Source organism: Scardinius erythrophthalmus, assembly GCF_964197995.2.
Source record: "Scardinius erythrophthalmus genome assembly, chromosome: 7".
In the NCBI taxonomy this organism is placed as follows: Eukaryota; Metazoa; Chordata; class Actinopteri; order Cypriniformes; family Leuciscidae; genus Scardinius; species Scardinius erythrophthalmus.
In genome coordinates this window covers 49,896,638-49,968,726 of record NC_138227.1, presented here as the reverse complement: position 1 = coordinate 49,968,726, position 72,089 = coordinate 49,896,638, and the positions used below count along the sequence as shown (strand labels likewise).

Sequence of the window (72,089 nt, the reverse complement as noted above, 5' to 3'; positions counted from 1 at the left end):
AGGAACAGACACCACCGGCTCAGGAACAGACACCACCGGCTCAGGAACAGGAACAGACACCACCGGCTCAGGCTCAGGAAGAGGCACCACCGGCTCAGGCTCAGGAACAGACACCACCGGCTCAGGCTCAGGAACAGACACCACCGGCTCAGGCTCAGGAACAGACACCACCGGCTCGGCGGCGGCCATCTTATCCGAAGACACAGGCTCGGCAGGCGTGACGTGAACAGTCTCTGGATCGGCCGGCAGGGCGAGCAGCTCGGGCGGGGCGGACAGAGCAGGACGCCTGAGCGACGCGTCAGGGATGGCAGTCACCTCCGGAATGGTCTCTGGGTCAGGAGCCACCGGACAAGTCGTTGTGGAGGGGTTTCTCCTCCTCCTCCGTCTCGGGACCACCGGACTCGGGGCCACCGGACTCGGGACCACCGGACTCGGGACCACCGGAACTGGGACCACCGGAACTGGGACCACCGGGACAGTCACGGAGGGAGTCTACCTTCTTCTCCGTTTCGGGACCACCGGAACTGGGACCACTGGACTCGGGACCATCGGACTCGGGATCACCGGAACTGGGACCACCTTCCTGGCAATTCTCTCCTGATGGCGAATAAGACCCTTCACCATCACCTCAAAATTGACCCCATCAAAAGCCCTTCGGATCAGCCAGTCCATCGGTTCATCAAGCGCATAATTAAATAAATCCTTTCGAGCCTCCTCGCTAAGGTTCAGCCCCTCAGCAGCGCTGCTGAACCTTTGGCTGAACTCTCTCACCTCCGTCCCCTGCTGACGGAGGGAGGCTAGCTCCTTGAATTGGATAATCCGCTCCCATTGTGGACAGGAGACTGGTTGCGCCCCTCTTCTCTGCTGAGTCCTCATATGGGTCGGTTCGTTCTGTCACGGTTAAATATAATACAAAAAAGTGCGAGGACTCAAGTGCAGGAAAATGATGGTTTATTTACAATAAAGAAAATCAAACACAAAACAAAACCCACGAGGGGGAAAACATAACTAGTAAATACGAAACAAAACCAGAACATGAAACTCACTGAAGGATCACGGGGAACAGGAAACATTAGACAACGAACCGACACAGACTGCAAACAAGAGGGAACTAATAAAGGGAAACTAATCAGGAGGGAACAGGTGGATGAACTCAAACAATAATCAGATAACACGGGGGAGGGATCAGACAATAACACGAGCACATGGCCCAAAATAACAAAACACCCATGTGCAGAACAAGACAGGACAGGCATGTGACACTCGGAGGCTAAATCTCTGGTTTCCGTCGACTGAAGCGACATGAGCTCGTGGCGCGAGCACGGCAGGTTACGCAATACTCGTTCCCTCTTCTAGAGAGAACCGAGGTTACGTTCAGTAACCAGTAACGTTCTCTTACGAGTGGTTCTCTCATATTGCGTAAGTAAGCTTACGCTACGGGAACTCTTTGTCCACGCCGTGCGCGCCTAGCATCCACACATAACCACCGGGGAAGCCCAAGGAGCACTGAAAGGTGGGAAAAAGGGTGGCCAGCAGAGCGGGCCCACACATGTTCATAAGCACACATAAGGGGAGTAAGGCGGCACTGCCGGTCTACACATCTACAGACACAACCCTTGCTGGTGCAGCTCAACCAGGAGAGCTAAATCGAGTAACTGGCCTGCGCGCAGAAGTCTGAGCAGGGCAAAAACACGACTTAGACTGATAGAAGTTTCGCCTGCAGGGCGGGAACTTCCAGGTTATAGAACCTGACAAATGTAGACGGGGAGGCCCAGCCCGCCGCACAAATGTCGTGAATGGAAATTCCACTACACCATGCCCACGATGAGGCCATGCCTCTGGTGGAGTGAGCCCGGATGCCCAAAGGGCACTGCAGGTTTTTGGACGCATAAGCTGCTGCAATAGCATCCACTATCCATCTGGACAGACTGTGTTTCGAGGCGGCGAGACCCTTGGTGCGCCCTCCAAATGAAACAAAAAGCTGCTCTGAACGCCGGAAGGCGGCAGAGCGCGTGACATAACACCTTAAAGCCCTAACGGGGCAAAGGAGGTTACTACCAGCCTCACTGCCAGAAGTCGGCAGGGCTGAGAGGGAAATGACCTGTGCTCTGAAAGGAGTGCCCAATACCTTGGGGACGTAACCGTGCTTCGGTTTGAGAATGACTAAGGAGTCATTAGGTCCAAACTCAAGACACGCTGCGCTAACTGATAGCGCATGTAAGTCACCCACGCGTTTCACTGAAGCCAGAGCGTGCCGAATCGGCGAACGCTGCAATAGCCGCAACATAGACCTTGAGCGTGGAGGGGGACCTGCCCGCGTCCAGCAGCTCCTGAAGGAAGCACAAAACCCGCGGGACCCCACATGACTGAGGGTTTAGATTTTTTCCCGTGCACCATTTGTTAAACACAGTCCATTTAGACGCGTAGAGCCGCCTCGTGGAGGGGGCTCTGGACTGCGCTATCGTGTTAACGACCCCTTCTGGCAAATCATCGAGTAACCATTGATTTCCCACGCATGCAGAGACCAGCGCTCCGGATGGGGATGCAGAATTGAACCTCGGGCTTGGGAGAGATGGTCTCTACTCACCGGGATTGGCCATGGGGCTGTGTCTGCCAGCCGCATCAGCTCCGGGAACCAAGACTGATTCTCCCAGTGCGGGGCTATGAGGAGCACTGCGCGGCGGGTCTCCCTGATCCTCGCTATCACCTGTGGTAGCATCGAGACCGGGGGAAAAGCGTACAACGGGGCGCTGGGCCAGACTCGGGCCAGCGCGTCCTCTTTTTTCGAGAAGAACCTCTGGCACTGAGCGTTGTCGCTCGTGGCGAAGAGGTCGACTTCTGCTCTGCCAAAACGGCGCCACAGCAGCTGGACTGATTGGCGGTGTAGAACCCATTCCCTGGGGGGAACGTTGTCCCTGGACAGTCTGTCCGGGCCGTCGTTCAGGCGGCCAGGCACATGCGTGGCTCTCAGCGAGCGCAGTGGACCCTGCGCCCATACCAGGAGGCGTTCTGCCAGAGCGCAGATGATTCTGGACCTGATTCCGCCCTGATGGATCACGTAAGCCACCACTGACATGTTGTCCATACGGATTAGCACGTGGTGTCCTTGCAGGTATGGGAGAAAATGTTTCAATGCATTCTCGACCGCCAGCCTCTCCAGACAGTTTATGTGAAGGCTTTTCTCCTGATCTGACCAAAGGCCATAGGCCGGTCTGACCTCGTAAAGCGCCCCCCAACCCAGGTTGGAGGTGTCCGTCGAGATCGCTTTCGGTGTGAAATGACTTCCATCGTAACTTCCTCGTTGGTACCACTCGGCTGCCAGCCAGGGCTGCAGGGCTGAGACACAGTCCTGAGTCACGCTGACTCGCGAGCAGCCGGCAATCCAGGCTCCGCGGGGCACTCTCGATCTCAGCCAGCGCTGGAGCGGGCGCATTCGCAGTAAGCCCAGCTGCAGAACTGCTGCAGCTGATGCCATGTGGCCCAACAACTTCTGAAATGTTTTCAGGGGGAAACACCTGCCTTTCTGAAAGGACGCAGAGAGGTGTCGAACACGGCACGCGCGATATAATCTGAATCTGAAAGTATGCGTCTTTCAGATCGAGAGAAATAAACCAGTCCCTCGGGCGAATTTGCGCGAGGATTTGTCTGCTCGTGAGCATTTTGAACGGCCGTCTCATGAGAGCTTTGTTCAAATATCTCAGATCTAAAATAGGTCTGAGCGCTCCGTCCTTCTTGGGAACGAGGAAATAACGGATGTAAAAGCCTGCCTCAGTCAAGGAAGGGTGAACTCGTTCTATCGCCCTTTTGCGTAACATTTTCGATATCTCTGTATGCAGCAGATGGGCTGCTTCTGCATTCACTTTCGTTTCGGTCCGAGCCCGAAAGCGCGGAGGACGGCGAGCGAATTGCAGTGAATAGCCCCGTATTACAGTATCCAGCACCCATTTCGACACACCCGGAATAGCCTCCCATGCTCTTGCACTCATGGCTAGGGGTTGAATAGCCTCTCGGTCCCGTCCGCTGAACTGCGCGGGACAGGGGACTTGTGGCGGCGTAAGCGCGGTGCGCGCGCTGTCGATGCTGGGGAACGGGGGCTCGCTGATAGCGACAACCGGCTGAACAGCGCTCAAAAACACGGTCCCTCGGGACTGAGGGCGTTTTGTCATGAGTAGCCCATGGCGTGAAGGCGGCGTGGGCGTGAAAGTGTTTACTAGCGAGTGTGAGCGCTCGTAAGCAGGCACGGGACTTTTTTTCACAATATGGCCGGTGGCAGGGGGTCTTATGAGATCTAATCCCCGAATATGTGAGACAGAGCGGGCAATGTTTAGGCGTGGGCACTGGGAAGTGGGCACATTTCCTACATCTGACACTCGAGCGGCGTGTGTGCGCTTTATGTGAGTGTGCTCTGTGGGATACACAGGGGAGATCGTGCTTGTGTGTAGAAATGAACACTGGGGCGTGGGCATGTTTACTACACTCATAACACTGTCGGCGTGAGACGTATAACCAGACTTTATGCTCCTTTTGAGATTTCTCTGGGTCGCCGTAAAAACGGCGTTTGAGTGCAGGTGAGCGAGTTGAATTACTGGCTCGTTGGCTGCGGTGTACACTACTGCAGTAGCCTTTTCCAAGGGGACTGGCAGAGGAAAACAAGTGCGCTTTGACGGTGGTCCGGCCGCAGCGGGACTCAGCCGTCTTTTCCTCCCTGCGCGTGCTAGGAGGACTTCGCAGGCTCGGGTTTCAACGAGACCTTAGGCCGGGGGGAAGCGTCCTGTGCTGGCTGGATGAGTGCGACCTGGGGCGGCCACGCTGACGCTGCTGCGAAGGCGGAGGACGAGAAGAGCGCTGAGTAGAGCTGCGTGCAGGAGGCTGTGTGTGAGCCAGTGTCCCTGTACCCCCTGGGTCGTCAGACTGGAAGCAAGTCTTGCGGGCTGAGTTCATGAAAGATGTCCGTGAAGAAATGGCAGAGCTGTCTAAAACCCTTCTGGAGGAATTTCGCCGTAGACGACCAGAGCATCCAGTCTTGCCTCGAGAACGGTCATATTCAGATGGAGAAAGAGACTTAAGACGACGGCCAGATCGGTCCATCGGTTCCAAGTTCCAGTGGGACGCACAGGGGCGCCCCATCTGTAATAACTGTGGAGAGCCTGGACATTACAGTCGTCAGTGCGGCCCTCGCCGTAACTCGCAAGGGTTTTTTTAGGACGACCGGCCACTGTGGGTCAAGTGGTCATGACCCCCTGGATTGACCCCTCTTTAAATTCTATCCCCAGAGGTAGTTTGGTGGGACACTGCCCCCTTGTGGAGATCAAGGTGAATGGTGTGAAAGGTCGGTGCCTGGTAGATACTGGATCGCAGGTCACTTTGCTCGCTGAGAGCTTGTCCAAAGAACTGTTCAGTGCCCCTTGTGTGCCGGAAGCGGAAGCCACCTGGCTCACTTTGCGGGGAGCAAATGGCTTGGACATCCCATACATCGGATATAGAGTGACCGACTTTGAGATCCACGGGACGGTGGTGCCTCAGAAGGGGATTGTAGTCGTTCGTGACTCTTGCTTGGGGGCACATCGAGCCCTGCTGGGGGATGAACGTGATCATGGAGTGTTGGGAAGAACTGTTCCGTGTGGGACCACCCCGTACCACTCCTTTGGCTGAGAAGCGGGAGTGGGAGCGCATCGTCACGGATTGCCGGCGAGTACAAGCGGCGAGTTCTCAGAGGGACCGGGAAGATACTGGCCGGGTGGCCTGTCGATATGCCCTCTCTCTCCCGGCCCGAAGCGAGGCCGTTGTCTGGGTCCGTCTCCCTGCTCGGACGTATGGTCCAGAAGATTGGGTGTTGGTAGAGCCCCCACTGGCAGTGTCAGAGCGTAAAGGCGGAAAGAGGATTGGCCATGGCCTGCCGGGGCCGAGATTCAGTACGGGTGAGGAATGTGAGTTCGTATCCCGTTTTCTGTACCGTCATCAACGGTTGGAATTACTTTGGTGGGTCCCCATCAAGTGAGGGAGGAACAAGAGGTCCGCTTCTGTCAAGTGAGCACAACAGTGGTCGAAGTGGCCCTGACATCGGGTGAGCCATGGCCCGAATCCTCCGAACACGGAATGCCAGCACATCTTCGGGGGGAGTCGTTGCAAGGGGAAGGGTTGGAGAAAGAGCAGACGCACCAACTCCAGAAGTTCTTGGCCAAGTGGCAGCATGTCTTTTCAACACATGAAGAGGATTATGGATGTACGGATGAGGTGAAGCATGTGATACCTACCGGAGATGCAGCACCTAGTCGAGAGCGGTACCGTCCAGTCCCACCTACCTTATATTCTGAGATCCGTACTTTGTTGAGAGGGATGCTGGAACAAGGGGTAATCCAGGAGAGCAGCAGTCCATGGGCAGCCCCGATTGTGCTGGTACGTAAGAAAACTGGTGCTTGGAGGTTCTGTGTAGACTACCGAAAGCTGAACCAAGTTACCAAGAAGGATGCATTTCCCTTACCTAGGATTGAGGATTCTTTTACCAGCTTAACCCTCTGGGGTCTGAGGGGTTTTCTGGGCCCTGGAGGTGTTCTGACATGCTCTGACATTTGTGCTTTTTTCAATTATTTATAAACATGTTAATGGCAAAGGTGTAAATTCACTCTATGAATGCTGCTTCTCCATGTTTCAGCAATTGAATATAAAGAACACTTGTCAATGACTACCATTAAATGTCTTGTTACCAACATTCTTCAAAATATATATATTTTTTGTGTGTTCAACAGAAGAAAGCCATAGGCTACAGGTTTGGAACCAAGTGAAAGTGAGTAAATGATTACAGGATTTTTTATTTATTTTTTAAGTGAACTACCCCTATTCACTCGGACGCGCACGAGAGACTCGTTGTGGGTCGTTGTGGGAGAGACTCAAATGGGTCGTTCCGGTGAAATTAGAAAAAAAATATGCACACAAAGTGTCCCTGCCTGATATACAACCACTGAAAAACATAATCAGTTTTGAGAAAAAAAAAAACAAACTATGTGAGCGCGGTTTCGAACCCAGAACCTTTGACACGCTAGGCAGAAGTTCTACCCCTGGACCATGAATGTGTGGGGGTGTCAAAAGCTAGCCAAAACTAGGGAAAATATAGTCTGAAAATTCAGAAATTAAATATATATAAAGTTCTATATTATCAGAAAAGGAATTATATAACAGTAAACTACTTACTCTGAACTTGTATCCTCTGCTGGATCAATTCGCTCTTGAAAATGCTGCCGTTCGTCGTCTGAGTTACAATCAGAATCATCTGAAGGGCGTCTTTACCGTAGAAACGAGCCATCCTCTCTAAACGCGATGAACTATCAGTGAATCTGATCTGATGAAACTTTGTGTTTTCAAGGCATTGATCGGGGGGCGTGTGCGAAGCATAGCTCACCTAAACTATTTACCATGTGAATAGCGCCAGGGGTGGGGCGGCCTCAGCTTATTAGAGATAATGAGGGAGAAGGAAAAAAACGGCACCTCTCCTTGCTTTTAAACGGATTACATGAGTTGAAAACATTGGGTTAGGGTTAGGAATGTCAGCAAAAAAAACATTTGTTTTTTATATTAATTACTTCACTTAAAAGAAGAGAATTCAAGCTTCATAAAGACATATCTCACGTGTCTGTGTGTTACGATCTGCATTTGTTTCTCCTTTGTTTTGTCCCTCCCTTGTTTGTCTTGGTGTTTTTCTGGGCATGTGCGCGCGCTCTTTATTTCTTTGAGCGTGCGCGCGCGCTCTTTCTGTCTCCAGGTGGACGCACCTGTTCGGGATTTGCCTGATGGAAGTGACTTGTATAAAACGCCAATGAGGAGGAGAAAGGAGAGCGTCTTCAGATCTTGTGGGCTAACCAGCAAACAATTTGTCTTTTAGTAGCTGTATGTTTTGTTAACTGTTGTCCGTACTGTTTGATCCATTTACCGGATGAAATGTTCGTGGTTGTAACGTCCGTTGTGAGTGAGTAAATAAATCATTGCAATGATTCAGCCGTTCCTTCGTTCTTCTTTATGTTACGAATTCTCTCTTCTCTCAGAGCCAATATATTTGTGAGAGGTCGTAACATAAATTGGGGGCTCGTCCGGGAGTTTGAAGAGAGATCGCGTTGTATGATGAGGGTAAGTTGCTCCGGTTATTTAGAGTGATCCAGCTGGCCGTGCTTAGCGCCGGACTTTCCATCGGATTACTGTTTATTATGTTGAGTTTTTTATTTTAGTTTGTTATTTTTGGAGGTATTCCGGGGGAGAGATTTTATCTCTTAACTGGTAACCCTCTGAAGATTAGAGAGGTTGTAGTTAGTTGTGTGGCTAGGTAGAGAGGTCCGGAGTATGCTTGCTTGATTCATATTGTTTGATAATGGCAACGTTTGATTTGAACTAATTTATTAAACAACCGAGGGTTGAAATGTTGGATAACTGTCGGAAAGAGGATTTGTATATTATTGCTCAACAGTATGAGATATCTGTTTCTAGAGTGTTACTTAAAAAAAGAGTTGAAAACTTCTTTGCTGGTTGGTCTTATCGTAAAAGGGGTGTTACCTGGTGACGCTGAAGTAACGCAGCAGGGTGAACCATCAGTCCTTGTTGCAGGAGAAGCTCTTGCTCCTGTCACTCCATTGAATATCGGTATGGTAGGTCCACCGTTGTCTATGCCAAAATTTGAACCGTTGTCAATTTCTACTGATATGTCATCAATGTCTCAGGCTCGTGTGAAAGTGCGTGTTGCTCGATTGCAGTTGGAGGCTCAAGATAGAGCTCAGGCGCGAAAAGACGAATTAGAACATCAATTGGAGAGGTATCGTATCGAGGCAGATACTAAAATTCGGTTGCGAGAGTTAGAATTGAGACAGCAAAAGGAACCGGTGTTAGGAAATCGATCGCCTGTAGACTCCAGTACTGCCAACTCTGTAGCAGTTGGAAATGACTCTGGTAATTCTGTGCCTGTCCCGGTGTTAGATTCTTCGTCGGCAGTTGCGTTTAGTGTGACGAAAAATATTGCATTAGTGCCGCTTTTTAGAGAAAAAGAGGTGGAAGCATACTTTCAGGCTTTTGAGCGGATAGCTATGGCTTTGAAATGGCCTAAAGTCGTTGATGCTGCAGTGTAAGCTCACGGGGAAAGCACAGGAGGTGTGCGCGTCATTATCTTTAGAAGAGAGCGTTCAGTATGATGCTGTAAAAAATGCCATCTTGCGTGCGTACGAATTAGTGCCCGAGCACTATAGGCAACGTTTCCGTATAACTAAAAAATCTGCTTCTCAAACGTACGTTGAATTCACTCGGGAAAAGAGCACATTATTTGACCGGTGGATTAAAGCCTCTAAGGTTACTGATTATGAATCTCTGCGCGAGCTTGTGCTTATTGAAGAGTTCAAAAATTCAGTTCCAGAACGTACAGCTCTTTATTTGAATGAACAAAAGGTAACTACAGTCCAACAGGCAGCTATTCTGGCTGATGAGTATGCTTTAATGCATAAAACAATTTTTGTTAGATCTCCATCAGAATCAGGATCTAGTTTTCAAAAAGAAAATGAAGTTTGTCATACTGACTCTAAAATGAAGCCTTTAGGGGTGAGATTTAGGAAGGAGTGTAGCTACTGCCGTAAAATAGGGCATTTTATTTCTGAATGTTACAGCCTTAAGAAGAAACAAACGCGACCTGAGGCGGTAAGTCAGTCTCGGGGAGTGGTGTTACTTAAAACTGTTTCTCTATCTTCTCCTGTTCTGGGAGACAGTGCTGAAGACTGTTTTAAACCTTTTGTGTTTGAGGGTTCTGTGTCGTTGACTGGAAGAGTTGAAGATCAGCGCGGGGTGAAAATTTTACGTGACACAGGGGGGATCGCAGTCTTTTGTGTTAACAGATGTGTTACCTTTCTGTACGGAGACTGCATGTGAAACAAGCACTATTGTACAAGGAATTGAAATGGGTTATGTGCCAGTTCCCCTTCATAGAGTATGGCTAACATCTGATCTGGTGTCAGGGTTTTTTGATGTAGCGGTTCGTTCTTCTTTCCCTGTAAAGGGAGTTGATTTTATTATGGGGAATGATATTGCCGGCGGTAAGGTTATGCCTGTGTTGTAAGTTACTAACATACCCCAGGTTGAAATGCATCCTGATCAGCTTGCTCAAAAATTTCCTGACGTGTTTGCAGCCAGTGCAGTATCAACAAGAGCACGGGTAAAGGCAGCTTGTCAGCCTGAAGTTGATTTGTGCGATACTGTGCTGACTGATGTTTTTGTAGACGGTGAGTTGCGTAACGAACAAATAGGTGAAACCGAGTGAAACCTTAACACTGTAGCTGTGCCAGAAATGGCTGCATTTTTGCCTGTTTCTCGTGAAGCACTGATGGAAACTCAAAAAGGTGATTCTACTCTTGAGAAATGTCGTGAGAGTGCTAATGCAGGGACGAAATCCGAGAAGCATCAATATTATTGGGATAAAGACGTGTTGATGCGTAAATGGAATGCACGCTCAGTTACGGAGGAAGGTAATGAGTGGGGCTCTGTAAATCAAATCGTTGTTCCTCTTAGATTTCGTCAACATGTTTTGGCTGTGGCACACGATCATCCCTGGGCAGGTCATCTTGGTATGACTAAAACATATGATCGTATTCTTCAGCATTTTTTCTGGCCCGGTTTAAAAACTGAGGTTTCTCGATATTGTAAAACCTGTCACACGTGTCAGATGGCTGGTAAGCCTAATCAAGTCGTTGCGCCAGCTCCGCTTCACCCAATTCCAGCAGTGGGTGAACCCTTCGAAAGAGTTATTGTAGACTGTGTCGGGCCACTTCCGCGTACTAAAACGGGGTACCAGTATCTTTTGACTATTATGTGTGTAGCCACAAGGTTCCTTGAGGCGATTCCGTTGCGCAAGATAACGGCAGCTACGGTGACGAAAGCGCTTGCCAAGTTTTTTACAACATTTGGACTGCCAAAGGTAGTTCAAACTGATCAGGGCTCTAATTTTTTGTCGAGAGTTTTTCGAAAAACGTTGAAAGCTTTGAATATTTCTCATATTGTATCCAGTGCGTTTCATCCAGAGAGTCAGGGGGCCCTGGAACGGTGGCATCAGACTTTAAAGTCTTCCTTGCGTAAATATTGTCTTGAAACTGAGAATGACTGGGATGATGGCGTCCCGATGGTGCTGTTTGCTGTTCGTGAGGTGAGACAGGAGTCTCTTGGATTCAGCCCAGCTGAATTGGTTTTTGGCCATTGTGTGCATGGACCTTTAAAGGTTTTAAAAGAACAGTTTCTTTCGGTGACGCAAGCGAAAAAAATCAATGTTCTTGATTTCGTTACGCGATTTCGTGAGCGGTTATATGACGCTTGTGTCGCTGCAAAACATGCACTGGGTCGATCGCAGGAAAAAATGAAGCGGCGATATGATCAGAGCGCAACTGTGCATAATTTTTTGCCGCGGGTCGAAGATTGTATTGACAATATAGGAACTGCACAATATATTACAAAGTTAGATCTTTTAAAAGGATATTGGCAAGTCTTGTTGACTCCGCGTGCGTCTGATATTGCTGCATTTGTGACACCAGATTGTTTTGCTCAATATACGCGAATGGCGTTCGGTTTGCGTAACGCGCCTGTGACGTTTCAGCGTCTTATGGAGTTAGTTTTAAGAGATGTTGACAAGTGTAATGTGTACTTAGATGATGTGGTGATTTATTCTGCCACTTGGGATGAGCATATGACAACATTACAGACCGTTTTTAGTCGTCTTTCTAGTGCTTCTCTCACACTTAATTTGAGAAAGTGTGAGTTCGCGAAGGCAACTGTTACTTACCTAGGGAAGCAAGTTGGTCGAGGAAAGGTTCGACCCATTGACGCTAAGATCTCTGCTATTCTGTCATATCCTGTTCCTATGACCCGGCGAGAATTGCGGCGATTCTTAGGAATGGCCAGTTATTATAGGTGCTTCTGTAAAAATTTCTCTATGATTGTGGCACCTTTGACTGCTCTATGCAGCCCTAAGAAACAGGTTCTGTGGTCTGACGCATGCCAACATGCTTTTATGTGTGCTAAGTCTCTTCTTTGTAGTGCTCCAGTTCTGTCAACTCCTGATCTGTCCCGGCCGTTTACACTGGAGGTGGATGCGAGTGCGACGGGAACCGGAGCTGTCCTTCTGCAAGAGGGTGCTGATGGGTTTTCTCATCCTGTGTCTTACTTCTCTACTAAGTTCACTCGATCTCAGTTGAACTATTCGACCATAGAGAAAGAGACCTTAGCGATGTTAACGGCGCTACAACACTTTGACGTCTACCTTGGGGCTGTTTCTTTACCTGTGGTAGTTTACACTGACCACAATCCGTTAGTGTTCCTGTCACGTATGTATAACCACAACCAGCGCTTAATGCGTTGGGCCTTACTGGCCCAAAAATACAATTTAGAGATTAAGCATAAAAAGGGTAGTGACAACATCGTTGCAGATGCTCTTTCGCAAGGATAGAGTCTCATGTGTTGTTTTTGTTTGTCTTTGTCTGTTTGACCCCTCTATAAAAAAAGAGAAAAACGTATGTTTTTTTTTTCTTTTTAGGTGGGGGAGTGTTACGATCTGCGTTTGTTTCTCCTTTGTTTTGTCCCTCCCTTGTTTGTCTTGGTGTTTTTCTGGGCATGTGCGTGCGCTCTTTATTTCTTTGAGTGTGTGTGCGCGCTCTTTCTGTCTCCAGGTGGACGCACCTGTTCGGGATTTGCCTGATGGAAGTGACTTGTATAAAACGCCAACGAGGAGGAGAAAGGAGAGCGTCTTCAGATCTTGTGGGCTAACCAGCAAACAATTTGTCTTTTAGTAGCTGTATGTTTGTTAACTGTTGTCCGTACTGTTTGATCCATTTACCGGATGAAATGTTCGTGGTTGTAACGTCCGTTGTGAGTGAGTAAATAAATCATTGCAATGATTCAGCCGTTCCTTCGTTCTTCTTTATGTTACGAATTCTCTCTTCTCTCAGAGCCAATATATTTGTGAGAGGTCGTAACACTGTGTCAGAAGTATTTTCTGAGTTACAGTTCATTTTCGGACGCGTTTCAGAATGGAATTCACTGACAGAGAGGAGGGCAGAACTGTTGTAAAAAAATGTTTATTTTTCTTTATTTGGCGAAAAGTACAACACTTTGTTTTTATTATGAGTATACACAAAAATAATACACACTTAACAGGATCGATTGATGTATAACACAAGCATATAAAATAAAAATTAATATTAGTATTTTGATTTTTTTTATACTGATGAGGAAAAAAACGAGCCTATCGCGCCGGCGCAATTGCCGACCTCAGGGGGTTAACCCATGCTGCCTGGTATTCCACACTTGATCTTGCGAGCGGATATTGGCAGGTACAGGTAGAGGAAGGGGACCGAGAGAAGACCGCATTCACCACGCCCTTCGGATTGTTTGAATGGGCAATTGGTGGACTCCACTCTGGTCTACCTGGACGATGTGATTGTGTATTCATCTGATTTTGATTCCCATTTGTTACATCTCGAACAGGTATTCCGAGCTATGGAGAAGTACGGATTGAAGCTCCAGCCTGGGAAATGTCAGCCCTTTCGTAAGGAAGTGAGGTTTTTGGGCCACCGGGTAGGGGCTGCAGGAGTGGCAGTAGACCCCGATAAAGTTTCCGCCGTGCAGAGCTGGGATCCTCCTAAGACGGTGAGGCAAGTGAGGTCCTTTCTGGGATTTGTGGGATATAATCGACGCTTTATCCAGGGTTTCTCTAAGATTGCTAAACCCTTGAATCAACTGCTTGCGGGGTCAAGTCGTCCTCATGGCCGTGGGTCCCCACTAGTAGACTGGAGCCCAGAATGTGAAGTGGCTTTTCAGAGGTTGAAAAAGGAGTTGTTGCAGGCCCCTATCTTAGCCTACGCAGACTTTGCTCAGCCATTCATCCTGTATACGGATGCCAGTAACCTCGGGTTGGGGGCGGTGTTGGCTCAGCGGCAGCAAGGAGCGGAAAGAGTGATTGCATATGCCAGCCGAAGTCTCCATCCAGCCGAGCGGAATGACGCCAACTACAGTTCCTTTAAAGCCCATGTTGCAGGTTTTTTTTTAATTTATTTTATTAATATAACCTTGTATGAAAATACCATATGAAAAGTAAATGCAGGATTAAAAATTGTTTTGCAAGACATAAGGGCACAAATTTAATAGAAAACGTGACCGTTTCCTTGACCGTGTTGAAAAAGCGCTTTTTTTCACCATCGCGTCAGACGTCACATGAGGTAGTCGTTTGGCTCTGCGTTCGCGCTCAGTGCAGAGATAGGTTGGTATTCAGTTGGAGCGGTCATGATTCAGTGTGTTTTCTGTGCTTATTGTATTTCAATTTATCATCGTCGTAGTAAATGATTGTGAATTATGGCCTGTCAGGACATCGAGTCCACGGGTTTCCGAATAAGAAAAAGGACGGTGCAATCTTCCGTGCCAGTGTGCGTTTTGTGCCGGGTAAGAGACAGGACTTCACTTCTGCTTCTGCTTTGAAAAACGCGGTAGTGTGTAGCTTCACTATAGACTGAATGATTATAATCCCGGCGATATGTGCACACTGTCCCGGCTCCTTCATCGGGTCGCCCGGTGACGGTCCGCCGTCAGCATGTGGTTCGGCCGCCAGCGGGAAACATGACGCTCACGGATCCGTCAGAGATCACTGTACATCTGTTTTACAAAATGTGCCTTGTCTTGATTCAATTCATTAACATATCCTACATAAACTTGTAATGTAATGCATTTATGTGTTTGTTATTAATCTGCAGCCGACACTATTGTTTTTATTATTATAAATATAATAGGCCCTATATTATGTTCTATAATTCATTTTCAATCTGTACAAACCGACTTTAATGTTTGTGTTGGCTGTTTCTACATATAAAGTTTTTATACAGTAAGACAGTTGTGATTGTGATCATTTTTTTTATTCATCGTCACCAAATGGGTCAATTCAAAGCCTTTATAAAGTCCCTCTTCCTCTGGAAACTGTCTCCTAATGGCTGACACACACAACACATGCAGGTATGGGTCTAAGTACTAGCTTTGCTATTGCCTGATACATGATGATAATAATCTGTACAGTATTGTGATCTGAGCATAGTGTTATACATATCGTCGGCTAACGTGAATACATCTATAAGCTAACACTGTTCTCTCGCCCTGTTCTCCTCACACCACAACTCACCGTTGTTCTGTCTAACCCTGGCCTGTCCTGCTCACTTGGCTTCATATCAGGCTCATAATTATATGATATCATCATATATATCAATTATATATGAATTATATATATATCATACGAGTAAACATTTAGGCTACAATTCCCCCAGCTTTCCGAGCTGTCATTGCGATCCATTGCTTTCCTATTCGCTAGTTGATTTACTTTGACCGCTCTACCTCATGTTACGTCACTTCAGGTTCGGCGGTTTAAGCGATTTTCAAATGCGGAAGTAAAAATTTCTCACAAAAACGACTCCAGAAGCCTAAATAGCGTTTTATAAGTATATGTTTATATTTAAATCTAGTTCCTACATTATTTTTCTATACATTGGCTTACTGGGTACTCTAACCTGCAACATGGGCTTTAAGATTGAGCTGCTGGCCGTGAAATGGGCAATGTGTGAGAAATTCAAAGACTATTTGTGGGGAGCTAAGGTCCTGGTGGTCACTGATAACAGCCCGCTGGTGCATCTTCAGACAGCAAAGGGTCGCGGGGGCAGCAGTCTAAGCAGAGATGCCCAGACTTCCCTCTCCCCGGACACTTCCTCCAGCTCTTCCGGGGGGACACCGAGGCGTTCCCAGGCCAGCCGGGAGACATAGTCTCTCCAGTGTGACCTAGGTCTTCCCCGGGGTCTCCTCCCAGTGGGACGCGCCCGGAACACCTTCCCGGGAAGGCGTCCAGGAGGCATCCGAAACAGATGCCCGAGCCACCTCAGCTGACCCCTCTCGATGTGGAGGAGCAGCGGCTCTACTCTGAGCTCCTCCCGATCGCCCAGCCACCCTGCGGAGAAAGCTCATTTCGGCCGCCTGTATCCGGGATCTTGTCCTTTCGGTCATGACCCAAAGCTCATGACCATAGGTGAGAGTAGGAACGTAGATTGACCGGTACAGCGACCGCATTACTGCAGAAGCTGCACCGATCCGTCTGTCAATCTCCCGTTCCATCCTTCCCTCACTCGTGAACAAAACCCCAAGATACTTAAACTCCTCCACTTGAGGCAGGAACTCTCCACCAACCTGAAGTGAGCAAGCCACCCTTTTCCGACTGAGGACCATGGCCTCGGATTTGGAGGTGCTGATTCTCATCCCAGCCGCTTCACACTTGGCTGCAAACCGTCCCAGTGCATGCTGAAGGTCCTGGTCTGATGAGGAAAACACGACAACATCATCCGCAAAGAGCAGAGTTGAAATCGTGTTGTCACCAAACCTGACACCCTCCGGCCCCTGGCTGCGCCTAGAAATTCTGTCCATAAAAATTATGAACAGAACCGGCGACAAAGGGCAGCCCTGCCGGAGTCCAACATGCACCGGGAAGAAGTCTGACTTACTGCCGGCAATGCGAACCAAGCTCCTGCTCCAGTCGTACAGGGACCGGACAGCACTTAGCAAAGGTCAACAGCTCCCCACCTCTACTGTAAACAGCGTTGGTAGGGCACTGCTTCCCTCTCCTGAGGCGCCGGACGGTTTGCCAGAATCTCTTCGAGGCCAGCCGATAGTCTTTCTCCATGGCCTCACCGAACTCCTCCCAGGCCCGAGTATTTGCCTCCACAACCACCCGGGCTGCAGTTCGCTTGGCCTGCCGGTACCCATCAGCTGCCTCAGGAGTCCCGCAAGCCAACCAGGCCCGATAGGACTCCTTCTTCAGCTTGACGGCATCCCTTACTTCCGGTGTCCACCACCGGGTTCGGGGATTGCCGCCTCGACAGGCACCAGAGACCTTACGGCCACAGCTCCGAGCGGCCGCTTCGACAATGGAGGTGGAGAACATGGTCCACTCGGACTCAATATCTCCAGCCTCCCTCGGAGGCTCTGCCGGAGGTGGGAGTTGAAGATCTCTCTGACAGGGGATTCGGCCAAACGTTCCCAGCAGACCCTCACAGTACGCTTGGGTCTGCCGAGTCTGTCCAGCTTCCTCCCCCGCCATCGGATCCAACTCACCACCAGGTGGTGATCAGTTGACAGCTCCGCCCCTCTCTTCACCCGAGTGTCCAAGACATACGGCCACAGGTCAGATGAAACGACTACAAAGTCGATCATCGACCTCCGGCCTAGGGTGTCCTGGTGCAGCGTGTACTGATGGACACCCTTATGCTTGAACATGGTGTTCGTTATGGACAAACTGTAACTAGCACAGAAGTCCAATAACTGACTGAATTCTAAATCACATTAAGCTAATAAAATTGATTTCTTTTGTGAATTTATGTTGTGTTTTAGTGTATTATGTGTCAAAACATTAATGCCACGATTTTAATATGCATAAGATAATATGCAAAAATTTGGGAATACGCCCAAATTTGTACGTCGTTGTTTGTATAAGTTGTTTATAAGTAAATAAATTACGTTTTTGTGCTGTCCACTGTCAGTATTATACGTTTCTGTGTGTATAAAACATAAATAAATGTACGTATGGTAGAACTACACTTTACGTAAAAATACACTCGTATTCTCATGAGATCACGTTGCAAGTTAAGATCAAAGTCCATTTGTGCCCACAGTACATTGTTTGCAAAGGCTTGAACTTCATTGTTCATATTCATGTCATTTCACAGTTATGCCACATTGTTCATCAGTGTTTCAAAGCACCAAGTCACCACTTTAGTTGAGGGGCCACACACATGATGAAGTCATAGATAAATAATGCTTAGTTAATGATGACTACTGTATTTGAATGCCAACAGAATTCGTATGTTATGTGCTGTGATTGGCCAATTTTGGGGTCTGTCCATTTACCTGCAGGCTAAGAAGAAGACATGAACATGCTGGATAACTCAGATCATAATTCAGAAAAAAAGTTCTCACATTAATTGATATACTGTTCTAGCCTGTATGCATGCATTAGATAATGTGGATTTTTGTACATTCCTTTAATAATTCGAAGAGTAGTCTTGCGTGCATGAATTAGGCTAATGCTTTTTTATGCATGAATTCATGATGATTCATGTACCATAACCATAGCTTTATCCACAATGGGTGGTAAAGACCAATTTTTTTGTGAACAAAGAAAACATCATGATCATGCGTAATAAATCATAATTCATGATGATGTACTCATCTTAGTTAATGTTTTAATTAAGGTGTTGTTCATCCATGAAGTCATGAATGAAAAATGTTGAACTCGTGTTAGTTCCTGATGATTCATGAGATATTAATGCATGAATGAATGCATATTTCATGCATGAATTTATACATGAATTCATGATAATTCATGTACCCTTACCGTAAAGTGTTAGCCTTATAATTGTGTTTTTTCCTTGAAGACTGTTAGTGTGATTGCCTGTCGCTATTTTTCTTTCACCTTGTAATTTCTTGGGCCTAATTTGTTTGTTTATTTTCTTTTATTTTTATTTTATCTGTACCAATTTGGGCTAGGGCAACGTGCAATACTTCACACTTTTGTACAATTATACTGTAGTCTAATCAGATGGTGATGACCTTTATACTTGTTTGACCCACTTTAGTGTGTTGGCTGCAGTGTGGATCTATTAATGTAGCTTTTTAATCAATACAAACTGGGTTTATGCATGTTGTGGTCTTTTTAATAGACATTTATTAGTATTAAGTGTGGAGTTCAGTGGGTCTTAACAGTATAAGCCATGAAGTTTGTATATTGTTGATTTTCTTATAGTATCTGTGACTATTACAGCAAATTGTAACTTAAGAGTGGGTTGTTGTGGGTCTAAGTGGGCCTTGCCCAGTTTGATAGTGTTTATTTCTACTTTTTATTTTTTCTTTGTGAATAAATTACGAAAATGAGTTTCCAGCCTCTGGTCTGTTAATTCTGGACATATATTGAACCTACTGAAATTAGGGTGAGAAGATAGAAAAATATTTTTTATCTATACGACATCCCCTTGCAACATCTGGAAGCATCTATTTCAGTAGCTTAGTCGATATAGGGTCTAACATACGTGTTGTTGATTTAAATGATTTAACGAGTTTAGACAATTGTTCCTCTCCTATTGCAACGAATAAATAAATAAAAATGTACGTTTGAGCTCATGCGCATATGTCATTAAAATAAATGTTTCATTTAGAATTGTTGCATGAAGTCTCCCTTTTTAGTTGCAGGGTTGTAACAATATATATTTAATTTCTTCTCGTGCCATCTAAGGTTCATTGTGTCAACTTTGACCATTAGCTGGCGCTTATCCCTTTTTTTGTTACACAGCAGAAAAAATTAGGAAGCAGTAGGAAGCAGTGCTGGTAGAATGCATGAAGTTAAGTCGCCACTTAGGATTGGTCACTTGTCTGTTTCTTTGAAGCTGTTGATTTGTCAAACATGCAATGGCAAGTTTCTCATTTACTCCTGATAATAAGTCATCTGAGGTTATTCATTACAGCCACAGTAAACTCTGAAGACCAATTATAGCCATTATGGTTTGCTGTTGAGTAAATGTGCACCTGAGGGTGCTGTTAACACCTGTGCTGAATGCAGAGATGATCTATTCATTAGAGGTGTGAAAGCAACACATCTAAACACAGTGAAGGCACTGATGCAATAGCTGCTGCTCATTATTCAGGGGTCAGTTACATCATATTTTGTTTTGATGTATGTAAGTAAATGAAGTAGAACTTTTATTCGACAAGTAGATTTACAAAGAAATCCTCTCGGTGCAGGTGCCACCAGTACAGAGAAACACATTACCTATATTACCCCCACCCACAAAAAAAAAATCAAAGAGAGCTAATGATCTTCTCAGTCAGACATTGTTACTAATAGCTCTTGTGGCAGCCTGATACAGTTCTCTCAGAAAGTGTTGTTTAAACTACTGCAACTATCACAGTATTAACAACAATTACATTTACCTTCCGGTAGCTCAAACAGTAGAGCATTGGTGCTTGCAACGCCAAGGTCATGGGTTCGATTCCCAGGGAAAGCAAGAGCTGATAAGAATTTAAATGTGTACCTTGAAATGTAATGTAAGTCGCTTTGGATAAAAGCGTCTGCCAAATGCATAAATGTAAATGTAAAACTTTAATATGTGTAATGATGCTTTATATCATTTTAAAAACAGAAACACAAGCTAAAACACTTCGTTCTGAAACAGTATCAGTTATCATTTTTAAAATGACAGTATAGAAGATTTGGCCCATAGCGGCTTTTATGATACTGTTATGGTACTTGCGACGTGAATGTAGACCACCCGTTGCAGTGTTGTCTGTCCGAACTAATATGTGCTTGTCCTGAAGCAACTGTCAACACCAGCGCAGAGCCAGCAGAACTGCTGGCAACACGAGGCAGTTGATATTAAAGCCCTGCACAGGCCTCAAATCTAGGCCCTAGCCCGGCCCGGCACTATGTTGCAGCCATTAAAATAGGTCAGTTTTGTTTTCAATGGCAAAGTAGTTATGTTTATTTTCATTTCTTTATTAAGTTAATTTAGACAAATGTTCGGAGCAATTTTTTAAAAAAGTTTTATTTCATTAAGAAAAAAAAAAAACGTAATGAGGACCAAGCAGCCGACAGCGAGTTAAACATTTTTGATCAATTTAGCCTCTCAAATCAACACTTTACTTGGCTATAATAAAATCCATAGATATAAAACACTTCAAGCATATCACACAGACAGTTAGTTTAAATTAAGTTTTATGTAAAAAAGTTCGGGAGGAGCATGTTCAGGTAATCATCCAATCAGCACAAGAAGAAGCCAGTATAAATAAAGTAGAGGAATTAATCGAGGAACGATTAATCGGCCGATTTTTTGCATTTTTAACATAATCGGCATCGGCCAGTGTATCAAGCCGATTATTAGGCGGGCGCATCTGTGGGCAGCCTAGTGTTGTTGTTGTGGAACACGCGTTCGACGCACGCTGCGCCTAGAGTCATTCTCCAGCAGAGTGAGCAGACCTCATCCAGTGCTTAAGGAAGGAGCTAAATTCCTTGGAGAAAACTCCTTTATATTTAATTAAAAACTTTTGATATGTTACTGCCAACTTAGAGAAAAAACATGAATAGGCGACATGACGTTCGGCTAATTTGAAATTGATAGCGTATTTGAGGTTGCATTAGCACAGCAGAAGGGTTGCTATCATGTCACAATAAGTAAGCAAGAATTTACAGACAGTGAATCTGAGACTTTTATTTGTTCTGTTTGTGTGTCTTATATTTGAGAGGGTTGTCACTCAATGCAGAGAAATAAGTAATAAAAAAAAGAGACCAACTATATGCTAGTGAAGGACTGGCTTTGCTTTGCTAGCGTCGTTGTCGCTAGGGTTGGGTAGCTACAGACAGACCCGGTGCTAATACGGCACTGGTGCCTTAACGACCGTTATTTACCGGACCGAATATCAACGCGCATTTATGTGCTTCATTTCAGTGCTACATTATGTCTGTGCTTCTCTTGGATGCTCTGAAAACGGACGTTAGAATAACAGAAACATCGCTTCGCTGCACTTGACACTAGTCAGCAGTTAACGTTAACTTTAGCATTCCGTTAGCTATAGCTGGATTAAACACGGTTAAAATGCTGGCCAAACAGTAGTGTAATGTGTGACTGTATTTCACTGTATACTAGGGGTGGAACGGTACATGTATTCGTATTGATCCGAAAAGGTACAGGCGTCACGGTTCGGTGTATAAATTTCCACGGAGAATTCACGCTATAAAAATAAATAAAACTCGCGTGCAAAGTAATGCGGAACTACTGTTAGATACGCGGGTTCTTTAGGGACACCTAATCTGTAGCTCCGCTTTAGCTCCGGCTGCGATGTAAAGATTGCAATGCTGGAATATGTTGTGTGTGTGGGAGAGAGAGAGAGAGAGAAAGGCGTGGGCGCGATCGCGATCGAAAAGTCGCGTGTGTTTAAAGTCGCAAAGTGTTAACTTATATTTGTGTGCAAATGCGCGTGTGTGTGTGTGTGTGAGGCGCAGGCGCGATCGAACAGTGGAAACATACAAACATACTCCGTCATTTTGTTTATCAGGACATCATTCAAACTGCAAAGTGTTTAAGTTACTGTTAATTAAAATGTTAAGGAAAACAAATATATTAATCTGAAATGTAGCAAATTAATTTCAATTCATTCAGATACAATTACCAAACATATCTCAAGGTCTTTTTGTCTTTTGTACAAGTGCAGATTGGTAAAGTGTTCAATAAATGTTTTTGTTGAGAAATTTTGTCTATCTTAAGTAATTATTTGTGTTACATTTTATCTTTCAAATAGAGGTTAAAAACAAGCACATAATCAGCCAAATATCGGCCAAAATAAATCGGTAACATTTATCGGCCATCGGCCGACCCGGATTTCAAAAGATCGGCATCGGCATCGGCCTGAAAAAAACCATATCGGTCGACCTCTAAAATAAAGCCTTCCCTTACCTCCTGTCTCATGACAAATTTCTCAGCATTTGACTCCGCCCTTGTGCCGTCATGTCTGAGTTAGAGCTCTTCCCCTCTGACGATGATTCTCTCGTCACGGACGAGACTCCATCGCAATCCGCGGATCCAAGGATCGTTCCATCTCAGCCTCCTCAAACCGGGGACGCCAGCTTCCTCGATCCCCTCCACGCACGCCACGACGCCGAGGACTCCCCTCACCACCGCCGGCGAGGAATCCACCATCTTCCTCCGCGTCTTCACACTCTCCGGCCCACCCAAACATCCCTCCTATAGGGAAGTGGACTGTTAAAGGGCTGAGACAAGCCCTAATTAACTCCGATGTCAACTTTTCTCGCAGATTGAATAAAGCAGATTTTTTTAATATGTCTCTTTACAATCTACTCACACACACACACACACTGCACACGGAGTGTGTGAGACAGCACTATAGCGCGAGCAGTGTTGCCAGATGTACGATAATTATCGTATTTGTACGATAATTTTGACCTCTGTACGATGTACGATCAATAATGGAAAAAATCCTATAATGTACGATAATTTCAGAACTGTGTGACACTTCAAATGATGGTCGTTGTAATAGGGCTTCTCATAGCCTGGTTAAAACCAGACCCTTCTCAGTTGAAACTGAGTGTAGGGTCTGGAGAAGCTATGTAGACAAATCATTTCCAAAGGGGCGTCACCAACCGACGTAGCTCAGCTTGATTGACAGGTGATCTGACCAATCATACTTCGCCATCCGCCATTTTGTCCGACAAAGCAGTCAGGAGAGTAGATTAACAGGATTTCAACTTGAAAAACGGAGTGTACTGACGCCTTTCCATGGTTAAAACAACATTCCTTCTTATGTTTGTTCATGTTTATTTGAGGCTATAAATTAACTAGAAGGAAGAGATGATCGGTTCACAAGAACAGCTTTAACTGATGCTCTACAGCGATCTGTCACGGCACATTAAAGAGCAACAAAACGGTATTTATTGTTTAAATTTCTTTTAAAAAATGACCACATTTGAAAGCTGAGACTTTGTTTAATATGTTTAATATCAAACGTAACCGAAAAGTAGCCTGCTCTGTCCTGTCTGCCAGCGTGTTGTCAGTCTCCTCTCTGCTCCGCAATGTATTTTTCACTGCGTGAGAACTCCTTCAGCGTCGCTGCGCTGTCGTCATCATGTAAATCCCTCCCCAAACGTTTCTGATTGGTGCCGCGATTTCAGCAGCACAGTAATGAGTTTGAATGGGCTCTTCTCCAGACTATCCTGAAGAGAGAATTAAAATTCGCCGGAAGTAGTCTGGGTTTTCCCAGGCTAGGCTTCTCATTGATCTAGCTGTGGATTCTACGTCTACCGGGGGAAGAACGTGTAGAGAGAGGGTGTGAGAGACCTTGCGTGTGTGCGCTAGTGTGCCTCACGAAGCGCATGTAAGGACCCAACCAATCAATTGTAAGTGCGGGCGGGCTTTTATCTATACACCCGAACCGAATCAGAATCAACCAAACCTGATGAACCGAACCGAACCGAACCCCCGGAAGAGTGTGTGTGACAGCACTATAGAGCGAGCTTCTCCTGCACACACACACACACACACACACACACACACACACACTCTGCACACAGAGTGTGTGTGACAGCACTATAGAGCGAGCTTCTCCTGCACACACACACACACACACACACTCTGCACACAGAGTGTGTGTGACAGCACTATAGAGCGAGCTTCTCCTGCACACACACACACACACACACACACACTCTGCACACAGAGTGTGTGTGACAGCCAGGGGCGTCACTAGGCCCTTTTTAGGGGGGCTTCAGCCCCCCTAAACTTCTGCCCAGCCCCCCTAAAAAATATTTGATTAATACATTTTTGATCGCTTCAGTCCCCTTTAAAAAAACTCATTTGAAACGGCGGCAAGCTGCGTCAAGTTTCGGCTCCACCCCTTGTCTGAGTCTGCTTGGATTTAGCGCATTTTTCAATCTGCAGGGGCGCCGCCGAGCAGAGCGAACATCAGAGAGTACAAGGTGTGTCGTGAGTGCATTTATTGATAGATTGCTATGATATTACATCTGCATCGGTGCAGTTCTTTGTCATAAATGCATTGCAGTTTACATAATGTAATGTTACTGGAGCATTGGGAGCAACACGGGACGGTTTCTCACCCAATACCAATACGTTTCGCTGCGTTCACCTTTCAGCCCTTATCACAGTGTGATAGTTGTTTTTTATTCCTACAAAAATGAAGCGATTAACACCCATGAAAACATACTTTAGAAAACGATCATGATTTATTTTAATTTACTTTTTAAACTTTAAAACATATTATTTTGTATTTCGGCATTACATTATGCAGCCATGCACAGAAATGATTAAAGACACACATCATTGTCTGAAAGCACTAGATGGCCCAGAGAGAGAAACATCATGTGGAGTTATTTTGTTTTGTATTAATAGTTTTGTATTAAGTAATAATGAATCAGGAGGAGTGTATCATGATACATATATTAGAGTAAGAGTAGAGTAAAGGGATTTGTGATTTTCTTTTAACCTGTTAACCGGTGGGCCCAAATTCATTACATATTTAAAACAGTAATATCCTATACTAAACCTAAACTAATCTTGACAAACTATATATCATTTGAAAGCTTACAATCTCTAGTTTTCATATTTGGTGACTGATCAAAATAAAATTACTCAAAATAACTCAAAATAAATTACAGAGGAGCCGTAATTTATCAATTTGCAACAAGACTATTTTCATATTCCTAGGTGTGTTCAGACCTTTATTTTGAAATAGCAATGAACATTTTGATGTGTTTCTTAGAGGTTGAATTCATATCAAAATCTGCCAAACTTCCCATATTACTTCTGAATAGAATGTCTACTTAATAAATTGTATGAAAATTGTGGAAATAATGGTTCAGATGATCACTCAAACCACATATGGAAATGGAGGCGCCCTTATATGGGCAGTAATGGAGTCTGGTTGTCACCTAGTGAAAATGTTTGGTACTGCGCCCAAACAAAATCTTACTGAAAGCTCATTTTTTGAGATATCAACCTAAATTTTGAAACACAACTTGTTCAGATTTTTTACTTTGATTTTTTTGCAGTTTTAGAGTCACCCAGGTTTTAAAAATATATATTTTATATAAAATATGAATAATTAAATTTTTTACATTTTACATTTCCATAAACTCAAACTTCTATAACTTTTTTTCTGTTTCACTTCCTTAATTTATTTCACTTCTACAAAAATCTGCCAAATGTTTTCTTTAAAACAAGACCAATTGTACATCTATACTCCAAAGCATTCTTTAATTACAACCATTTAAGTTCGAAATGTGCATTTTCATGTCTACTCAAAAAAAGGGGGGTGACAGTTAACAGGTTAAGTACTTGATTTATAGAAGTGGCAAATTGATAATTCATGTTGTTATTTTTAATAAATAGAAATAAATATAGAACACATTAATCATATTGCCAATAGACAATTACATTAATACATGTTGGTTAGTTAAATGATTTGAAATTAAATAGATTTTCACGGGGTAACTTGATGAATAACCAACCGTATTGTTGATTATAAAGGCTAAAAAGCTTAAAAAATAAAATAATTTATATTTCATTGTAGATGGACTTAGTTACCTAGCTTTCCTGGTAGCTTTGTCTGAGAAAATGATTCATGAATCAACCTATCAGTTGACCCTATGTTTACTTTCTTCACTGACAGACAAAAATAAAAAGCCTATATCAGTCAAAGCTCAGCTTTAGGAAGGGAAAAGACAGAGCAAGATAAAAACAAAGAGAAAAAGAGTGTGCTGCTGATGAGGTGAGAAAAAAACCCAGCTGCCCGCACATGGTTTTAAAGCTATTGTCATACAATTTTTTTGGCCTTCAAAACATCTTAAAATGCACATATGTAGATCAGAGAAATCAAAATTTTCTCGGGGAAGCATGCCCCCGAACCCCCCTAAATACCTCACATTCGGGACCTCAGTGATTATAAAACCCTGCCATATGCATGTTGCTGGATGAATGAATGAAACTAGTTAATAATGAGCATTAGACCATAAACTAACTTTTTTTCTTTCTTTTTTTTTACATCATACCCTCATTGGGGGCTGAGCCCCCCTAAAATGAAAATCCTAGAATCGCCCCTGGTGACAGCGCTATAGAGCGAGATGCTCCTGCACACACACACACACACACTGCACACGGAGTGTGTGTGACAGCGCTATAGAGCGAGATGCTCCTGCACACACACACACACACACAAACACACACACTGCACACGGAGTGTGTGTGACAGCACTATAGAGCGAGCTTCTCCTGCACACACACACACACACACACACACACTGCACACGGAGTGTGTGTGACAGCACTATAGAGCGAGCTTCTCCTGCACACACACACACACACACACACTGCACACGGAGTGTGTGTGACAGCACTATAGCGCGAGCTGCTCCTGCACACACACACACACACACACACACACACTGCACACGGAGTGTGTGTGACAGCACTATAGCGCGAGCTGCTCCTGCACACACACACACACACACACACTGCACACGGAGTGTGTGTGACAGCACTATAGCGCGAGATGCTCCTGCACACACACACACACACACACACACACACACACACACACACACACACTGCACACGGAGTGTGTGTGACAGCACTATAGCGCGAGCTGCTCCTGCACACACACACACACACACACACACACACACACACACACACACACACACTGCACAACAATAATAACGTGACTAAACGAGACGAAATAACGTCATAACATTTCATCTTGTTTTGGTCAATGAAAATGAAGAGACATTTTAGCACAGTTTTTAATTCTGTAAACCACATTTAGTCTCGTTTTTATTCGTCAATAATATTGCATTATACATTTAATTATAGTTATCGTCACATGACCAGCATTTACGTTGCGTTTTGTTTCTTGTTTTCGTCACATGATAAAGGTTCGTTGACAAAAGTCGTGACGATTTATAATAATTTAGTCATAATTTTTGTTGACGAAAGAAACACTAGTAATCAGATATCGGATTTGACTCAAAACACAATGTGATTCATAATTCCTTCCAATAAACCACCTTATCTTTCTATAGTAAAATCGTATGTTCAACAATATAAATTGTAACTTCCAATAAACCATCTTTGTATACTAGAATAGTATATTCAACAATATGAATTGGAAATGCTGGAGAGATGAATTGATTAAGTTGAACAAAGTTCATGAATCAAACGACTCAGCTGATCAGAGTTCGTGAATCAGATGATTCAGTTTAAAGAGTTGTTCAAACTTCTCTCGATCAGTTCAAGTACAAAAAAACAAAGTCTCTCCATTTCAGAAGTTAAAAAAAATAATCAATCAATTCCACAAATCAAAGTCCTTTGAGTCCAAAAAACAAAAGAAAACTGTAATTATCCCACCAGTTTATGGTTTCAAATTACAGTTCACAGGGGAAACAGGTCCTTGTAGGCCGTGAGACAGAGGGTTGATCGGTACCATTTTGAGGGATCAAACCGCATGGTGATTTTTGTGTAGGTACAGTATATGACCCTGTATTTGAAAAATGTGTGATAGCATTAGATTCAAGGTAGTTTTTGGTTACGGGGGACGACAGAAAAAAACAGAGAACAAGAAAACACAGCCTTGGCAAACACAAGGCAAACGTACAATAATTAATTTCTGACTCAACATTTCAAGTCAAGTCAAGTCAAGTCATATTCATTTATATAGCGCTTTTAACAATGTAGATTGTTTCAAAGCAGCTTTACAGAGATAAGCGTATAATTTAAGGCAACAGAGATTGTTTTGGCTTTATAGCGGTTCTTTAATAAAGTTATTTTCCAGCTAAAGTTAGTTTTGATTGATTTGCTTCCGTCGCAATGATCATTTGTTATTAAATTAGGGGCCGCTAAGACGACACCATTCCCTCTACACAGACTTTAAATGCGAACCTGTGAGAAACGCTGATGGCGTTCACATGCGCATTTAGAATGGGTTCTATAGTTATGTGCATTTGAATATACGCAGGTTTGGAATTCCCTACAAGCCAAGCCTAAACACAGTACTTGTCTTTCCCTATAAATTTTGATAAAGAATTTTATTTTGTTGCTTTCAATAACAAATGATATACAAGCGCAGCTCAAATGACACATTAATCCAACTTTTCGCAGTTATTAAACACATCGTAATCATCACTCATATTAACACACTCATAAATCACTCATTGTCTCATGATAATGATCATTATTACACGTGATAGCTTTAGCCCACGGCTAACTAGCTCAGCTCGCGCTGTGACTGCGGCCTACACTCAGCTCATATCACATCACTTCTGAAATGGACATATCTTTCATATGATAAAAAATGTCACTCACCAAAACGAGACTGCATCACATATTCAATTAAAGAAGATTATTCAATAAAGATTATCACTCTGGGATCCACTAAATCTTTACTCCGATTTCCACTTCACCTTTCTCTCTCTGACGACATCACTCCAGGCTGAAGCATCCAAAGTTTCCAAGTGCACACAATCACAGTTCCCGATAGATTATGGTTATCATTTAGTGCAAGGAGTTTTTGGAGAAATGCTCCGTGTCTCATCTGATCTGTTCTCATCTGATTCTCTGTGTTCATGCTGTCAGCGGCGCCTGCGCGACCAGTGGGCGGGGCTTATGAATGCGCCGCTACTGTTGGCTCTCAGGGGTGTCAGTCACTGCAGCACAATCAGTGATTGGACGAATCGCGTGCTGTTGCCCAGTGGTGTAATCGAGTGCATCAAGTAAAGAAAAAAAAAGAACTAATTGAATTTTTTTTATTTGTCCAGAACAGAGCAACACGACTCAATTTAAACTGTTATAGAAGAGCTAATATACTAAGAATGCACTGGTGAAGGATTGTCTCTCTGCTTTATTTTATAAGAAATATTTCTGTGTCTAATGTCCTGTACTCTCAACTTTTGTATAGTAGTAGTCATATTTTTTATACCAGGCATGAATAAAAGGAATGTTTTTTATTTCCTGTTTCGAAAACCACTGCAAAACAACGGACTGTAATGTGTAGAGGAATGAAAATGTGGAGTGATTTACCATTGATATCACACATTTTTACAAGAAATATATTTAAATATATATTATATATATAATACATATATTTAAATGAACATTTAATCGCACAATATATAGTAAACTGTTGATTTTGATATTTGGAATGAATGTTTGGTTAGTGTGTTTCATTGACTTGACTTTTTATTGTTGATTAAATGTAGTCTTGTATGATTTACTTGTTGGGACCCCAGGAAGAGTAGCCACTGCCTAGGTAGAGGCCAATGGGGATCCAAATAAACTAATAAACTTGGATCATTGATGGAAAATACCATTTACAGACAATACAGGCAATTTACTGAGGAAAGCTTTTTTTGACAGTTATAGCACCACGTCTTGCCTGATCTCCACCACTTTAGGTGTCCTCAAAGTGTGCCCATGCATGTCAGTCAAATTTGCTGTAAATATCTCATTTACTTGTTTAGGAAGTTTAGACACTTCTGTTTATGCGAGCATAAAAATGATCCATGGGTGACAAAGATTGGATTTTTTATTTTATTTTTGTCAGTTTCTATCATAATTTTGACATTTGGGCGTTATTGTTTAGCTATTGACCTGTGTTTCAACTTTCCTGTGGTATTTTTGTCTTGATTGGAAGATAATCGCAAGTTTTTTAAGTGCTAAATGACAATGATACACAAACTAATAATAATAAATAAGGCGAAACCTGGCATGTTTGGTATCGTTGGACTCGGGAAGGATTCAGGATTTCAACGGACTAATGGTTGGGTGCGTTTATAGCGTTTATGCGTTTATTTTCCTTGTTATAGCGCCACCAAGTGGCCAATCGTTGCAATTTTTTTCAAGTCAAGTCAAGTCACCTTTATTTATATAGCGCTTTTTACAATACAGATTGTATCAAAGCAGCTTAATATTGATAACATGAAAATAATACAACAAAGTTTGTTTCCAGAAGAAAATTGCATCATCGTCCACCCATAATAAGGCAGATCAATAATATTGTTGAATATTAAATGTCCCCAACTAAGCAAGCCAAAAGCCAAGGCGACAGTGGCAGGAACCAAAACTCCATCAGTGACAGAATGGAGGAATGAACCTTGGGAGAACCCAGGCTCAGTCGCTCAGTTCTCCTCTGGCCAACGAGCAAACAGTGTGTGATTATGATCCAGGAGCATTACAGGTCAGAGTTCAGATTGGTCGTGTCGGTGAGGCCTTCACAGGGCTGATGAGGCTGGCACTTCAGCACTGCGTTGTCGTCGCGTCCAGGCACTGGTCCTTCGTCAGATCTGGATACGGCCTGGATCCGGCGGACTGCGGTAAACCTCGGTATAAACAGAGAGACTAATGTTAGCATAGATGCCATTCTTCTTATGATTGATGAATTTTAGAAGTCTATAATGTGTTATGTGAATGCTAGGTCAAAGAGATGTGTCTTTAGTCTAGCTTTGAACTGACAGAGTGTGTCTGTAGGGAGCCAGTGCAGTGTTGACAGAACCGGGCTAATATGGTTATACTTCCTGGTTCTGGTAAGAATATGTAACCACAATGTTACAAACTGTGTATATATAATGTAAGCAATGTAGTACGTGGGGGCGTCATCAAGATGGCGTCGGTGTAGGTCACATTTTCTTGGCTCTTCCCTGAATTTTGTGCAAAACTTGATTTTTCTTCCCCTCTAAAGACTCTTTTGTCCTCAATGTGCTGATTTTAATTTTGTTCACACTCCCCATACATCAAAGATACTTTGTTTTGCGAATTCCTAATTTTTTTTGCCCTCAACGACCATTAACGAGGTTGCAACACGTGGATTTGAGCTCTCCTGTGTGGCGTCATGATGGAGGTAGACGATACCCCGAAATCTGAAAGTGTTAAACGTATGCATAATTATCCCAAAACTGCCCATGATCTGGATTCACTGGATGTATGTCTTCCCGAGTCTCCAGCGGCAAGCCCTTTACCGAAAAAGCGACACCCGGCCGCAGACCCTTCAAATGCCGTTTTGCTGGAAGCAATCGAGAGACTGGGTAAGAAGCAGGATGACTTTATGGAGAAACTTCTGGAGATCGAGAAATCGGTTGCATCCAATTCCACCCTCATCTCCGATCTCACAACACGGGTTGACGCCGTTGATAAAAAAATCAGAGAATACAGCTGTTAAATCTGATAAAATGAACTCCCAGCTGTCTTCGCTGGCTGCAGAAAACACACGCTTATGGGATAAAGTGGATGAGCTGGATGCCTACAAGTAGGGTTGCCAACTGTCCCGAATTAGGCGGGACGTCCCGTATTTTGGGCCTAATTTATTTGTCCCGTGCGTGACCTCCCGTGTCCCGTTTTTTGATTAGCTGATCTAACCACTGACTGATACAACAGCAACAGCGAGAATGATCACCGACACCTGTCATCATCCAATCACAGCTTTTCTTAATCATTGTTTTGAGACAAATCATTGTTTGATTTGTGAACATAATCCTCTGCTGTCTGGTCGCTTCCGCTTCAAGCCGGACTCGTCTCGCGCTAACGCAAATTCCATTTCACTGTCCACGTTTTGATTTCAGCAAATCAATTTTGCCGAATGCAAACAACGTGATTATTGTTCATGAGTCTAACATCCAGCCACGCAAGAACACCTGTAATCTACCTGAGGGAATAATATGCTCAAAAAACATTTCTGATTATTATCAATGTTAAAAAAAACGTTTAGAAAGCTTATAGAAAGCTTTTGTAACATTATAAATATCTTAACTGTCACTTTTCATTAATGTAATTCATCCTTGCTGAATAAAAGTAGGCAATTACTTTCTTTAATTTTTTTTTTTTTTCAAAAAATAATCTTACTAACCCCAAACTTCTAACTGTAAGCCTGTATAATGTTAAAAAATCTTTCTATTTTAGATAAATGCTGTTATTTTGAACTATGGTTTGTTTGTAATGTGACATTTTTTTATGTATGACATTAAAATTATTTTTAGAATTAAATACATAAATAGGTTAAGCAATACAAACGTGTTTATGTCTGATAACCTTTTAAACACACACTTAACTGCAGACACTGAAATGACGTACACTGTGTGATACAGTACAAATATTTTGAGTGTCCCTCATTTAAAGAACCACGATTGTCCCGCATTTTACTTTTCTGAAGTTGGCAACCCTACCTTCAAGAGGCGTTGGAATCTGAGGATTTGGGGTGTGCTGGAAGAAGATGGGGAGAATGTCAAGATGGTAATAATGGACATTTTTTTTCAGGTGTCACCAGGCTGAGCAGATGTTCTGCAATCCTCGATTGATGTTGCGCACAGGCTTGGCCCTAAACTGGGCAATGCACGCCCTCGTACGATAATTGTACAATTTCTCTCTCGTTCTCACCGCGATCGTATCTGGGCTGATGCAAGGAGATCAAAAGTGCTCAAACAGAAGAAGATTAGGATCTCAGAGGACCTGACGCAGAGGACGAAGGAAGCCCGGAACAAGCTGTGGCCTTTGCTGGAGAAAGCCCGAAAGGAGGGTCGCTGTGCCGGCTTCAGGGGGCCACATGCTGTCGTGGATGGAAGGAGGATTTCTGCAGACGACGTCTGAGTTTTTTAGGACGCTGGAGGTCGAAAGCAAATGCCAGGGATGTTCAATGCCGTTTTGTCTAAAGTACTTTTGTTTGTCGAAACCAATATGGACATTCGCAAAAAAACGGACAAATATGTAAGAGCATTAACATGTTAAGGTAAGCAAGGGGGACATAACAGCCTAAACCGTAATTGAGGGGTATGGATACGTTTCAAGTTTTGCACTTTAACTGTATTCTGTATTACATTTCATAACTTTGTTACGATTATAGTTGTATAGTACTTTTTATTTTCTTTTTCTTGTTTTGTTACTGTTCATATGCCAGTTAAACTGTCTTGTTTTTCTCTTAATGTACGGGGGATTCGTGATTTATCTAAACGCAAGGCTTTGTTTTTATTTTGTACGTCACAGAAAAGGGATGTTTCTTTTTTTCAAGAAACACATTCCTGTTATGAAGATGAAACCTTTTGGCGCAATCAGTGGGGAAGTAAGGTTTTATTTTGTCATGCTACTAATCACGCCGCTGGAGTTTTGATTTTGGCTCGATTCTGCAGTCCTTCTCTTCTGCCGAGGGTAGATGGATTATTGCTGTCATTCTGCTAGGGGATTTTTTCTTTATCTTGCTTATGTTTATGGTTTTAATAATCATACACAAAATAGCTTATTTTTTTCAGGATCTGTCTTGTAAAATTCTTGATTTAAAAGGTAAATATCCATCTGCTGCAGTAATAGTTGGAGGAGATTTTAATGAAGCTCCTGACCTATGTGTGGATAGATTTCCCCCAAAACAAGAGTCATGCAGATGTAACACTATTATTAATGATTTTTGTAGTAACCTTTCTCTTTTGGATGCTTAGAGGTTTACGCATGATACAGATTGTTCATATACTTGGTTTAGTAAAGATCTCTCGAGAAAATCGCGTATAGATTACTGGCTTACGTCAGACTTTATATCTTCTTTTATTAAGTCCAGTAGTGTCTGTCCTGCTCCCCTCACAGATCATGCTTTTATAGATCTTATTTTATCTGATTCTGGTACTGGTTGTCACAGAAACCCTGGATATTGGAAACTAAATTGTTCTCTACTTCAGATTCCCTCTTATTGTTTAGGTATTAAGAGCACCATTGAAGAATTTAAAGCAAAACCTGGTGTTTCAATATCTTCTAATTGGGAAATGTTTAAATACGAGTGTAGAAAATTCTCTATTCGATATAGTAAACAGTTAGCGAAGGCAAAATCTTTAAAGTATACCTCTATATTAAGTGAAATGAATCAAATTTTAGGCAAGCAACAGACAAGTGAAGATGATAAAGTAAAACTGCGCAACCTTAAAGAAGAATTAAATAACTTGTATGCAGAAAAGGCTAAGGGTGCCTTTATTAGGTCCAGAGTAAAGTGGCTAGAATTCGGAGAAACAAATTCAGTTCAAACAAATATTTTTTTAATTTAATTTAAGAAAAGAGGGAAATCTAAGAAAATATGTTCTCTAAATATTGAGGGCAATTTGGTCACAGATGAAGCTAGAGTTTCTAATTTTGTTTCCAATTTTTATTCACAGCTTTATTCTTCTTCATTTAAACCTTAGTTTGCTGATAGTTGTTTTGAGAGGGTTCAAGCATTCACACCTATTATTAGTGATGGAAACCGGTCGTCTTGTGAGATGGACTTGACTATGGAAGAGTTGAATATGATTGTCCAGAAAGCCCATCTCAATAAAAGCCCTGGTCCAGATGGACTGCCTTTTGAATTGTATAGGACCTTTTGGCAAGACATAAAAAAGCTTGTTTTGGAAGTTTTTAAAGACTGTGTAAAGAAAGGTGAATTAACCATGAGTCCATGAAGCAGGTCTTGATCACTTTAATCCCAAAGCCTAACAAAGATTCTTCATATTTAGATAATTGGTGCCCAATTACTTTACTTAATTCTGATTATAAATTGTTAGCTTCCCTTTATGCAAATAGATTGAAACCATGCTTAGAAGAAATTGTCTCAGTTTCCCAATCTGGCTTTATGAAAGGTAGGCATATAGCAAATAACATTCGGCTTGTTTTAGATATTTTTACAATGAATTGATCAACAATGGTGCAATCATTTTATTTTTAGACTTGTATAAGGCCTTTGACACGGTCGAGCATGAGTTTATGTTTGAATCTTTGCACAAATTTGGTTTTGGCTCTTCCTTTATCAGAATAGTTTACAAAAATATTAACAGCAATGCATCTTTGGTGAATGGTGTTTCTCCCCGGTTTACGATTAGCAGGGGCATCAGACAAGGGTGTCCTTTTTCACCATTTTTGTTTCTATTAGTCACAGAGTTTCTTAATGTTTTATTACTCGCTGTGTAGATGTTCAGGGTATTGTTGTAGCTGAACACACTTTTCTAATTAGTCAACTGGCGGATGACACCTGTCTGTTTTTAAAAGATGAGAAACAGGTTCCTGTTATTTTGGAAGCTTTAAAAACTTTTTCTAATGCTTCTGGTCTCACTGTTAATCGAAATAGAAGTGAAATTATACCTATTCACAGTCTTGAAATAGGTCAAGACTTTAGATATTTAGGCATTTTAAGAAGTAAATCACCCAAAGATAGAATTTTAGATAATTTTTCACAACGGACAAAAAAATTAAAGAATGTCTTCAATTGCTGGCTGCAAAGAAATGTAACTATCTATGGTCGTGTCTTGATAGCTAAAGCTGAAGGAGTTTCTAGGATTGTTTACCCAGCTTTGTCCTTATATGTCAACCCAAAAACATGCTCATCTATTGACTCTATACTATTTAAATTCTTGTGGAAAAATAAAACTGAGTAACTGTTAAAAGGAAGACTCTGATAAGGAATACTTTGGAGGGAGGTGTGAATGCTTTTGAATTCAGTACTCTGAATCAGGTTTTCAAGATCGGCTGGATTAAACGCTGCCTGAATGCTGATTCTAATTTGCTATGGTTTCACCTACCTAAAGTTATCTTTGAAAAATGTGGAGGGTTCAATTTTTTATTGTCTTGCGATTTTAAATGCAACAAACTTCCGTTCAAGCTTGCTAATTTTCATAAGCAAGCCTTGGAGGCCTGTAAGCTTGCCTTTTGCCACAACTTTTCCCTCATAGGAGTATTATATGGAACAATCAGAATGTGCTGCATGGAAAAAAAATCTATCTTTATTAGGGATTGGGTTGACAAAGGTGTTATTTTTGTTTTGGATTTGTTGAAGAAGGATGGCAGCTTTTTATTCCTACAATGAATTTATCAACCTTTTTGGAGTGGATTCCTCACCTAAAGTTTATAACTGGGTTATTAAGTCTATTTCACCTAAACTTTTGCATATGGTTAGGTCATACTGTAGCTACAGAGTACCCGTTTGTGAAATGCCCCGGTTGTCTTTTGGGGGGTTGGAGCTTTCCAATGTCAAATGTAACAATTTTTGGATTAGAAGATTTCTCATTGGGAAGATCAGCTGTCATCCCAAAGCTTTTTTCAAATGGAAATTAAATCATCCTTCTCTTTCTACCAGTAATATATGGACTGGCATTAATACGTTTCTGTTACCTAACAAGTGGAAAGAGCCTCACTTTAAATTTCTACATAATTACTATCCCTGTCACTCTCTTCTTTCTAAGTTTAAGTTAGACATCTCTTCACACTGCGCATTCTGTAATTCTAATCTTGAAACAATACCACATTTGTTTTTTGAATGTGATTATGCAAAAGAGTTCTGGAAAAAAGTAGTCTGGCTTATTTTTTCTGCTTATTACAAACTCTTTACTTTTGAGGTTGTGAATGTGATGTTTTTGATTTGGGACTCCGGATCAAAGGAGATGGATGGCAGATTAAAACTGCTTACTTTATGTGGCGAGTTTTATCTTCATAAGTGTAAAGTAACTGTTTCGAAGCCCAATTTTAGACTTTTTTGTGTTGATTTAAAATTATTTTATGACTCTCTTTGTTTATCAGCTAATAAGAAAGCTGCTAAAACTTCTTTGTTGCTCAAAGAAATTATAGTTTCATTATAAATTACTTCCTAATTTTCTGAAGATTATTATTTATTTATGTATTCCCAATGTTATTTATTTCTAATGACTTGTGAATTATGTGCTTTTTCTGAGCCATGTACTATTAAGCAGTACTTTGCTCATTTGGGAGCTCATTTGAAGAGTAAGGAAACCGTTAATTGTCCTTTTGCGCAGTGTCAATTTAAGTCTAGTGTGTATTCCACCTTTACTGGGCACAAATGTAGATATCACTGTAATTCTGGTCTAAACAATATAAAACCTGAACTAATTTGTCCAGCAGAAACCAGTGAGGAACAAATAGGAGATGAGGTTTCGGTAGATTATGCTAACCCCCCAAATGATGACGATGACAGTGAAGATTATGGAGAATCAGTTAGTCATAGACTTGCATCCTTATTGCTACTAGGGCTGTCACTTTTGTGAAAAAAATCCTGTTTGATTTTTGAGACATATGTGTTCATTGAATCGATTGTAAAATCGATTTTCCATGTCTAAAGACGTTTCCATTTTAAACGCCAAATATGGGCAAATCCATGGACAACTAACAGGCATTAGGACGAACGTAAAGAGGGCGCTTGAGACGCACACAAGTCAGCAATATTCCTGTTGATTTATTGGCGTGAAGTTTCGTGCACAATGACAAACAGGAGTGCAACATTCTCGAAAAGCAATAAGCAGAGTGGACTACCATAACATCAATGAAAAAATGTTCCCGCGGCGGCAAAATTGGGATGTGTATTTGCTGCCTTTTACCGCTGAGTGGCGCTGTAATCACAGACTTTGAAAAGTGTCAGTTTATTCTCTTTATGACGTAATCTGCCGCGGCAGTAATCTGAGCTGAGGTCACAGATAAATTCAAGATAAATATTGTGGTTAAACGAATTCAAATTCATTAAATTTAAACAAAGTAGACACACGTTAACATTGTGTGCCCAGTTTTTCTATAATTTAGAAAGGCTATTTCAATAGGTTACTTGTCATTTACTTCGTGTTATTTTAATGTGTTTGTAGATTTATTAACTGAAACATAACAGTGAAATAAATTAAAATAATTTACCGTAAAATTAAAACATTTTCAGGACTTGCAGTTACTAACCGATGTTAGTCGGTTTAAGCATTCTTTGTTATATTCAGAATTAAATAGGCTTACATGTTGTTATGATTATCAATTGAATTCTTTAATAAATAATCAACCACAATGCCTATTACTGCCGCAGCAAAAATAAACCAGTCGAATTTCAAAGTCGTTCGCGAAATGACTAGGCTATACCGGGTGGCGCACGTGACAGGGCGAAACAGCAGCAACTGTGGCATTTTAAAAGGTAAGTTTCCTATCTGTTTATTTAAAAAAAAAAAAAAAAACGGCGCAAGATCTTGTAAAAAAAAATATTTTTCATTATTTGAACAAAAATGAGACTGATTGAATATGTAAAAATATAAACAAACAAAGCAGAGAATAAAACAAACTTTTAGGGAAAAAATTTAGGTCTATTATGCTACAACAGAATTGGTTAACATTAACGAAAGCAAAATATGTAAAAATACATTTCAAACAAAATAAAACAAAACAAATTCGTGGCCAAGTGGTAGGCTATAACTTACGTTTCAATAATTCAGATGACACGGGTTCTAATCCCGAACAAACATGGGCTACTTTTTTATTATTAATGCAGAGAGATTTGATAGTTCTAAAATATTGCTACACCATATTTTTTTTTCTCCTATAGCCTATATTAAATATTTTATATTTATAAAATAAAATTACCATTCATTTCCATTTTACATTAGGGACAATTTTTATCCAACAGATTAAACTAAACAAACTCATTTCGAGACAGTAAATTGCCAATGTTAAAAAAATAAACAAATAAAAAAAGAATATAACAAACTTTTAAAACAGAGAAAATAGTAGACCTAGGCTATACAGACTATAGCTCTGTGGTCAATGCATTAACAATAGCCTCTCGGAGCTTCAAACGATCTGAGATCGAATCTCAGTGTAGCTGACAGTGTTTATGTTTTTCCGTTCTTGATGCTTAAATATGCATCTGTTTATTAAAGTCAATCATCTTGTTTAATTATCAATTGTACATTACAACATAAATTTGCTACATTCCAGTTGAGCCGCTGCAAAGACGACACATCTGATGAAGGAAGACTGTCAGCCGATTGCACCAGAAAATGAAGATGATGAAGCTCGTCTTGAATCTGCTAAATTATTTTTTTTGTGTGTGTGTGAATCATTCACGAGATTGAGATGACTGACAGTGATACCCGGCCATAGCAACGGAAGACATTTTTCAAAACAGATCGAACAAATCAGAAAAATACTTTACAGCAAAAATTACAACTTGTGCTTGCTGCGAACGCAAGTTATTTAAGGTGTCTCAACTGTACACAGTCTACCCTACAGTGTGAATTCGTTACAATGTTTCATTTAATTAAATTAATGTGCAGCAATTTGTACAAATAGAGTCTATAGGCCTACTATACTGTTGTAGCCATTAAATAATCTCATTTAGTATCATATTTGTTAAAATATTATAATGTTATTTTTTTCCATCTATGTTGAATATGAAAAGTGAACAGCATGAGTAAGATAGGATGCATTATATCGAGAGATGATATGGAGTGGGTCAGACATGATTTTGACCACTTCATTAAGTTTTGTTTAGTAGAAAACCTTTCTTTAAAGTGAATTTCGTTTTCTATAAATTGTATCTTAATGTGGCAATACGAGGATGGGATGGCCGTGTTGAGGCCACGCCCTCCAATACAGGGCTACAATGAATCACGACTACGCCACCCCAGCATTAATCCAGCTGGGGAAATACCCATAAAAAGGGCACACAAGTTAGTTTCTCCCTCCCACAATTACAAGACACCAAGACGTGAATACGTACAGAAAAATAGAATTCTTTATTTGATGGTCATATATAATTTAAAAGACTACTAGAGTCCGTAAAACAATGGTACTGGATGGCAAGACCACTAGTTTGTATATGAGCATTGAAGTTCAGTCAATAACCGGACATGTAGATTCTCGTGACGGAGCTGGGGTGCACCATTAGCTGGACAGGCTGAGCAGTAGGCTCGAATCAGCCCGCAAAGAGTACACCGTGCCCAAAACTTCCAAAGCACACACACACTGGTGAAATCCACTACAAGAAAACCTATACCACACATTTAAGGAGGATTGCTGTACACCAGGCACCGGATGGCTAGCCTGCCCGCCTTTGGGTCACCCCTGCTCCTGGAAGAGAAAGAAGAAAGTAACTTAACAAAAGAACATAAAGATGGAAAACAGCATTAATTACTAATGTTACCAGCAATAGGCAATTAACGCCAGATAAACACACAAAAACAGTTGCTTACCAACAGTGAAGACAACGGGCACAAAAACAAAGAATCAATTATATCGGAATCTAAGCATGAGCCAAATATTAAAATGAGAAAAAGAAAACCAAAAACAAGCAGCTGTACTCAAGACAGTTGCACGCAAAACAGTTGTCTGAAACAGTATCAGTAAAACAGATAGAAACAAATCAAAATAAACAAAACAATTAATGAAAAGAAAACTAAAAGCAAAACAAATAGAAACAAAACAGCAGCGTTGAGGCTAGACAGCATCGCGATCAAATGCCATCTTTAACGGCCTAAAATACACAAGAAACAGAATTAAAACCACACTTTGCTTCAAAGTGGACAGAAATGGGTTTACATACCGATCAGCAGAACTTCCGTTCAAATATCCGGCAGACCATTCCCTCATCCTATTTACTACACAGAGGAATTCACGCGTCATACATTTGTAAAATACATACAGTCCCACGCCTGCATATACACAATACAATGGACCTACCGCGCCGAAGAGCAGCAGTCATTCACAGCACGCCGTGTTATACGTGCGATCGGATCTCTTTTCTACACTGGAACTACAGCAGCAATGCAGAGGGAGAAAAACCCTCAAGCAGTACGCTCCATACCTCCACACAGACATCAGCTGCGTGGAAAAGTCAGCTCACAGAGCAAGCGGGCACCAGCAACCATGACACCCAGAAAAACGAAAGGATGACGCCATGTCCTACCACTCTGGGAATGCCCTTTATATAGTCCAAATAAGGCCCGCTACATAATCATGGGGCGGAGTCATGCTTAAAGGGGCACTTCACCACAATCTACCACCACATTATGAATCGTCGCCCCGACGATTAGGCCCCAGACCCAAGAGACTCACCTCTGCTATGGGACCTAGCGAACACTAAAGGGGACCCTTATTACATGTCTTGCCATGACGGCTATACGACGAGGAACAAGTGATACACAAGTTCTCAGCTATGACAGCTACACAAGAAACACAAATGAGATACTTGTTACAAGTACTCTGCCATGACGGCTATACGACGAGGAACAAGTGATACACAAGTTCTCAGCTATGACAGCTACACAAGAAACACGAATGAGATACTTGTTACAAGTACTCTGCCATGACGGCTATACGACGAGGAACAAGTGATACACAAGTTCTCAGCTATGACAGCTACACAATAAGAAACACAAACGAGATACTTGTTACAAGTACTCTGCCATAATGGCTATATGACGAGGAACAAGTGATACACAAGTTCTCTGGGATGATGGCGACGACTACACAAGAAACGCTCAAACGATGTGCCGGTTTCTACAAGTTGAAGTGTACCTACAGGTAGCCCAGGTATCCTCGGGGGGGGGTCACTGCTAGGAACGGGCGAACTGGGCAGGGCTTGATCTTGACGCAACTTCAAATTGTCAGCTCTGAATTTAGCTACTAACTCTCTTGTTTCCTGCGGTTCATCTTCCATTGTTAATTCACACAATAGAAGGGAACTTACCACAAGTTTGAATAGAGAATCACGCATTACGATGGAATTCAGCTTCCTACAAAAAGCACACTCCCAGCCCAAATGTACACTGCTGTTTTGTTTCTAAAGAAGAAGGAAAATAATTAACAAACAACGAATCAACCACACCAATGCAAATACAAATATCCACGTCTTAAAAGTCAGCTCACAGAGCAAGCGGGCACCAGCAACCATGACACCCAGAAAAACGAAAGGATGACGCCATGTCCTACCACTCTGGGAATGCCCTTTATATAGTCCAAATAAGGCCCGCTACATAATCATGGGGCGGAGTCATGCTTAAAGGGGCACTTCACCACATTAATTTTAATCAATTTTTCATCAACCAATTGCCTGTATTTAATAAGTAAGAGAAGCAAATATAACAGACACTAATCATGGAGGCGCCCGCGCGGTCACTTGCATTGCACGTCAGCTGGAGCGCATCTCATCCTCCTAACTTAACGAAACTCAGCGTATGCCTCACACAGACATGAGAAATACATCAAATACACAAAGCTTGAAATGTCTTCAAACGAAATAATTCAAAACGAAAAGAAAAAGGCTACTCTCTGATTATGTCTTTATGTGCATTTCTCTCTAGGTGCGTTCACTACAAATATGGCGATCGTCAACTTCATCTTTGCAGTCAACACTGTCAGAAAACACTAGTTTATTGATAAAAATCAAGCACGCATCACCGGATTTACAAATACACATCTTACTTGTTGCACGCACACATATTATGTCGAAAAAACGAAATATTATGTTGAAATAACATTATTATTAATAATACATCTTTTATAATATTTGATTAAATGCTAATTGTTGCGCTTGTTCAATTTAATAAAATTAGAACTTTAATTGTGATAATTAAAATAATTTAAAATTAAATATTTAGTGGCCAAGTTTTGCTAATTTATTATATAGGCTATTATATGCCTATTGCCTATATTAAGTAGGCCATATTAAGACAAGGCATATATTAAGTTATTTTAGCTGTTATGAGAAAAATAAATCGAAATCTAACGAAATCTAAAAACTAAATCTAATAAATCTAAAAAAAAATTCTAACACCAATTCAACATGCCAGAATAAAACCTGATTTTTGAACAATGCGTAACGCCACTCGGCCTGGTGTGCCAAAACACTACATTTTAAACTTCAATGTTTAATTCAAAACAATCTCAAAACGCGTTGTGACATTTTTTTAAAGCAGTAGCCTAGCCTATATACATTAAGGGCATTGAAACCAGGATCTTAACTAAAATGCGTTCCGCGTAATCTCTCAAAAATTCTGCCACACTACTCCATGTAATTTTTTTTTTTTTAAGGACTGCTTTTGAAATCACTATAAATTACTATGCAATTGTATCGCTCACGAGAGCTCTTCATTTATCTAATTCCTCAATAGAATAGTAAAAATATTCAGCGTCATTGCTCCTAATATCGTCTCTATTTTTAACTTTTGATTCTATTTTTTCAGTTCTAAAATTGATTCTATCTTTGGTTCTATTCTGTTGTAGCCTAATAGGCCTATTTATATATATGAAAAATATGCCTATTAGGCTTAGGGTTTTATATTTAACCCACTTACATTTTAAAATACGGCAATTGCTGCTGTTTTGCGCCACCTGGCGGTCATTTCGGGAACGACTTTGAAATACGGCTGGTTTGAAATCACCGCGGCGGCTGGCGCGGCGGTAATAGGCATTCTGGTTGTCCACCATCTGTACATTCATTCTACCACCAAACATGTAAACTTGTATAATATTTCTAAAAACACCTCCAATAACATCTTACTGTTGACATTGACAGCGCGAGCTGTCTCGCCTATGTCTGTATGCTGCCGCAACGCGTTTTACATTAATACAAAATTAAGGATAATTTTTGGCTTCAATATCTCGCGGAAAAGGATTTTTCTCCTAGCGTAAGATACCTTACGCAGTACGAGTTACCTCTCGTAAGAGAACAAAGACAGAGAAAACACAAACCAGAAACATGACAAAGCACACCGTTACAATAGCAGCCTATAAATCGTTAAAAAGGAGCACTTCAGTAACAACTACGCTAGAGAAAAATAAATTGATTTAACTTTAAATGTTTCCTTTCGTTATGATGTTATGAAATGAGACGGGAGTAAAAACATGAAGCCTATTGTTTTTTGTGCGTTTTGCTTTTCAAACGCACAAAGCCTTTTGAATATGAAACATGGTTACCATATTATACATATCTACGTTTGAGCAGATATCCACAAACACAGTAACACTAAACACGGGTCTAAACATTATAATATTCAGCATATATCTAGTTACAGTTCAACTGCAATGTGAAGTTTGTGCAACAATAACATTAACTAATATAATTCAGAATAAATTTCTTACCTTACTTATCTTTCTTGTCTTCAAATTGCGCTCTTCTTCTTCTGAGGTAAATCCAATGTAAGCTCACGGTGTGTCTTTCAAACTCGACGAAAAGCAGAGACTTTGGTGAAGTTTGATGCTTTGTTTTTGAGGTAACGAGCGTGTTCGTGTGAGGTGTGGATGATTTGCATGCAGTGTTGTGTGTAACGCGTTACAAAGTAAGTACAAAGTAACGCGTTACAGTAACGTAACTACTTTTTCGGGTAAAAAGTAGTGTAACGCGCTACTACTAAAAATTTTGTAACGAAACGTAGTTCCTTTTTCAATTCGGTGCAACGTTACTTTTCGCATGGATATATTTGACAGCGACACTGCCTCAGCTGCGCGCTTTAGAGAACTGTTGAGAACTGAAGAGAACGATTTAGTTTCATATTTATGTTTAAATTAAATTAAAAAAAAATTTGCGCAATATAAGGAGACAAAGTGAGTGGGCAGACATGATTTTGACCCCTTTATTAAGTTTGTTTTTGTAGAAAGCATTTCTTTAAAGTGAATTTCGTTTTGTATTAATTTTATCTTAATTTTAATCAATGTTTTACCAACCAATTGCCTGAATTTAATAAATAAGTAAATACAGCATGCAAAATAATCATGACATGGAGGCACCAGCGCGCGAACTGAAGCTCGTCTCCATACTGTAAATGAACCGAAACTCAGTTAAGCTACTTGTCTCACAGACCTGAGAAATATATAGAAAGCTTGAATGTGTACTTTTAAACAAAATATATTTTTTTCTCTCAAAATCTCTTTTTTTTCTCCTACTCCCTTGATAGAGTGAGTCGTATGTCTGAAAACTAAGCTTATGTCTTCTATATCATTTTGTCCTACGCTATCAAGACGCGATTCGCACTGGTGTTGGAGAGCAGGGAAGCTTTATTGGCTGTTGCCGAAATGTAAAGTTCGGTGGATAGAGGGAGCGGAGCGGAGAGAAGTGGCGCGGGCGCACGCGCTGCTCATCGCGGAGTGTCGCACTCTACCCCATGATGCAGAGCCAGCTGAGAATAAAAACAGAGAAGTTGCCGCACACAGCAGCGCCAATGAGAAGGACTTTTTTCTTTTGAAATTGATACTATTTTTTATAATAAAAGAGCACAAAAGAAATACCTGTTATGTCCTCCATAGTATAACTTTATGTCTACATGTAGGTTTACAGATATTGTCTACAGATATTGGGTTCTGCCCAAAGTCAAGCAACATAAAAGTAACGTAAAAGTAACGAGTAACGTAAAAAGTTACTTTCCAAAGGGGGTAACTAAGTAAAGTAACGGTTTACTTTTAAAAAAAGTATGTCCTCCATAGTATAACTTTATGGGCCCTATCTTGCACCCAGCGCAATTGACTTTGTACACCGACGTATGTTTCATTCCTACTTTGCACCCGCAAGGTGAACCGTGAACCGCTCCTCGCGTGCGTCTGGCAAATCTGCCGTTATAATAGGAATCCGCTTTAGAAAAAGCACGCCTCCTCTTAAAGGGAATGTGAGATGACGCTCTGATTGGTTTATTTCATGTTACGCCCAAACCACACCTATGAATAATGAAGCTACTTCAGACCAACCTCTTTTAGATTTGCGCCGGGCGCAAGAGTCATTTATCCCGCCGAGAAAATAGCAACAGCGCCGAGACCCGCCCACAAAGTTACTTGTGCTTTGCGCTTTGACACTTGCGTTTCAGATCGTAAAATAGGGCCCTATGTCTACATATGTAATAATAATAATAATAATAATTCATTATATTTATATAGCGCTTTTCTCAGCACTCAAAGCGCTTTACATAGAAGGGGGAGGGGGGTCTCCTCAACCACCACCAATGTGCAGCATCCACCTGGATGATGCGACGGCAGCCATATTGCGCCAGAACGCCCACCACACACCAGCTTACTGGTGGAGATCAGTATATGGGGATGATTAGGAGGCCATGATGGACAGAGGCCACTGGGCAAATTTGGCCAGGATGCCGGGGTTACACCCCTACTCTTTCGAAAGGCATCCTGGGATTTTTAATGACCACAGAGAGTCAGGACCTCGGTTTAACGTCTCATCCAAAGGAAGGTGAGCACCCCCTGCTGGCCTCACTAACGCCTCTTCCAGCAGCAACCTGGTTTTCCCAGGAGGTCTCCCATCCAGGTACTGACCAGGCTCAGCCCTGCTTAGCTTCTGTGGGCAACCAGTCTTGGGCTACAGGGTGACATGGGTGCTGGCTGAAGGATGTAGGATACAGATATTGTCTACAGATATTGGGTTCTGCCCAAAGTCAAGCAACATAAAAGTAACGTAAAAGTAACGAGTAACGTAAAAAGTTACTTTCCAAAGGGGGTAACTACGTAAAGTAACGGATTACTTTAAAAAAAAGTAACGAGTAACAAGCAAACACTACTTTTTAAAAGTAACTTCCCCAACACTGTTTGCATGTCAATCTCTTTTATGCGTGTGGGCGTGGTCAAATTATAAATAATGAGCAAGGTTTTGAGAAACTGGACATCTTGTTGGTTTTATACAAATTACTTAAACAGAGAATATTTGTTTTCAGTTTGAATCCGATCATTTAAAAGTACACACTTAAATGTTTATAAAGGTATATGGCTCATAAATGTGTGACAAGTATTCGCTGAGTTTTGTTTCAGTTTATAGACGTGCTCAAGAAAAAAAAGTTCACCGAGACGGAAAGGCAGAACGCACACCCTGTTTATTCTCTTTAATTTACAAAAGCACAATGTTTTGATTTGATTGTAAGTGGACACATACAATAGTAGAAATATCACAGATTCTTTTTTCATATTTCTTTTTTATATATGACCATAAATGACGGAGAAATTTAAGTCTATTGTGCTACTATGTGAAGAAAATCCAGAAAAATGCACCGCCGCGTTTGTCAACCTCAGAGGGTTAAAAGCATCACCTCACATTTTGTATTGTGGGCTTTGGCATCCATCAGGTACAAGCAATGTCTCATTTTCTGAAGAGGTTGAAGATACTCAGGGCCTCTGACACCTTCTCCAGGTATAGCACTCTGGAACTCTTTTTGGAGAAACATTGTATAGGCAAATATTTGTCTTTTATACATATTCAGACCTTTTGGAAAAAAGAAATAAGTAGAGAGCACATTGCACACTGAAGGCTTCAGATCATCATCATCTACAAATATGTTTAACTGCAATTTATCAAGACCAATGCCAACCTTTGAGGAGCCATCAATGCCTGCACACAGCAATTTCTACACCTTATTCATCCAACTTGTTGGCCTGCTTTGATTTCCCACACATTGCTTTTCCTGCTGTCTACCAAAGTAAATTGTTTCAACAAGTCAGTAGTTCATTCAAGGACATTAAATAGCAGGGCTGTATGCCTAGTCCAGGCCCTGGTCATTTCTAGGCTTGACTACTGCAATGCTCTTCTGGCTGGACTTCCATCATGTGCAACTAAAACTCTACAGATGATTCAGTCTTCAACAAGCCCAAAAGAGCCCACGTCACTCCTCTGTTCATCTCTCTGCACTGGCTACCTCTCGCTGCTCGCATCAAGTTCAAGGCGTTGACGCTTACTTACAGATCTATCACAGGCTCAGCTCCCTCCTACTTTCACTCGCTCCTACGAGTCTACATCCCTACCAGAAGCCTCACTCTCTCTCACACACACACACACACACACACACACACACACACACACACACTCACTCACTCGCTCCTACGAGTCTACACCCCTACCAGAAGCCTCACTCTCTCTCTCACACACACACACACACACACACACACACACACACACACACACACACACACACACACACACACACACACTCACTCACTCACTCGCTCCTACGAGCCTACACCCCTACCAGAAGCCTACAATCGGTCAACGAGCGACGTCTCGTGGTTCCATCACAGAGAGCCACAAAATCACTTTCCAGAACATTCTCATTCACAGTTCCGTGCTGGTGGAACGCTCTCCCCACCCTCATCCGGAATGCAGAATCCCTGGCAACATTCAAAAGACAGCTGAAATCTCATCTCTTCCATGAGCACTTGACCTAAAAAAAAAGGGGTTCCTTCCTTTAAATCCTCGCTTATCTGGCTTATGCTACTCTGAACAATGCCTGAACTTCGTATCTTGAGCACTTATTGCGTTGTTTCTTGCCTCTTCACGATGACTTGCTTAATTAAGTCCTAATTTGTAAGTTGCTTAAAAGCGTCTGCTAAATGGCTAAATGTAAATATCAAACACACCAACAATTACAGTCAAGATTTTGTCTTTGCCTGACCCATCTTCCATCTGTAACTACCTGAATTTGAATCTAGCTGTATTTTTTTCATCCAGCTCGACAACTTTACTCAGTTTTAAAGTTTTATTGCATTGGTAACCACCCACATAGCAACATTTTGACGTCCCAGATCCAGCCCACATCTGGCATGTGGAATGATGCGTAGGATTTGCGTCAGAAGTGGCGTACGGATGAAACATAGGACGTGTGTACGCACAGAAATATTTGGATTTTTAAAACCGTGCGCACGCACATCCTACGCAGTTTTCCCTTAATAAATCACAATCAATTCTAAATGTAGCGCAGCTTTTGCGGCTTCATGTCACGCCCATAGTTGCCCATAAATAGACCGTGAAACGCCCACAAGTTAATATTCATCGATTGCGAAATCATGGCAAACACAGAGGAAAACCAAGAAACGTAACTTCACTCACACGCAAGCGTGAAGCGCAAGATCAGCCATTGTGCCTCTTTACGCATTGTGATGGCATCATGGCATTTTATTACCATCCATTTGATAGCATCTGACAAACTACAGATGTGTTCTGAGGATGAATTGCATAACATGCTAATATTATTGCAGAACATATTTATATATTTTTCCCAATATGTGTTAATTTGCATTTCTGTTGTAATCTTCGTTTGATTGTGTTTGTTTTACACTGCAGATCGATCAAACGGGTGTTTGTGTAGGCTGTTAATTGTAAGACTTGCTTTGTGAAGTCTTCATGTTATTTATGAGAGGCAGTATTGCCATTTCTTTTACACACCGATCTACAGGTTCACACACTTTCATGTGTTTCTTCATCTGCTGACGGTGTCGCCATTTCTCATTTCACCCGTTTTTGTGCGTACGCCTGGGTCAGAGTTTTTGTGAAGGACCGCACATTTTCCCCGTCAAGTTTGCTTTTTATAAATACCAATTATTGCGTAGAGAGCGGCGTACGCCTTCTTTTGTGCGTACGCAACGTTTATAAATGAGGCCCCTGGCCCTCATGCAGCGTGGAATGATGGCCCTTTGGCGGCTCACTCCTGTTTGTCCCGTTTGACTCTTTTTCTGTTCTCTTCTTTCCTTCAGTGATTCTGCTTCTGTTAAAATGGCGTTGTGTTAGTGGCCGCACACCGATTTCCCACTATATGATATTTCAGCAAAGCAACCTTTCTTGTCAAACTCTTGACTGATTGTCATTTTGTCTCTCAATTTTTGTATTCAATTTATATTAAGGTTGGTAAAGCACAAACACATTGTAGCTTATGTCATAGACTGAGAGAAGATTTATTTCCTCTGTTGTAATAATGAGTGAAATGACAGATCTGATGTTATATTTCACTCCTACATTGGTAGTTGCCAATCTTCTATAGTTTTATCTTTAGATTTTTCTATGAATGCTTACTATAGAAATATGCACCATATTCAACATATTAACATTGCAATATTTGGTAACACTTTATTTTACAGTGTCCTTGTTATATATCCGAAAAATGTATTTACCATAGTAATAACAGTAAATTATTGTTAAAATAATTATTAAAATAAATTATTTTAAAATAAATTATTGTTTATAGTTACAGTGAAAAAAAGTTTCCTCAAGGTCAGACATTTCTGATATTACTACCTTTGTGGGGACGTTTGGGTTTCCCAGAACACACACACACACACACACACACACACACACACACACACACACACACACACACACACACACACACACACACACACACACACACACACACTGTGATTTCTAATCCAGGAACCATGTTTGAGAACTTTGAGAGCTTTGGTGGAAGAGTGGGGTAACATCTCACAGTAAGAAAAGGCCAGTCTGCTACAGTCCATGAGGATGATCTGTGGGACTTACAGCAGCTCCTGGCTACACCAGATATGACTGCTTATTTTCATATTGTTCAGGGACTCATTGTTCCATTTATTTACCTCAAATGTCTGTGGAACTGTTTTAGTTTATGTCCCAGTTGTTGAATCTTTTTATGTTCATACCAATATTTATATATTAAGACATTTTCTGGAAATAAAAGCAGTTGAAAGTTAGAGGACATCACTTTTTTACAGAGTTTAGTTCTGTATGACTGTCCCTTTTTTTGTCATTATGTTTTTGATAACACAGATGCAACATGACTGATGAAAGTGATTAAGCATAAAGCACATAATATCTACATTTACCATTTATTCCAGTACATTGAGGATTTATGCTGCTTGCTCAGTTTATTAAATGAACTAATTTTACAGTTTTTACCAACTGCTTACACACAAAATCTTTTGATGTCACACGATTTTTGAAACCTCTCACTCAAAGTGCAAAACTACATGCCAAATCTTCAAAACCATAAGCTATTTCTCAGCCTTTGACTCAGTTTTCAATTGCATGAAACACTTTTTGCAAAACACTACACACAATTCTCTACCTAAAACACAAAGATCTATCAGGAAGTGACTTGCTTTCCTTTTCCAAACACAACCAATCAAAATGCTACACTTATTCAACAGGTCACACACACACACTCCTCACATGTGCAAACACTAATTGCTTAACTGATCACTAACCAATCACTGCTTTACTGTAGTATAGATAGGCCTATAAATAGGTCAAAGGTCAGATTACCTGTTATGGAGAAGAGATGAAGCTTAGCACTGGGGACTGCAAACCCCCCCCCCCCACACATTTTTTTTACAATTAGCAATCAGAGCTTTAGCATAAAAGGGCAACAGGGCAGCTCTTCAATGGAGCAATGGATGCCAACATTGGATTTTTTTTTTTTTTTTTTTACTGTAACTGTATACAGTCAATTTTTCTGTTGTTTTGTATGTAGACCACTGTATGTACAACTTTGTGTTGGTTGGGATGTACACTGTGTTCATTGTTTTGTTTGTGGGAAAAATAACATATATTTGTTACAGTGTATTTGTGTGTTTTGAGTATAAAAACAATATTCTCAAATATTTTACAACACACTTGTATTACAGTTTTTGCCCGTTGCTTGAACACTATAGACCCATGCTTAGACTAAAGTAACACAACTTGAAGCTTTTGTTACCATACCTCAAACACATGTACCCATACCTTAAACAAAAGCGCTGCTTTGCACTCTAGTTGCAATTCTGCAACACACTTGCTCCTTTATGCAACACACTTGGTCCTGCATACTACACTCTATTTCATACATAAGACACTTCGTTCAATAATGAAATCTCAGGGTGCCATTTGGAAAACACATGTATCCAAAATACAAAACACATCGGGTAATTGCAACCACTCAAATACACACCAGAAGACACTTACTTGCAAAACTGAACACCAATCAGCCAGCTACAAAAAGCCCTCAGTTTAGCCATTTCAAGAACTTTGCAAGCATGGATGGAGGGAGAGCAAGAGGAAGAGGAAGATGAGGAGGATGAGGAGGATGAGGAGGACGAGGAGGATGAGGAGGACGAGGAGGACGAGGAGGACGTGGAGGACGAAGAGGACAAGGTCAAGGTCGAAGAGGCCATGCACCCACCCCTATTTCTGATGATATAAGAGCAACTTTGGTGGACCATGTCATCAACCATGGCCTGACTATGAGGCTGGGCAGAGAGTCCACCCACATCTAAGCCGCTTCACAGTGGCATCTGTAAGAACATTCTGACTAGAAAACAGCTTTGTCTTCACCTCTCTGCCTTCTACTCTACTCAGATGGTATTTACAGCACTGTACTACAGTATATCACATTACCACATCACGTGTACAGGGTATTGCAGGGTGCTAATGCTCCTTTTGCAGCCAAAGTGGTAGTTTTTGTGAAACATACCATGATTACTTATATTGAGATGTTTCAGTACAGTGGATGATACAGTATATACAGTAAAGTACTGTAAGAAAAAGAAGCAAACCGAGGACAATTTGTGGTTGTATTTCTCTAGAATGACTAAAAGACCTTCTGGGGGAGGAAGCCAACGCCTGTACACACAACAGCAGGAACTTGCCGTTGTGGACCTAGTGAGGGCAGACAATGCCACCCGTCTCCACCAGCTACTACAGAAAATACTTGCAGACAGGCAAGTGTTCAACAACATCAACCATGTGAGCATCACCACCATCAGACGCATCTTGGAAAAACACAACATCACCATGAAGCAGCTCTACAGGTTCCCATTTGAGAGGAACCATGTCAGGGTCAAAGGACTTCAAGCTGAATATGTACGGGTAAGTGTAACTGTCCTTTACATTTACAATACAGTATTGGTGAAATCCAGTAGCAGCTGAATATGTACCACATCAGTACCACATGGATCCATTCGGAGAGCTACACGGGTACCTGTGTGATGGGGTGAGGGTTCTGTATGTGTAGCACTGTAGTACAGTAATATGTTTTTTTTTTGTACGACGGGGTCGTAATGTAATTGGCAAAAGGGCAAATGTGGACACATTTTTTTTTTGCACAATTTTTGGTTGTTTGAAAATGTGCCTCCTGAAAATATGCCTTCTGAATAAACAGTGAAAATCAAAGACTGCAGTGTTTTATATAAAGTAGACTAGTGTGTTCCCCCTGCTCTGAAAGTGTATGCATATGATGCAAGTATGTGTCATTTTGTCATCAGAGTTAAATTTTGACAAATGAATGTTAGGTTTTGATAGTAGAGTTTCAATTTGACACAGATGTGAATGGTATATTTCCCAGTGTTGTGTCATGTTTACTTGTGTGTAGAGTTTTGGCACAATGAGCGAAGTTTTGCAAAATGTGTTCAAGCAACGGGCAAAAACTGTACTATGTACTGTCTGTAGTAAGTGTAACACTGAACCAAAAAAAAAGGCCTAAATCATTATGATGAATGGAGAAGTGTTTTGCATTCATCATAGTGTTTCACATTGAGCACATCAGTGTTCAACTGGTTCTTATAAATGTCTATTCATATGATGGTTTGTGTATGTCATAAACAAAATACCATTTTGAGAAGAAATAACATTGTTTTGAATGTAAAGTTTAATTTTGCAGGAGAATTGAGGGGTTTTGCCCATTGTGTGTGTGTTTTTTTTTTCTGATTTGTGTGTAGAGTTCTGAGAATATGAGGCATGCTTTCGGAAAATGTGTGTAAACAATCGAGAAAAACGAAGAAAAAATATTTTCTGTTTCTACATTGCATTGGCGTTTCCGGTTTACTTGTTACCTCTCTCATCAGATTACTTTCACTGTAGAACATTGTATTGAAATGTAGATATAAGCCTATGAAAGACCAAAGAGCTTTAGATTTAGAACACCAGTGTTTGCATGGTATATCCAAAAATTTATTATTATGAAAAAAGTGTTTGCCATTTGATGCAAATGCTTCTTTCTGACATGTGTTTATAGCATTTTGAATGCAGTGTTGCATTTTGAAGGAGATGTGAGGCATTTTGCATTTTGTGTGTGCAGTTTTGAGAATTGTGTGTAGAGTTTTGAAAAAAGGAGACCTAGTTTTGATAACGTGTGTAAGCAACTGGTAAAAACTGTAATACAATTTATGAACATTGTGTCGATTTATTTCAATGTGTGAGGAAAGAAGTTAAATTGAACGTCAAATGCAGAAAACATACTCTCTGAAATAAGCTACATACTAAGATACATGTAGTGTAAATTACAAATATAAATCCTACAAAGATAATCATATCCTTTATGACTGACAGCTTTACCAGTTTTATTACAATTGATGCTCTGTAAAAATATCGACCAGAGAGGATGATGGCTGAAATATCTTCAGAGTTAAGATGTGTTTAACTGTCTTTTTAAACCAGGGATAAAATAAAGCATAGATCAGTGGATTCAGTCCTGAATTTGTGTACAAGACCCATGTCAAAACATTTATGGTTGTGGAAGAGTTTACTGACATAGAACAGATATAGTATGGTATAAAGCAAAGCATATAAACTACCACAATGATTCCTAATGTCAGAGCAGCTTTACTCTCAGATTTCCTCCTCAATGAACCATCCGTTACACATTTACCACCCTTCATCAGAGAGTTTATAACTTTCACTTTCTGATGTACAGTACTACATAGAAAATCCTCAAATATAAAGATATGATAAGGGTACATGGAAAAATAAAAGACACGAACAGATCAGTAACTATCCAGGCAAATCCCCCCACAGGAAAACACTTTCCATAACACATGTCTGTTCTGAGTGAAGTGTCAAAATATCCATTATCAATTACAAGGATAGTGTTATAAGTTGAAAAACAAGCCCAGCTCAGACAGATGGTTATTAAAGTTTTAGTTGTGGTTATTTTCTGTGGGTACAGTAAAGGGTGACACACAGCCACATAACGATCAACAGCAATTAAAACTAAATTACAGAGAGATCCTGAGAAAACCAAACCCAGGATTATCATAAACAGTTCACAGAAAGTGTCTCCAAAGTACCAACACGTCTCAATCTGCCTTGTGCCCTCTATGGGTAAAAGAACCCCCATAAGCATGTCGGCCACAGCCAGAGAGAGAATAATCAGGTTTGTTGGAGTGTGAAGCTTCTTGAAGTGAGAGATGGAGATGATCACCAGCAGGTTCAGAAGCACAGTCCATGCTGACAGCAATGATACAAACACATACATGATATTGTATTCATGTTTAGAGCGTTTTCCCTTGATACATGATGAGTTGACGGCAGGAAAGCAGTATTGAGTCTCATGATCCTCTGTCTCATAGGCCATGAGTGAGTCTCCTCATGTTAGGAGTTGGTTCTGCTCTTCCTCTTGTCATATAATTTATACAGTGTCTGGATCAGACGGCCCACCCATCTACTGCCCACTGATGATGTAACATTCAAATGTTTTTTTTTTTTTTTATTATGATTTTTTTTAATTCTCTCTTTTTTTTAACATTAGCTTTGAAATGCAATACATTTCTTCAGTCCAGATTAGAATTCTCTTACACTGGTCAAAAGTTAATGCTTTTTTTGTTGTTGTTTTTGCTTCATTTCTTCACTGTCTTGTTGTAGTTTAGTACAGTGGTTCTCAACTCCAGTCCTCGGGACCCGCTGCTCTGCACATTTTGTATGTCTCTCTTATCTGACACACTCAAATCAGTTCATGGAGTCTCTTCTAACGAGCTGATGATCTGGTTCAGGTGTGTTAAATAAGGGAGACATACAAAATGTGCAGAGCAGTGGGTCCCGAGGACTGGAGTTGAGAACCACTGGTTTAGGATTTCCACATGAAAGCAAAGCACAGGAGGAACTGAACTGAACACAGGTGTGGTGGTTTTTGCTTTAATCAGTAATCAGCCACTGTAGATCACGCTTCCTTTGAGCGGCTCCTGGAACTCATCTGAGGGGTCCCTTGGTGAGGTTAAGATGATTTCTGTGAATTAGGAATGGGGTCCAGAAATAAAGGGGTTATGTCATCCATTGGAACTCAAGAATGCTTGAGCTGTCCATAACCCTCCCAGTTTACCCTGTGAAATAACTATTGCAATGTAATATGTGGGCAATAACTGTCCCCTATACAGAACACATTATCAAAAATGGTGAAATAATCTTTATACTGTAGAGTGAAAAAGCTATTGAATTGAACATATGTGTAATAAAAAGGTTTCAGTTCCCAATGACATCCATTATATGGACAAAAATAAATAAAATAAAATAAAAGTCAGTGGGAAGCGAAACTGTCTGGTTACCCACATTCTACAAAATATATCTTACCGGTTTGGTAAGACATGAGTGCGAGGGTCTTTTTACAATACAGATGTCAGGGTTCTGTCACTTCTGTCTAGTCTATTTCTTGGCTTTGTGATAGAGCCCTGAGACTCCTGTTTTGTCTTGTCCGTGGGCCTTGTTTCATGCTGCTTGTGTTTATCATTGGCTGCGTGTTCATGTCTCGTTTTGTGTTAGCACATGGCTTGTGATTTGTTTTATTTGCCATGTGCCTGAGTTTTTGTCATGTTTGGTGTGAGCACATGGCTTGTCATGTTTGTTTCCTTGTGCCATGTGCTCTCCTGTCGATTGGGCTGGTTTGTTGTCTAAGGTACCCTCATGTTTCTTGTTTCCTGCCAAGTCCAGTCTGTAAAGTTTTGCTACCTGCCTTGTTTTCCCCTACAGGGTTAGTTTTGGTTAGTGATGGCCAGATCGAGGCCTCGTGAAGCAATGAAACAGTTGAACCAAATGTACCATATTGTTTCGAGGCTTCGAATCAATCCGACACCCGTCTCAACGGTGAAACCCAGTGGTCACTTGCAGGTGTTGATCTGAAACAACCTTGACAAGCCATTAAAAAAATGTTTTTTTTTTTATTATTGTATTTTTCTAATATGTGAAGCTTGTAACCTATAGGCTCCTCACTGTGCATAATGTTATTTTGGTCCTGCAAAATTTTCAAAAATATGAATTTCTCTGCTGTGGAAGGACTTAGCCTACTTCTTTTTTTACAGATAATTTCTCCACCCTTTGAAAAAATTCTCTCACAAGGGACACTTGTTGCTGGCATGCAAAGATATTTTTTAGCAAGGACATACAAATGAGGAAAGATTACTGCTCTCTCTTTCCAGTAAGTTAGTGGATCACGAGTTCTGGGCAAATATGCATTGCTGATGTATTTTTTCACTTCCACTGTGGCATCAGCTGTAGCATTGTGTGTCTCATATGTAGACCTATAAAATGTATATTCACACTATATTATATTATATTATATTATATTATATTATATTCACATTGAAGCTATTTTTAACATGATTGGCAGTTGTGATTGGGACATTCGCAGGGGCGTAGCAACCGGGGGGGACGGGGGGGACATGTCCCCCTCACTTTTAGAAACAGGTGATTCTGTCCCCCGCATTTTTTTGACCCAGCGCCAATATTTCCGACCGTGTTCTCTGATTTGTTACTTAGACTTGAGTGAACTAACATTCATCCAATCACAGCACGAATCATCTCTTGGGCGTGTCTGCCATGAGCTTCAAATCTCTTGTTGCTCTCTTGCGAATTTTCGTTCGCTGTTTAGTCACTTTGCTGTTTGGCCGTCTGGGGTAAAATGAACCCCAGAAAAAAGCAGAGGACATTACATCCTTTTTTCAAACACGCACTGCAAGTATGTATGTCGCGATGACATGAATCACGCGTAAAGTTTCCTTGTTGATTTAACCAACTGTAACGCAGTAAGACCGTATATGAGACCGTCTATGAGTTAGACGTGTACGACAACAGAACCCGTATGGACCTTGTCACGTCGCGCCGGATTGTGCCGAGTGTGTGTTAAATGCTCTCCTACTTGTCGCTTTGGATAAAAAGCATCTGCTGCCTAATGCCTAAATTTTATAAATGAGACGTAACAGATTATTCCCATCAGGTAGGCTACGCAACGTCATAAGACGTTGATATTTGGTTAAATTTCGGTTGCGACGTCGGGTGACCAAAATAATGTTAAAACTTTGTAAATACATTGATTTAGGTTTTATTTAGGCCTATATATTTAATAAAATGCATGTTGTATAAAACTAGGGGGAAAATGCCCTTTATAAAGGTACAAAAAATTAGTGTTTTCAAACAGTGATGTAATGAAACATTGACAATTTAAGTTTGAAGGGAGTAAAGCCTCTGTTTATGCTACTAATTAAGGAAATGTAATTTTTCCAAAAGAAGAACTTTTATTTTAAATAATTGTTCATTTTAAATCAGCCTTCTTCAGTGTGATATGTTACCATATTATCATGCTTAACACTGAGAATTTGAATAATTGTAATGTGATGATCAGATGCAGATAACTAAATCAAAGAATATCATATTTTGGGCAGTTGACAGGTGGATTATTTATTTGTAACAGTAGATTAGGGTGACTCAAAGTGCACCGGATTAATGAATTTATCTTTAAAATGTACTAAATTTTCTTCCGGGGGACCATGCCCCCGGACCCCCCTAGAGGTAGGCTACCAGGCTCCACCCACAAAAATAATGTGGGAATATGATAATCTACAAAAAAATACATATTTTCATTATTAGGATTTTACTACCTCCGCCTCATTTTTAACCAGGAAAAACCCTGTTATGAACATCGCCTTTGGGTCACATCCTATGGTCACATACAGCTTTTGTCCCCCCCACTTTTAGAATGGCTGCTACGCCCCTGGACATTCGATTGTAGGGCATAGGGCTATGGACTTTTTAAACAGTGTCCCAAAAGTTTGTAATTATATTTCAATTATAATTATATTTCAAACAGTGCATTGCTTAGATGGCCCAGCAGTGTCAGTAGTAGGCCTTGGGTAATGAAAAAATGGCAGGATGAGTGCTCCTCAAATGGCGCATCATGGATGATGTATTGTTGCAGTGGGCTAGATACCGATCACAATACACACATCTCACTTTATTTGGGGTTTCTAAATGGAAATGCTCCCACACCACAGATGTACGGCATCTCTTCTGGGGAGCCTCCATTTTATCTATCTATCCAAATCTATCTATCTATCTATATGAATCTATCTATGTATCTAGATATGTATCTATAATCTATCTATGTATCTAGATATGTACTACCTAGATATAATCTATGTATCTATATGTATCTACCTATAATCTATCTAGATATTTATATATGTAGCCTATCTGTAATCTATCTGTATCTATCTATTAATCTAGCTGTCTATATTTATATGTATATATTAATGTGTCACTATACTCTGTCAGTCTCTAGCCTATCAGTCAATGTGTTGTGTAAATTTAAATGTAAGCCTAAATAGCCTAACTAATCAAATCTCACTATGTCACTATATAATCTAAAATCCGCTATCTCAAAATCAAACTCCCAAACAAAAACCCACGAGGTCAATATGCGTTGATTTCACTTTTATACAGATGTGAGATTGTGTGGTCTGTTCCCGACGTGTTCGCGGACCACACCTGATGAAACACTTAGTGAAACACTTCGAGGCTTCGTTTGGTCATAGTCACGTGACATGGGTGTTTCGAATCACGCTTCGGATCAGTGTTTCGACACATCTGCGCTTCGGGATCTCGCAAAGCTTCGGAACGACTGTTTCGCGTCAGCCATCCTTAGTTTCCCTTTCAAGGGAACTCCCGTTGCGTCGAGAATGATGCTATGGGGAACGCTTTGCGTGATGACGTCTTGAAGCACATGTAAAATCAGTCCAATGGTGTGGCGGAACGTCAGAGGCGGGTGACGTCACGTACCAGGAAGCTATAAAAGCCGGCCCGAAACAGAAAACGAAAGCTTTCTGAGTCTTCAGTCGCGCTCTGTGTTGAATCTGTCCTTGTTATTTGGTGTTGTCTGTCTATATATATATATATATTCAGTATGGCGAGCAAGCAGCAGTTTAGAGTGTGTGTCCATCCCTGCCCGCGTTATTTAACGGGAGGTGACACACACACTCTTTGTGTTGTTTGTTTGGGAGAGGAGCATGCCCAGTCAGCACTCGAGGGTGGTGACTGTGTGCATTGCTGTGCGCTTCCATTGCGTACGCTCCGATCCCGGTTGGCACGGTTCAATCCCGATCACGTTCCCCAGGGCTCTGGTCCCGCTGCTGCCGAGGCACAGCGTCGATCTCAGACCTGGGGTTCGCAAATGGATCTATCAGTGGATGTTGAGACGGGCTCTGCCTTATCTCAGCAACCTTCTGATAGATCCAGTGCCTCTCATCAGGGTGTGGAAGCACGCGCTGCGGTTTCTTCCCCCCCGATGGAGGCACCAATACTGCAATTGTCCAGCTCTGAGGAGTTGGACGTTGTTAGTGTTGAAGCTGAGTCTGAGGATTCGCCACCTCAGTCTCATGCTTTTGAGGAATTGCTCGATGTTGTCACGAGAGCAGTTCACAGATTATCTATTGAGTGGCCAGAGGATAGGCAGGACGTTCGCTCGAAAAGTAAGCTCGACGAACGCTTCCTGCCATCTCGTGCACAGCCTCAGAGAAAAAGCCTTCCGTTTTTCCCCGATCTCCACACCGAGGTGTCGAGATCGTGGGGGAAACCTATGTCTTACAGAGTTTACACAATTATAAAGAGCATGGTTATGGGGAGATGCCGAAGGTGGAAGAGACGCTCGCGAGCTATCTCTCTCCAGCGACGGCATCTTCCTTGAAGGCTCCTTCTCTTCCCTCTAAACCAGTAAAATTTACTTCCTCGCTGGTTCATAAATCATATGCAGCCGCTGGTCAAGCTGCAGCGTGTCTGCATACGATGTCTATCATGCAGGCCTATCAGGCTGAATTATTGGGGGATTTAGAGGAGGGCGGGGGTATTGGTCCAGACACAGTGGCTGAACTACGCAGAGCCACGGATCTGTCTCTCAGGGCCACCAAGGAGACCGCTAAATCAATCGGGCGGTCTATGGCAGCCCTGGTGGCCACTGAGAGGCATCTGTGGCTCAATCTGAGCGACATAAAAGAAAAAGAAAAACATGTTCTCTTAGATGCTCCGGTTTCCACTGATGGTCTATTTGGTGATGTTGTGAACAGTGCGATAGCTAAATCACAAGAGGCCTCTAAACAGGCAGTTGCACTCCAAAGACTTCTCCCCCGCCGTTCATTCTATGAGGCTGCTGAGCGGGAGCAGCCTCACTCCTCTAAAAAGGGCGCTGAGCACCGTGCCACTCAGAAGCAGAGCGTGTCCTCCCGTGCTCCCCCACAAAAATCTCGGGGACACGGAGGGCGCGCTCAAACCCAGCAGTCTTCGAGGGGTAGGACGGATCTGCGGACCGTCATTACCGCCAAGAAGGCTGCTGGGAAAAAGTCCTGACGTCCGAGGGCTCAGGACAAATGAGGGTAGTCCCCCCCGAAGCAGAGCGGTTAACACCTCTTTTTACGGTGCCCGTCTCTCTTCGGTACCCTCAGGGGACCGTTCTGCCAACCCTGCCGCCTCCGGTGTTACAGGGCGCAGCGGTCTCCGGCGAGCACATATCTCAAGGACCACCCGGAAACGTAGTGGCCTCGGGATGCCCGCCCCCTCCGAGGAGGGTGTTAGAGCAGTCTGTTCGGTCGTTCCCTGCCGGTGCGCCGTTACAGGGCGACGAATTGACTACTCAACAACAACGAAATCCAGAAACCAGTCTCGAGAGGCTGGTACCTCTAGTAGAATCTTTGACAGCGTGGAAGCTACTGTCGAATGTTTCTCGTTGGGTCCTGCAGACCGTGGAAAAAGGGTATCAGATACAATTCAAAAAACGCCCACCTCGGTTTATGGGGGTCCTGCCCACAGTGGTGGGCCCCGAGCAGGTTCTGGTTATGGAACAGGAAGTAAACACTCTGTTAGAGAAAGGGGCCATAGAATATGTACCTCCCTCCAACAGGGAAACCGGATTTTACAGCCGGTATTTCATAGTTCCGAAAAAGGACGGGGGATTGCGTCCCATTTTAGATCTTCGAGTTCTGAACGAGTCAGTCATGCAGCTCAAGTTCAAAATGTTAACATTGAGACAGATCGTGCCACAGATCAGGTCCGAGGACTGGTTTGTCACGATAGACCTCAAGGACGCATATTTCCATATTTCCATCCGTCCGTGTCATTGGAAGTTCCTGAGGTTTGCTTTCGGGGGCAAAGCATACCAATATCGTGTTCTTCCATTCGGCCTAGCTTTATCACCCCGCACTTTCACCAAATGCATGGATGCAGCTCTGGCGCCACTGCGCCTCCAGGGCATTCGCATTATGAACTACATCGACGATTGGTTGATTTTAGCTCAGTCGCAGCAGATGGCGGTTCAACATCGAGATGTTGTTCTCGCCCATATGAGAGAGCTGGGGTTACGGCTGAACGCCAAGAAGAGTGTGCTTTCTCCACTACAGAGGACCACTTTTTTAGGCGTGGTGTGGGATTCAGTGTCGATGCAGGCGCGCCTGTCACCGCCACGTATAGAGTCAATTCTTGCAGCTGTGAAAAGTGTAAAGCTAGGCCAGCTACTCACTGTCAAACAGTTCCAGAGACTGTTGGGTCTCATGGCAGCAGCTTCCAACGTGATACCTTTTGGACTGCTGCACATGAGGCCCCTGCAGTGGTGGCTCAGGACCAGGGGGTTTTCCCCGAGGGGCAACCCATTTCGCACAATCAGGGTCACGCGGCGATGCTTACGTGCCCTGGTTATGTGGAAGAAACCTTGGTTCCTGTCCCAGGGCCCAGTGTTGGGAGCTCCTTGTCGTCGCAAACTGCTAACGACGGATGCTTCCCTCACGGGTTGGGGAGCGATCCTGGAGGGTCGCTCAGCTCAAGGTCTGTGGGAAGACCATCATCGTTCCTGGCATATCAATCGCCTAGAGATGTTAGCTGTCTTCCGGGCTCTGAGGAGCTTTATCACAGATCTCAGGGGACACCATGTGCTAGTACATACGGACAACACGTCGGTAGTCGCCTATATCAACCACCAAGGGGGTTTGCGCTCGCGCCCGTTATCCAACTTGGCACGCCATATCCTCTTGTGGTCCCAGGGGAAGTTACTGTCACTCAGGGCAGCTTACATCCCCGGGGTCCAGAATTTAGGAGCAGACACTCTGTCGAGGCAGGGGCCGAGGCCCGGGGAATGGAGGCTCCACCCCGAGGTGGTGGAGCTGATATGGAGGGAGTTCGGCCAAGCACAAGTAGATTTGTTTGCGTCTCGAGAGACTTCTCACTGTCCACTTTGGTTCTCCCTCACGCATCCAGCTCCTCTGGGACTGGATGCTATGGTTCAGGCGTGGCCGAGGCTACGTCTGTACGCCTTTCCCCCAGTGGCTCTGCTCCCGGGAGTTCTGGAGAGAGTTCGCAGGGACCGGGTTTGCCTGCTTCTGATAGCCCCGCGCTGGCCGGGCAGAGTATGGTTTCCCGATCTGGTCTCCCTCCTCGACGGGCATCCTCTGGAGTTACCCGTCAGGAGAGACCTTCTGTCCCAGGCAGGGGGCTCAATATATCACCCCCGCCCAGAACTGTGGAACCTGTGGGCTTGGCCTCTGAGGGGGCCCAGCTCATAGAGTCAGGTCTCTCAACTGAGGTTGTTGAGACCATTCTACAGTCCAGAGCTCCCTCCACGAGGAAACTTTATGCCCTGAAGTGGAGAGTCTTCACTTCTTGGTGTAGTGACCGTCGGTTGGACCCAGTTAACTGCCCAATTGGTACAGTGCTGGAGTTCCTGCAAGACCGGTTCACGGCAGGTCTGACCCCGTCCACTTTAAAGGTTTATGTGGCGGCCATAGGTGCTTACCACATTCCTTTGGGTGGAATGTCTGTGGGGAAAGACCCTTTGATATCTCGTTTCCTTCGTGGCACTTGGAGGCTGAGGCCTGCAGTTCGCTCTAGGGTTCCGCCATGGGACCTGTCCATTGCATTACAAGGCTTGTCCCTGGCCCCCTTTGAGCCCATTGAGGAGGTTCCTGAGAAGTTTTTAACTCTGAAAGCTCTTTTTCTCCTTGCTATTTCTTCTCTCAAGAGAATAGGGGATCTTCAAGCATTGTCAGTTGCTCCGTCATGCTTAGAGTTTGCTCCGGGTATGGTTAAAGCGTTTCTTCATCCAAGACCGGGTTATATCCCCAAGGTCCCCACTAATGTGGTCAGACCTGTTGTTCTGCAGGCCTTCTGTCCTCCTCCCTTTCAAAATGCTGACCAGGAGGCTAATATTTGCTTTGCCCTGTGCGGGCGTTAGACGCATATGTCCACAGAGCTGCCCTGTGGCGTAAAAGTGATCAATTATTTGTGTGCTTTGGGTCCCCTAACAAAGGAGGTCCAGTGTCTAAGCAAAGGATGAGCAAGTGGGTGGTCGAGGCTATCTCACTTGCTTATGAAGCGGCTGGGCAGCCTTCTCCTTTGGCTGTCCGGTCGCACTCGACGAGGAGTATGGCGGCCTCTAAGGCCCTTATTTCAGGAGTTTCTTTACAGGACGTCTGTGATGCGGCAGGCTGGTCCTCACCGCACACTTTCGTCAGGTTCTACTCTCTGGATCTAGACTCTGCTCCAGGGTCTCATGTTTTGTCTTCCTAGTGCTGCTCTACTAGATTTCACACAGGACAGACATTCGTAGCTATGGAGGCGTTGGTATAGACGTTCCCCATAGCGTCATTCTCGACGCAACGGGAGTTCCCTTGAAAGGGAACGCCTCGGTTACGACTGTAACCTCGGTTCCCTGAAGAGGGAACGAGCGTTGCGTCGCCTTGCCATATCTCCTTCATGCCTGTCAGCTCGACTTCAGACTTTTACGAAGCTTTCGTTTTCTGTTTCGGGCCGGCTTTTATAGCTTCCTGGTACGTGACGTCACCCGCCTCTGACGTTCCGCCACACCATTGGACTGATTTTACATGTGCTTCAAGACGTCATCACGCAAAGCGTTCCCCATAGCGTCATTCTCGACGCAACGCTCGTTCCCTCTTCAGGGAACCGAGGTTACAGTCGTAACCGAGGCGTTTCCCCTACAGGGTTAGTTTTGGTTTGTTTTGTTTAATTGTTTTACTTAATAAAAACCCATTGTCTTGAACTTGAGTCTTCGCTACTTCCACCTACCCAAACCCTGACAACAGTTTTAAAGCAGCTTTAAAATAATGCAACAAAGTTTGTTTCCTGAAGAAAATAGTGTCACAGTAAGTTCAGTGATTCAGTTTTATTTTTGTTGTAAAAAAGTTATTTAGTTAATTTGTATATATAGATGCTCTGGAGAAAACAGTGATGTCATCATCCAGCTCAGTTAGGTTCTCATAAAATAGTGTCAATGCAGGCAGATCAATTATATTGTTGAATATTAAATAAAATGTTGCCAACTAAGTAAGCCAAAAGCCAATGACGACAAAGGCAACAGTGGCAAAGAACCCAAACTCCATCAGGTGACAGAATGGAGAAAAAAACCTAAAATGATCAGTGCCGATGGCTGTCGTGTCAATGAGGCCTTCACCGGGGAGAGTCTAGTTGACACAATCTCTGCTGACACTTCAGGGATGCGTTGTGGTCGTGTCTATGCGCAGGTCCTCCATCTGATCTGGATATGGCCCAGATCCGGCTGACTTCATCATGCGTTGTGGTCGTGTCTATGCGCAGGTCCACTATCTGATCTGGATAAGGCCCAGAACCAGCTGATTACATTAAACCTCGGAATAAACAAAAAGACTAACATAAGCGCAGATGCCATTCTTCATATGATATAACAAGTACATCGGGTGTTATAGTAAGTGCTCCCAGTTCCGGCCATTATATATGCAGCCTAACAATCATTTAACTGATTTGAATAATAGTTATGTATAATGCTATATGTGTATGCCAGGTTAAAGAGATGTGTTTTTAGTCTAGATTTAAACTGAGAGAGTGTTTCAGCTTCCAGGACAATATTAGGACTGTTCCAGAGTTTAGGTGCTAAATAAAAAAAGGATCTACCATCAGCAGTCAGTTTTGATAATCAACTGGCCAGAACTTTGAGATTCCAAAGTCCCTTTCACACAGAGATTCCGGAAAATACACGGATAAAGTGACCCGGGATTTGACCTGGGTTCTTTTATTTTGGTTAATTCACACTGCCAATGATTTTCCGGAATCAGAGAGTGCGTTCACACACAACCTGTAAAAATCCCGTAAAGACACGTGACATCGATATGACCTGTAATGTCTCAGCAGCGTCTTCAGTTTGCTTATGAGCTGCGATCTCTCTCGAGAAACCACGCTTGTGCATTCTTTTCTCTGATTCGATCATAAACTAGCGTATTACATACTGTTTCACAGCTGGCGAACGATCCCACGCTTCAGCGGCATCACTACGACACGGCATTATTGCGGCTTTTGTTCACACAGCGCGCGTTCCGGGACTGAACGCGGCAATGTTACTAGGCCCCCAACCCAGCATCAATCCCGGGTCGTGTTTGTGTTCACACAGAAGGCACTCTGGCAATTTGCCGGGTTCAAAGCGCTGTGTGAAAGGGGCTCAATGGAGGTGAAAGACTATAATCTTAAGTTAAGAGCTCGCTCATGTACTGGGGCGCTAAACCATTTAGTGCTTTCTTTGTAAGTAATCAGCAATATTTTAAAATGTATACAATGTTTAATAGGGAGCCAGTGCAGTGTTGACAGAACAGGGCTAATATGGTCATACTTCCTGGTTCTGGTAAGAACTCGAGCTGCTGCGTTTTGAACCAGCTGTAGTTTGTTTATTAAGCGTGCAGGACAACCACCCAGTAGAGCATTACAATAATCTAGCCTTGATGTCATGAACGCATGAACTAACTGTTCCGTATTTTTCCTTGAAAGTACATGTCGTAATTAATTTTAAGATGGAAGAATGCGGTTTTAAGATGCTAGAAACGTGGCTTTCAAATAAAAGATTGGAATCAAAGAGCACAACCAGGAGGTTTTTGTCCAATAATTAGAAACTGTTTTTTTTTTTTTTTCAGAATTAAGTAGTAGGAAATTAACCAAATTTTTATACCAACTATGCATTGCGTTGTAACGTTCTGCCTATACAAGGCAGGATACACCACAAAATATACATTCTAGACCCTCTATGAAAGCGTTGGATAGAATTGCTCACAATATAAACAAAACAACAAGCAAGATCAAATGACAACCTAAAGTGTATTAAATAGAAAGTACCGATATATACAAAAATGTATGTAAGTGTGTGTTCCAGTCCAATGTTGTGTATGTGTGTGCGTTGAATCGGTAAGCCGTTTTAAGTCCGTGCACATGATGAGGAACAGCGCTGTCCTGTAAAGCAATCTCCAAGGTGAAATAATCCAGTAAGTATATCTCCACAAAGAGTCAAACAGTCACAGTCAATGACAGCCAAGCCGTGTAGTGCGATCGATCGCTAATCCACAAGAGCAATAGTAAAGTTGCTCCCGAATGCCGGTAAGCCGGCTCCCTTTAACAGAAGTGAAGTTGATCAGCTGAAGTATGACGTCACAGGGATTCCCAGGTGTAACGATCAAGACTCTCGCTCAGAAAACAGTAAGACCAACACTCGACAGGGGCAACAAAAACCCAGGGATTCTTTAATATAAGAACATCTGACATACACTCACCTAAAGGATTATGAGAAAGCCAATCCTGTAAAATTTTGAAATCATACTGAAGACACGCTTGAATTTGTGTAAGATCATGTTTAGATGTATATAAGACGGTGTCATTAGCATAAAGTTGAGCACAACAGTTATTAAGAATTGATGGTAAATTATTAACGCAAATAGAAAAAAGTAGTGGTCCCAAAGTTGAGCCCTGGGGCACACCTCTTTGCTGAGTTAGCAGATTAGATTTATTTCCATGTAGGATAACACATTGTTTTCTATTATGGAGGTATGCACTAAACCACAATACAGCATTTTTAGACAGACCAGTAGCATAGAGCTTATCTAAAAGAAGATAATGATCAACAAGGTCAAAGGCTTTAGTCAAGTCAATAAATATTGCACCTGTAAGTTCCCCATTATCTGCAGCAGAATAGACATCATTGGTGAATTTAAGAAGGGCAGTAGATGTGGAGTGGTTGGACCTAAAGCCAGATTGAAATGGTGATAATATATTGTTTGCACTAAGAAAGTGTGAGAGTTGATTATAAATTAATTTTTCAAACACTTTAGCAATAGAACATATAATAGATATGGGTCTGTAATTGTTAAGATCTAGTACATCTCCTCCTTTATGTATTGGAGTGATGCGTACGCACTTCCAGATAGCTGGTAACTCACATGAAGACAAAGAGAGGTTGAATAAATCAGTAAGTGGATGTCACATATCACTCACATTAAGCGTCTTAAATGAGGAAGAACGCTTGATTACGCTGCCGTTGTCTGTTTTAGCGGAATACTGCCATCTAGTGGTTGCAGGTTTTCTCAGACATCTGTGTGTGTGGATCACGCAAGGCGAAAACGCGAAATGAAAGTCTCAAAATCCAAATGAATCAAAAACGATCGACTCAGAAACGAGTCAATGAATGCACGCAGGGGCGGACTGGCCATCTGGAGCACCGGGACTTTTCCCGGTGGGCCGCTGGCCAAAGTGGGCCGGCCCACCCGGTACACATATACTAGCCTATATATATATATATATATATTTTTTTTTTTAAATGACGGAAATCAATACATTTATTTTCTACGCAAATGGATGAGTGAGAGACGATCGCGCGGCCGACAAGTGTTTTGTGAGTGGATTGCACTCCCTCCCTGTTAATTAGTTTGGTCTACTCCATTGCGTATCTTGAAACACGCCCCCTTTCACGTCCTGGAACACACCAAGCCGACGCCGATGAACTAGCGCTGATGAAAGCCGACTGTGTTGTCGCGTCGCGGGAAAAAAAGCTGCACTTGAACACACCGAGAAAACTACAGCCGGCTGTCAGCTAGAATGCGCGTTCTGCGTCTGCGTGTAAATGAGACAACGGTCTATTTCTACAGATATATTCATATTCATCATTCAAAAAGAGAAACGGACGCTGCCGGCTGCAGATAAGTTACACAAACTGTAAACAAAGCAGTGCGTGCTTACCGTTTTGAATATCAATCCTGCAAAACACTTTCTTTATTCCACTCCGCTCATGTTAATATTGAAATATTCGCCAAGGAGGTAACATGACGTGACATTAGAACAGCCTTCTGTAGCGTTTTGACTTCTTTGCTCGCTGTTTTGCTATTATTATCGTGCACTGACTTGTTCACTAACCAGATAATTATTTTATAATAATTTATATAATTATTATAATTGTCCATGTATGACAAGAGGAAGTAAAGAAAAGGTGGAGCTGAAAGGTTACGTTACGTGTTAAAAAAAGAATTAGAGGTAGATGCAACACAAATGCACATCTTACTTGTTGCATGCGCAAATTCTGGCCTACATTATTACAAAATCGAGGTTTTGTATTAACAACTATGTCTCTATTTGTACAAAATGCTGCACATTCATGTGATTTTGGATTTTGCACACACAAGTTGTATTGTATTAGTTTAAATGTAGTGACGCACATTTGTGAATTTGTCAAATAGATGGGTAGTTGTGCACACATTAATAATTAGCACCAGGCCTATTCATTTGTAGTTGTTTGTGTGTGGGTTGTGAAATGCTTAAAAACCGCGAAAAGAAAGTCTCAAAATCCAAATGAATCAAATGAGATCGACTCAGAAAAGACGTCAATGAATGCACGCGCGTCACCTGATCCACACATGCACATCTTCTGTGTTGCATGCGCAAATTATGATACACTAATACAAAGGAAAACATTTGTATTCACAAAAATGTCTCTATTTGTACAAATTGCTTCACATTCATTCAATTTTGAATTTTGCACACGCAAGTTGAAAGGCATTGATAAAACATTTCTGCAACATGTATCAAGTTCATTGATAAGAGTGCTTGCACGTGTCAATCATATTGATACTATAATCATCCCATAGAAAAAAAGCAATACAGCTGCATATGTGAGGGAAAGACAATTGGCTTGGCAAAAAATAACTGCGTAAATAAAAGTATAAAAGTAAATGCAAAAGTTTTTTTTAATTACATTTTAAATATGCTTGCCTGTCTTTTGTTAATTTGCACAGTTGAACAATTTTCTTTTGAGCATGTGGCATGACTTGACAAGCATTTACTTTTCTCTACATCAGTTTCTTAAGAATACAGTGCAATGTATATTGACAAGAAATATTTAGGCCACTGTTTTATTAGGTGTAATCCTTCTGGAGCCAAACGAACTCTTTCCCAAGTCAAAATGAAACACAACAACATTCTCCAAAAAGGTAATGTTTTATTTTAACTGTTGTAAGATCAATGTCTTAAGTTACTTTTACAGTATTCTTCCTATATAGCTAATAGAAAGAAGGCTGAGGCCCGTCTAACTGGTGGGGGTCCACCTCCACCTCCTCTCACCCCATCTGAGGAGTTGGCTCTTTCACTTAATAAAGGTCGCCCTGTGGTCGATGGTATTCCAGAGGGAACTTCGTCAGACTTTGCTACCTCCCACAACAACTCAAGTGACTTGGTACAATGTAGGTATACCATATTAGTACTTTAGTCATACGTTTGGACAAAACGATCATTAACTCTTGTCATTAGGAAGAAGGCTAAATGCTTCCCAAATGCAGTCATTGTTTCACTTGTGCATTATGCATACATATTCTATTTTACAGCATATGCTGTATACAGTAATCTGTTTTTTTTTTTATTCTTGCATGTTCCTAATGCCTTTATTCAGTGTCTGTCATACTGTAGTAATTTACACATTGAGTATCTTTTTTTCTTGCAGTTGCTGATGGACGCATTGTATTATTGGATCCTCCTGAAACCACACAGTCTGTCACAATTGTTAGTGATGCATTTTAAGAACCAGTTGCTTTTAGATCTTTCACTTTGTCTGCCAGACAAAGTAACCTTGCATATTTCCACTCTAGGATGATGATGAAGAGACCACGTCTGCTGTGAATTAGAAAGTGCTGGGAGACCCACAGAGGTATGATGCATATACTGGACAATGCATAGCTTTTTAGACGGAGTGAAAAATGTGTCATTTGTCCTGTGACAGAATCTAGCTGGGGATGTACATGCAGATGAGGGTCCATCTACCTCCACACATAATCTTAGCAGTGTAAGAACTTGTCCCTGGTTGTCCTTATTTACATAATGTTACTATGTGGCAGATTTTCTTCTTTAACCATCTTATTTACTTTGCCTTCCTAGTTGTCAAGTCAAGTCAAGTCATCTTCATTTATATAGCGCTTTTAACAATGTAGATTGTCTCAAAGCAGCTTTACAGAGATAAGCGTATAATTTAATGCAACAGAGATTGTTTCGGCTGTACAGCAGAGTTAAGTTATTTCCATCTAAATTTAGTTTTAATTGATTTGCTTCCGTCGCAACGATCATTTTTTATTAAATTAGGGGCCGCTAAGACGACACCATTCCCTCTACACAGACTTTAAACGCGAACCTGTGAGAAACGCTGATGGCGTTCACATGCGCATTTAGAATGGGTTCTATAGTTATGTGCGTTTGAAAATACGCAGGTTTGGAATTCCCTACAAGCCAAGCCTAAACAAAATACTTGTCTTTCCTTATAAATTTTGATAAGGAATTTTATTTTATTTGTTGCTTTGGGGTAGGACCGCGAGACGGATTTTCCCGACAACGCCTTATCTGTAGAGTGGTAGTGGGATCCTCCATAGGGAGAGACTAGTTGGCACTTCAGCACTGCGTTGTCATCGGTCCAGGCGAAGGTCCTTCGTCAGATCTGGATACGGCCTGGATCCGGCAGGCTGCAGGAAAACCTCGGGATAAACACAGACACTAAAATTAGCGTAGATGCCATTCTTCTCATGATGTAACGAGTACATCAGGATTTTTGGGAAGTGTTCCCGGTTCCGGCTGACCTACTATATGCAACCTAACATTAAATTATAGAAGTCTATAATGTATTATGTGAAAGCTAGCTCAAAGAG

The 72,089-nt window shown here is 42.1% G+C and overlaps 1 pseudogene across 1 annotated transcript; it reads right to left on the bottom strand.

Moving 5' to 3' along the window:
* Nucleotides 1-54,437: 54,437 nt before the first annotated feature.
* Nucleotides 54,438-55,486, bottom strand: LOC308693440 (trace amine-associated receptor 13c-like; annotated as a pseudogene). Its single transcript has one exon. The product of its transcript is annotated as a trace amine-associated receptor 13c-like (transcript).
* Between the last annotated feature and the right edge of the window lie 16,603 nt (nucleotides 55,487-72,089).